Source organism: Panthera uncia (assembly GCF_023721935.1).
Source record: "Panthera uncia isolate 11264 chromosome A3 unlocalized genomic scaffold, Puncia_PCG_1.0 HiC_scaffold_11, whole genome shotgun sequence".
Taxonomy (NCBI): domain Eukaryota; kingdom Metazoa; phylum Chordata; class Mammalia; order Carnivora; family Felidae; genus Panthera; species Panthera uncia.
Genome location: NW_026057578.1, coordinates 19,482,431 through 19,554,519, shown reverse-complemented (window position 1 = coordinate 19,554,519; position 72,089 = coordinate 19,482,431). Strand labels below are relative to the sequence as shown.

General features: G+C 44.9%; 1 long non-coding RNA gene across 2 annotated transcripts; it reads right to left on the bottom strand.

The window, feature by feature from the left end:
* Positions 1-27,075: 27,075 nt before the first annotated feature.
* Positions 27,076-38,206, bottom strand: LOC125936602 (uncharacterized). 2 transcript variants are annotated; one of them, XR_007462069.1, is made up of 4 exons: positions 37,899-38,206; positions 29,026-29,235; positions 27,247-27,376; positions 27,076-27,177 (listed from the first exon to the last, which is right to left on the bottom strand). It is a non-coding gene; the product is annotated as an uncharacterized LOC125936602 (long non-coding RNA). The 2 variants fall into 2 exon arrangements; XR_007462068.1 differs by having other exon boundaries at positions 27,275-27,376; positions 37,899-38,202.
* Positions 38,207-72,089: the final 33,883 nt, after the last annotated feature.

Sequence of the window (72,089 nt, the reverse complement as noted above, 5' to 3'; positions counted from 1 at the left end):
TTCTTAATAGAACAGCTTAGCCTGGGTAATTAGCTGTTTTCCACGAGTTGCTGTTATGCAGCTAAAATATTGTCAACTATGACAATTTGCCTCGGGGTCAGAGAATAGAGCTGATGGCTTTTGCCAAGGGCAACAAGGATCACTGACAAGTGTAAGCGGCTATTAACGAAAAGAGTAGCCACCGTTAAGTCAACCATGAGGTGGAGAATGCAGGTGCCGAGTAAAGAGCCATTTGCTGGCGTGTCTGTCCCAGCTGTCTGAGGCCAAACCCAGCTCAGTGGGGTCTGCAGTGGAGGGCAGCTGGCACCGAAAAGATAGATCAGAGTGAATAACCACGCCAGAGAAATGGTTTAAACTAGTCTCCCAGTCTCCAGCATGGCGTTAAAAAAGATCTCAAGTACATCACGGTCAAATCCCATGAGCTCTTTGTTGGATTCCCCAAGCGAGATAGGGAAAGCTTGACCTCAGGGCTTCTTGGGGGGACTGGGTTTCGGTTGCTAGGTGTGCATGACCTTAGTTTCACTAGTCTACGTCAGTGTAGATGCTAAAATTTCAAGCGCCTGCCTCCCTTTTGTTTCCCTGATCTAGAAAATTTGTTAATCTACTTATAATGGGGTCAGCTTAAGCTCTAAAAAATGTATTCTAAGGTGTTTTTTTTTTTTTTTTTACATTGCACAATGGAGCACATAACACATATTTCCCAGGATTGGGTTAAATAAAGTTACATTTATAGAAGGTGCAATGAGTTAAGAACAAAGTGAGTCCTCCAAACAAATTTTGTGAATGCTAAAATTAAAAAAAAAAAAAGAAATGATGTGAGCCCACAATGGGTCCAGCGCAATACTTGTGAGAAAGAAAAATTACGTTTGTATTTCCGAAGCTATCCTTACACTGTTGTAATTTCACAAAGCACAAAGATTAAGCAACTCTGAGCGCAAAGATTAGCAACCTTTTCATGGGAGAGCTCTCCCCACCCTTGGGCAACCACACCTGGGAGTATTTAGAATTGGGGGCTTATATATATTGGGGGTCAATATTGCAAATTGACCATGGTGGAGTCAGGACAATGGGAGTCATCAAGAAATATGTCCATGGAGCCAAGAGATGCTTCCTAATAGGTACCAAAGCATGCACACTTTTTCAAGGCAGAGCCATCAGCATGAGGTAAGACCCATCAAAGAGTAAATTGGCTCATCCGCTCTTGATTCTCTCTGGGCGATTGAACTTGGAGCTCCTAGAGGGAAGAGATTATACGTCTCCAGTGTCCAGGATAATTAACAGTGCATAGTGAGTGTTTAATAAGTCAGGGCAGGGAGTTGGGTTCAAATCTTGCGTGTGGTACGTTAGCCTCTTCCATTAAATAGAGACCTATCATTCACACTTGTGGTGTGGCAATGGAAATTTAATGGCCGTGCATGTTGAGTGCTTATAGAAATGACTGGCACGTAGTAACGATCCGTGAATGATAGCTGATGATGACGAAGATGGTGATGATGATAAGGACGATGACGACACAATCCATTGGTTGCTTATCATTAACTATTCACTTCTCTTTCTCTCTAAAAGAATCATAGGTTCAACACCAAACATGGAAATCCTATTCCCCTTTGCCTGAGATTGGTCTGACATGTGGCCCAGGTCTGGACAATGAGACATAAGGGCTGCGGCTACAGTTACCTTGATCTGGTTCACGGCACTGAGAGCATTTAAAAGGTAGACTTTAATGTGTACAAGGACTGAATCTTATAGTTTCCTGGTTTACCCTTACTCCTGGAGTGTGGCCCCTCCACATGCCAAACCAGACCACGGTGAAGTGTTCTTAGAGCTCCCATCCTTGGCAGGCCCTGGACTCCGGACTGTGTCCCTACGGTACCATGAGGTTATAGGAAGGCCGGGTCTGCCTTTCAGTCTCCCAGCTACCTATTCAGATAGCTGGTACCCTTCTCTGAGTTTATTTCCTCTCTGGGACGTTAGCACTTAGTTCAAGTCTTTGACTTAAAAAAAAAAAAGCTTCTGTTTAGCTGTTCTAGTCGTTTTCCTGCACGCTGTAGTGCAGCAGAGGCAGAAGGCAACTTTCAGTATTCTTGGGAACTCTGAAAAGCCATGCTTATAATAGAGTTTTTAGATACAAAGATGTCTGATAAGTGGGATAATATTAAACAGGAAGGTGAGCAGTGGTTTCTGGACAGGAAGAGGCAGGAAAAGGTGGAAGCAAAGGAGAAAGAAAAGCAAAGAAAAGGAAGAAAGGAAAAAAGTCAAAGACCTCATGGTGTCAGGATTCTTATCGCTGTTTTATAGTGAGGACGGACATCAAAAGTAACTTGCTCAAAAACTGTATGCAGATGATGAATGTTGGAGTCAGTTTTGAACTCAGGACTTTGTGGTTCCAGCCTATATCTGGTTCTCTTCTCCATATGCCCATCTGGCTTAATACTTCTGACCCCTCACGGTCTTCTAGTCCTTGAACCCTGGAAGCCAATCTGAGCTCTTTGATTCAGCTGAAAACCTTGGCTATTGAACTTGACCTTTTAATCTCTCTCTACTCTGCTTTGACAATAAGAACTTCCTTGTTCCACTGATAGTGATCAGTCTGTGCTAACTAATCTCAGCTCTGACCCCTCATACCTTCCTTCTGATTGTTCTCTCTCACAATGGGAATGAATATGAAGAAACTCTCGGATGATAAAACTCAGCCCTAGAGATCATAAAGCGAGTAGAAAGGCTGTCTCTCTCTCTTTCTCTGTCTCTCTTTTTCACTCGTGTTTTTTTTTTTTTCTTGCCTTAACAAATATTGGCTTAACAAACGTGTGCTAAGGGCATTGCTAAAAACTGGGTATGCAGCAGTGGACAAAATGGTAGTTTTTATTCATTTGGAGCATACAGGTGAGTGGTCACAGGTGGAGGCCATGTTTCCAAGTTTATGCCTTATGACAAAGGGGCAGATCCGTAAAAGACTAATGAAGAAGAAAAGGGGCCTCAATCATGAATGAGACATTCTATTGGGGCTAAAGCCAGCCAGCCTACAATTCTCAGGTTTTCTAGAGAGGTATCCCCACCATATCGCAAAAGAAGAGTCTTGGCAATGACTCTGTGACTCCTCATTACCTTTGAATACCAATGTCACTTTGGGCTGCATTGACCTAGTTTCTGAGACCCCATTCCACCAGAACCTTCCAGCTCTCCACTTCCCTTGGCCACCACCCCAACCACATAGAGACGTGACAGCTGAGTGGAAGCCCTGCCAGTGAAAGGAATCTGCCCTTCAGCTTGCCTGGTGGTGTAGAGCCAGAACATTTGACCCAAGAAAGAGATCCATCCAAGTCTTTCCAAATGTATGCACTTTTTTTTTTTTTTTAATTCTGAAAACAGGTTAGAGCCAAACTGATCAGATGACTAAGCCAGGATTGAATGTCTTCAGATGTCTGGATGGAACCAATTGAAACACTATCTGCCCTGGCCTCGCATCCCCCTTAAGCCTCCTCATTGGCTACGTCCAGTCTGTAAGGGTACCTTTGAAGGCAAGTTATTTGCGGTTGTGTATAATTAGTCTGGTTGAGTCTTAGCACCAAGGTGCTTCCATCTGTTCTAAAGAAGAAACTCTGTGTTTTGATCATTTGTCTTTCATTAGTTCCCAGGCAGGCCAGGTGCAATGTTATTACCTCTCCAAGTAAGCATTCCAATGTGAAAGTGACTTCTTCACACTTGATAGTACCTTGGGTGTAAAACCATCCATATTTTAAACCGAAACACAGATTTATCCCTTTAATGCCAACAAAACCTCTATTGCTTGAAGGGGGACTTCAGGGGAAGCAGCATACGAATTTGTGGGAGAGTTCTTTCCTGGAATAAGCCCCGGATTCTGGGAATAAATCTGGGTGACAGGGAGGGGGATGCATACAGTGCATGTGAGGCTGGCTTCCTCAAGCTGGGAGCTGAAATTCACTCCGATACAATGTTGATGGACTGTAGTGTTTCCCTCTGGTATAATGCCAAACAACTTTCTCTCCCCGTAACAACCTTTCAATTAACTGAATAACAGAGCTCATGCCCTCTTACTCTCGTCTTGTGTTTTCTGTTCCCCAGGTTGAACACTTTCCATTCTTCCAACTATTTCTGATACAGCATTTTGGCAAGAGGAAACAGGGGTGGAAAAAACTGTGTGAATAAGTACTCGGTGTCCGCTTCAGTAAATGGCAAATCTCTCTCTCACCTCTAAGCCAACATTCTGACACCAACCAGATCAGAGTGCACACTTGGAGGGACATGTCAGCAGGCAGTATTCCCAGGCTCCTGCCACGGCCAGAGGAAGCGAGCAAAACCAGCCAAAATAGTTTTGCCCATATTAATTAAGAAATGTTTTCCCTTCATCGATTCTCATATGGAACTGCCATTTTTTTTTAGTCACTTGTTGGAATTATTAAAAGTTTTATATTTTAAGCTCTTAATGAACTTTCCTTAAGATGCATTTGGAATTATTTTAGTACCTAAAACATAGCTCTGCAAATGTGCTTTAAAGCCTCATGGTCTTTTTATTTATTTTTATTTCCTGAAATAAAAATAAACAACTACTCTTAACAAATGTCTCTATTTTCTGAAACTGTGGAAACCAGGGAAAAAAACAGACATCAAAACGCGCTCCAAATCAGGCACAAGTTAATATTTTTTATTGAATTTGCGGAATAAAACTCAGAGCATAAGTTCTGCCATTTTTCAGCCTCTAATGGCTGTAATTATAATGGCACACCTCCACCTGACTTCTCTGACTTGTTTAGCCTGAGACAAACCAGACTAGGATGAGAAATAGACCGATTACACTTGCCCACTATTAGGTGGGTTCTGGGATTTAACTGGCAATTAATCTTGTAATGTTAGAACTGACTCCTGTGTTCGTGAAAGGTAGGATTAAGACATCTGCTAATATTACTACTAATTATATCAACACCAGAAATAGCTACAATTCTCCTTATTGTATGGAAGGGATTTTGATATTTCTCTATTAATTATGATGCTTGTTCCTATTTTAAGATAGATTTCTTAAATAATGTTGAAAATGACCCTCTGAGTTTTCTAAGAAAGGTGAAGACATTTTAAAATGTCTTTTCAAATCTTATTCATGTCTTATAATATTATTATTTAAATATTATTTTTGTCAGGATTACTTATATATTAATTAATGCTTAGTTATTAACTTATATATTAATTACATATAAATTATATACTTATAATATAAAAATATGTTATATAAGCCATATATATTTATTATATATTAAATAAATTATGTACTTATAATATATGAATTATATATTATATAAGCTATATATTTATAATTTATACATGTAATATATAATCTCTATTTATAATTTATATATAAATTATATATTAAATATACATAAATAATGTATGATATGTAATACATATTATATATTACATATATATTTATAGATGTATAATTTATACATATAAATTATATATATCACACATAAAGCTATGTATATAAAGTATATACATATATAATTATATATATCACATATATATTATATCACATCACATATGTATATAATTATATATATATCACACATAAAGTTATAATGTATATAAAATAATCTATAAATTCTATATTAAAGTGATATAAATATAAATAAAATTTATAAATATTTTATATTTATTAATCTAGATATATAAGTAAATAAAAATAATTAATTAGTTATATATTAACTAACATTTAATCATTAATTGTTAACTAATGCCCTAGTGGAGTCTGGAAAATTGGTGGTGACAGAGGCATAATATATATATTGTTAATGTTTATTATTTATTTTAATGTTTATTATTATTTAATATTATTATTATCATTATTATTAAGAGAGAGTGCAAGCCAGGGAAGGGCAGAGAGAGAAAGAGGGAGACAGACAGAGGGTCTGACGCAGGCCCCATGCTGACAGCAGTGAGCCAACGTGGGGCTCAAACTCACAAACTGATATCATGACCTGGGCTGAAGTCAGACGCTTAACTGACTGAGCCACCCGTGTACCCTCATAATATTTTAAAACTACCTGAATTCCATGTAAAGACAGTGAAGCTACACAACAAAAACATAAGCCCCTGATACATAACCAAATCAAGTGGCCAGGTGTCCCCATGAAACACAAAATAAAAATAGACGGCACAACACAGGTAGCTACAACTGTTGAGCTGTGGGAAGTTTGGGAAGAAAAAGAGAAAAGAAATAGAGAACATTTGACAAAACCGAGACTAGGAGGATCCAAAAATGGCCACCGGGGATTCACCGTAAACTACAATGAGCTACGCTGGGTTTGCCGACTCCAATAGTGCGTGAGCATAAGAAGCAGAAAGGCAATGTCTGCAGGCAGGGTCTGAAGAATTCTGGACATTAGCAACTCTCAACACTAGCCAATCTCCCCTTGAAGACAAATGCCCACAGTGTGGAAGAATTTCTGGCATGCACTCCTCACTGAGCAGAACAGAAACAATTAAGGTAAAGAAAATGCAAGTTTCAGCTAAAAGTAGCAAAGATGAACAGAGCCAAGGGATATATAGTAGTGATCGAGCTGACGTACCTTGTAACAATGGAGAAATGGAGCTTTGAAATTAGAAAAACTATCATGAGCCACGTCTGCCTCTGGAAGTTCAAGAAAACTGGGTTCACCTAAAACTGGGCAAGGATTAAAAGAACATAAGAAACTAACTCCCTAAAGACAACAAATGCACACAGAAGACACAAAAAGGTCATGGCCACAGCAAAGACACAGTATTCCTCAATGAGTTCAAAGATACTTTAAAAAAATGTTTTCAGTTTATTTATTTATTTTGAGTGAGACAGAGTCAGCATGAGAAGGGAAGGGATAGAGAGAGAGGTAGAGAGAGAGAGAGAGAGAGAGACTCCCAAGAGGCTCTGCACTGTCAGCGCAGAGCCTGAGTAGGGGCTCGAACTCATGAAACCGTGAGACCATGACCTGAGTCAAAATCAAGAGTCAGACATTTAGCCAAGAGAGCCACCCAGGTGCCCCTGAGCTAAAATACATTGAGTATGATATGTAAAATGAAAGACCAACACTATATCACAATTAGAAAAAAAAAAGTCAGAAATGAAATGGGAAGGAACTCAGGAAAGAATTATAAATAAAAGACAAATCATTTCCAAATTGAAGCCTAAAACAGAAGGCATACAATTGCAAATAAATATAACAGATAAAGGTTGAGAGGGATAGGAAGTGAGAAAACATTTTTTTTCATGAAAAAAAATTAAGAAGACATAAAATGATCTAAGAAAAAGTAAAAAATACTGAATACAGACAAAGAAGACTCAACAACTGTATAATAGCAGTCCCTGAGAAGGAAAAAATGAAACAAAGGAACGGGAGAAAAATAAGGACAATAATTGAGAAAAACTTTCCTATAAATTAAAATATACCAGATATTTTACAATAAAATATACACTATAAATTAAAACTACATATTACCAAGGCACAGCACATACCTAAGAATATTGACTCAGAAAATTGAGCACAGAAACATTTTCTAGAAAAATTTCTGGACTTAAAAGAAAAATAAACAACCTAGACATCTAGGCAAAAATGCAAAAGTCTTATATCAAAAATAACGTTAGGCTTTTTCACGGTGCTTTATGCCAGAAAGAAAGGCATGGACTAACACGTGTACTCAAGGGGAAAACTTAAGCTAAGGATTTGGTATCCATACAGACTACATGTAAAAGCTAGAGACAAGCTACTATTGCATTTAAGAATTCAGGTAATGCTGTTCCCAAGCACCGTTTTCAAGAAATCTACTCAAAAGTAAACTTCAGACGTATGAAATTATCATAAAGATATTGACATAAGGATTGATGGCGAGCAATGACATTACATTTACGACTAAAATTTTAGAAGGGTTCGTCAAAGAAGGGATAATATACAATGGCTATAAACACTGGCCATGTAGACAAAGTACCACTATTTTCAAAAAAGGAGAAAAAATGGAGGAAGCATAACATTTTCAGTGTTCTGCAGTAATCACACAGGAGGTAAAGGTAAAGGAGAACCTTGAGAACTAGAATCATTGGTGTGAAATAAATGACATACGGAAGTAACCTAGAGGAGTCAAATGAACCGTGTAACCCTGCATATAAATTGTGTTTAACAATATGAATTCTTGAGGGGGCCTGCGGGGTTCAGTTGGTTAAGAGGCTGACTCTTGATTTCAGCTCCAGTCACGAGCTCACCGTTTGTGAGGAGCTACATTACTGATGTGAAATAAAAGTAGGAAAGCAGTCATCATTATCGTTATCTCAATCTTAGGTGGAGAACTTTTAATATGTTGCCGTTTTAAGTTTTTTGGTGAGGCAGTTATTTTTATTATTTTTTAAATGTTTATTTATTTTTGAGAGACAGAGAGACAGAACGTGAGCAGGGGAGGGGCAGAGAGAGAGGGAGACACAGACTCCGAAGCAGGCTCCGGGCTCCAAGCTGTCAGCACAGAGCCCAACGCGGGGCTCGAACCCACGAGCCGCGAGATCATGACCTGAGCTGAAGTTGGAGGCTTAACTGACTGAGCCACCCAGTCACTCCTGGGGTGGTTATTTTTAAATGATGTTCTCATTGAATGACATCAAATTCCTTTTGCTTTAAAAGATGAGTACATTCAAAAATGAGAAAATAACTTCTGCCATCTCATTTCCCCAACCTCCTATTTCTGTTTTATTTATCATTCTTTAAACCATGCCGGTGTTTATAACAGTAAATTATGTGCCATAAGCTACTTATTGAAATTGTTTTGCTTTAGTTCTAAGCTTGAATTTATTTTATACTCATCAACCTTTATTTCATTTCTGATTCTCTATTTTTTGTTTCCAATTCATATTTCAATTCGTTTTGTTTTCAATTTAACTCGTATTCCCATCATTGCCTTGATTTTATCATTGACTTTGTTTTCTAAAAGATATTGATGGGTGCCCTATTCCCTGAATTATTTCGTATTTGAGAATGTATGTATGTTGCTTTTATACATTAATTGCTGTGATATTTTTGGGTCTAGTAATTTCTCAGTAAATGTTTAACTGCAGAGGAGCAGAAAGACCTGATTTTAACATTTGCTGATTCTCCTGGGGTGAATAATTCCACATTGAGTTACCAACATGATGTCACTGAATGTGGATTTGGGGAAAGATGCTCAGAAGCATATGATCATATTACATTATATAATATCTGCACTTTATAGAAACAATAGACATAAATAGCCTCATGATCACAGATAATAGTAAAATCTACTAAAATACTTAGGCATTAGTGAGTCTTGAGTAATACTTCCATTTTTTTAAAAAATATTTAATTACAACATTGCATAATTTAATTTAAAATAATGTCTGTTTAACAACTGGCTGGTAATATTCCTAAAATTTTGAAAATCCACTCTTGGAAAGTCAGTGCAAGCTGGGTCCAAAGTATTGGTCACGCTTTAGTTATTCTAGAACTCTGGTGATAATGTTCTTTTGTTTTCCTGCATTAAATATGACTGTGGAAATATCTGAAGCTGACTTTTTGCAACATGACAACTAAACTGATGCCCTTTGTCCCATTTCATACTTTAAGTCCATAGAAATTCTGGATAAAATGATAAAAATTAACTCAAAATAAGACAAGAGGGATCTCTGTGTGCAAGAAAGGAAAAAGGAAATCAATGCCAAACAATAACCCAAAGGGTGATTCAGTGACAACAGTCAGGTATTAGAAGAGGCATACATCCTAGGATCTGGATGCTGAGGCTCTAATGCCCATCCAAAGACAATACAAAGTGGGACAGCTGGAATTCAAATCCCACCTTGTACTCATGGATTATGAAAGCTCTGTCCATCGGCCCAGAACAAAATTAGTCTTATGTCTCAGGCTTTCATTCAAGAGAAAGAAAAGTTGTTGGCAAATAAAGAAAAGCTCCAAGCTCATGACAGGAATAAATATGTGGTCCAATTTTAAAGTGGATGAAAGGTGCAGGAACAGCAAACCCAGAAATTAGCCTGAAAACTGGCTCCTAGTCATTAAAACCCCTGTGGTTTCTATTGGCCACCCTCATCATAAACAATCTTAAAATTATATGTTGGCAATGGTCTCATAAGGCAAGACATGCAGAAGTTCTGCAGAATAATTAATCCATTCTGAAGACGAACTCAATGCCTAAAAGGGCACAACAATAAGGAAAATATGAGATCCAAAAATCTCAGTTATCAGGAAAACAAACAAACAAAACTTAACAACCCAAGAACTAGAAATAATAGAATAATGTGGAAATATTTATTTTTTAGTGGAAATATTTAGATATTGAAAATGAATAAAAGTACTGCACATAGTTTTAAAATAACAGAACTCTATTAAAAAAGAGATGAATTCAAAAGGTAGCCAACTAGAATTGCTAGAAATAATCATAAGCAGCTCATTAGAGGTTTAACAAATGAATAAATGGATTAAGGAGAAGGTTAGATGCAGCTGAAGAGAGAACTGAGAAGGTGGAAGATGGAGAAGAGAAATCATTTTCAAAAACACAGAAGACATTTACCAACAAAAATCTTACAATAAACACCAACATCATCGATATCATAAATTCACTCTATCTGATAACAACATAAATAAAAGGCAAATAAGTGATCAGGTAACAGCTAAAACAATCCACGTGTGTCTGTACATTTTTCAAAGGATCTAACTAAAAGAGTCAAAGGAGAGATGAAAATGGAAATGATGAAATAGTTGGATTGAATAAAAATGAAGGAGCGTGAAAGAAATCTGTGAGAAGTAGCTAGAGCAGGTGTTAGAGGGAAATGAGGAGCCTTAAACACAAAGAGTAAAAGGAAAGGAAGGTGGGAAATTAATGAACTAAATGTTCAGTGCAATAAATTAGAAAGGAGGATATTAAAACTAAAGAAAATAGCAAGTGGGAATTAATAAAGATCAGAGGAGGAGATAATGAAATCGAAAACAGAATAAGATCAATGGAACAAAGGGCTAATTTTCTGAATGATCAGTAAAATAAGCACAGATCTGTCAAGACTAATGAAGCACAAAAAATATTGAGGCACAGAGGAACACGTTACAAACGAAAAGAGACATAAATGCATACAGGGCAGGCATTTCAAAAGAACATTATGAGCAATTTTATTCCAATAATCTTGAAAAGTTATACAAAATGGACCTCATTTTAAACACAGTTAAGGGGCGTCTGCTCCATTAAGTGTGTGATTCTTGATTTCAGCTTAGATCATAATTTCATGGTTCATGAGTTCCAGCCCAGCATTGGACTCTTTATTGACAGAACAGAGCCTGCTTGGGATTCTCTCTCCCCCCCGCCCTCTCTCTCTCTCTGCCCCTCTTAAGCTCGCTCTCTCTCTCTGAAAATAAATAAATATATATTGGGAAAAAAATAATAAATAAATAGAAATGTGAATGTCAGTTGGTTTTAGAGATGTCTATCCTTTAGAGAATAGAGTATCCAAACAAACAAACAAGCAAACAAAGACAAAAACCAAAACCCAGACTCTTAACTAGAGAGAATAAATGCATGGTTACCAGAGGGGTGGGGGGGGGTAGGAATGGGTAAAACAGAAGGGGATTAAGAGTACACACGCCATGATGAGCACTGAGTAACGTACGCAGCTGTTGAATCACTATATTGTACCTGAAACCAATATAACAGTGTACGTTAACTATACTGGAATTAAAATTTTTAAAAAAGAGATAAAAGTAAATTCTAAAAGAGAATAGCTAGTCCATATGTTATATAACTGCTGCAGTCACAGCAAAACAGGTTTTTTTCCCCCAAAACTGAGGGAACGCCTACTAAAATCCTTTTACAAGATGGATAACTGCAAAATCAAAAATGGACAAGAGTCCTAACAAAAATAGCATGTGTTAAATAATATTATATTATTAATATTATCTTATAATAAAATAATAAAACTATCAATGACAATCAGAACTTAAAGTTATTTCTCAGCCTTTTAAAAGTGACTTGCACGTATAAATTCCCCTCTTAACAAACCTGTGACATCAGGAATATGGTCACCTCCATGTCACAGGTGAGGAAACCTCAGCAGAGAAATGGTGACCAGCCTCCAAGGTCCTACAGACAGAATGTGCACAGTCCCCAGAGTGAACCCAGACAGCCTAGTTTCAGATTCTCTGCTCTTAACCACAGACTCCAGATTTTAAAATAAAATATTAGCAAAACAAATGCAGCAAGGATTTTTGGTACAAAATGATGATGTGGCCCTGGGAAAGATGTCCGGGGCACTATTTGTTAGCTGCTGATTCATATTCCTGTCATATGCAACCTCAAGTCTATTGTCCACATCTCCAAAAGATTTCAGCAACTGGCAAATATATCCTCCTTCTCCAGCAACTGTTCAATCTCAGATTTGATCTCTATCCATCGCTTTGTAGAGTGATGTCATCCCTTCCCATCCACCCACCCTACATAATGCAAAACCGTTCAATGATTTCCCGTTGTTTTTAGCATAATGAGCAAATTTCTCACGATGGCCTACAAGGTCTGTCCACAGCTACCTCTTCAGCAGCACTGAGGATCATACTCTCTCTTTCTCTAGCCACACTGGCCTTCCTTCCTATCTAGTTCTTGACCATGGGTGTTCACTCATGCTGTTCCCTTGCCTAGAAGTCCCCACCCAAGCTTTGCCTAGTTGTCTCCTGGTCTTCTCAATCATGATTTCATGATAGAAATCCTCCCCTGAGCTCCCCACCTCCCAAGACTAGGTCAGGTTCCCTTATCCAGCCTCTCCTAGCCCTCTGCACCTCTCCCCGGCAGCACTATGAGCATCTTCAAATTCACATTGTTTGTTTAATTAATCTTTCTCTGATCCCCACTAGAATGTAAACCGCAAGAGGGCAGGAACGTGCGTTTCCTTTTCTAGCATGGATTCCTTAGTGTCTAACTCAGTGTTTTCATTTTATTAAAATAATTAACTATTTTAATGATTATTTTTAATAATTATTTATTATAACAAATAATTTTAACAAATACTTTTAGAATACATACTAATCGTTAATTTAATGATTAATTGTAATTAAAAGAACAGAAGAGAGAAAAGGGAAGGGCTGGTAGGTCATTTGGCAAAAAAATTCGTGGCTGCAATTTTTCTCATCCCTGTATCCGTGCCCCTTGCAATATGATTTTCCCACTCCTCCCTTAAAGAGGCAAAGTCTTGTTGCAAAACCCTTGAATCCAGACTAGTTTTGCAATTTCCTTTGCTCGGTAGAATGAGACAGATGAAATGATATGCTGGTTCTGTGCCTATGCTTCTAAAGGTCCTGTGGACTTTCTCTTTTAGACCACTGCAGGTGCCGTGTTGACAAGTCAAGGCTAGCTTAACGGGGGACGAGACACAGACAAAGACCTAAGTCATCCTGTCCATCCCAGGTAAGGTCGTTGTAGAGCAGCCAGCCCCTTGCCGACCTGCCAGCCGACCTCAGGCACAAGAGCAAGGCCCAGTCGATATCACCCACAGAACCAGACCGTCCAGCTAATCCTTAGACTCAAGCAATAAGAAATGGTGTCGTATTAAGCCACCAAGGTCTGTGGTGGACGGAGGAAGAAGAAAAGTTAAGGGGAAGAAAAGGGAGAGAAAAAGATATGAAGATCTGTCACGTGTAAGTGGACAAAGATTCTTTAGCTCCAGAAAAAAAAAATTAACAAATAAATTATATGAAGAGAGGTCTAGGTTTTTCAAGGCTAGACTTGCTAAATATTGAGTTTTCCAAAAGAATGAATGAAGCCCCTGTCATGGGTCGAGTGATGTTCTGGGGGAAACAAAGACACAGGAGTTTGGAGTTCATTTCACACCCTCACTTACTTTACTAGTTCTGTGGCCATGGATCATTTTTTTCTCTCTAAGCTTGTACAACGGAGCCAACAGTTACTACATCTACTTTGGGAAGATCCGGTGATACGGATGAGGTTGCGTTCCACGAATGCAAGTGAGTCAGTTCGCTACCTGCTGGTGAATCTGAGATGCGGTCACTGCTTGGACATGGGCTGACATGTCTCCAGGGGGGCCCCAGATGCCCCTGTGCCTGTGAGTGCAGGTTACCCCGTACTGCAGGACTCTCCTGCCTCCGTGAATTGTCTCAGCATCCCCGACCAGCCGAGACTGGACCCTTGCTGGGAGCCCCTTGTCTCTGGCTGGGACTTTGCCTGCTAACCCGCTTCCCACAAGCAGTCTCCGAGAGGACCGAGGCTGGGTTTCGCTCCACACCCAGCTGCTTTATTCTCACTTTGATCAAGATAGTTTTTGCTGGCCTGGATACCAGTGCCATGCGGCTCTGAACCCAGACTCTGCTCATATATGCCACCCATGATTCAGTTGAGCCCTCGGAGCACCGAACCTACTCCCGATTGGTATTCATTACGCTGCAAAGGCCACAATGGTTTGGATTATCCCCTGTCATGCGTTGGAGCCCAGCCATACACGCAGGCTGTTCCCGTGACTCCATCTGTGACCCCGCCTCTGCCAGTTACCACAGACCATTGAGTCTCTTCCCACGGCCAAGGAGGTCCTAATCTATCTCATGAGGAGGCACCCAAGAGTAGAAGGGGGACATCGCTTAACAAAAGCAACCATGTACAAACTATAAAGTACTCTGCAAGGTCTCAGTGTTATCCTCACCTTATCTTGTGATTATCCAACCTCTCCTGCGAGCACTGCTGCTGTGTCACAGGCAATCTCGAGGACACTGGATGTCACAGAGCCTTCCAGGTCCAATAATTCATAATGTTTGGATATACCGAATTCCAGTAAAAAATAAACAGACATATAGGCAAATTAGATACATTTCTGTTGTCAACACTCTTTGATTTCAACAGTATTTGATTGAAACTGTTCTCGAGTGGCTGTTTTAACCTAGGGGGCCTCAGTAAAAAGGGGAAGGGGGCACCTGGGTGGCTCAGTCAGCTAAGCATCTGACTCCTGATCTCTCAAGTCATGATCTCACAGTTCATGAGTTCGAGCCCCGCATTGGTCTCTGCGCTGATGGATGGCGCACAGCCTGCTTGGGATTCTGCCTCTCATTCTCCCTGCCCCTCGCCTGTGTGTGCACCGCCCAAAACAAACACACACACACACACACACACACACACACACACACACGCTTCAAAATATTTTAAATAAAAGTTTTAAAAGTAAATAAAAAGATGAAGAAGCCAAAATTTTGTCAGCTGGGGTGGGGGGAGGGGAAATCTAGACTTTTTTTCCACTAAAGTCAAAAAGAGCAAGCAACTAATAACAGGAACATATGTTCCACATTTCACTCACCCTGTGCCGCGCAGTATTCTAAGCTCCCTACTCGACTCACCTATCCCCATGACAGACCTATAAAGTGAGTGCTGTGATTACCCCCATTTCACAGATGTGGAAGCCAAGGCACAGAGAGGTCGGGTAGCCCATCCAAAGTCACAGAGTCGGTAAATGGGAGGCAGAAAGCCAATCCCGGAAATCTAGTCCGGCATCCAGTCCCATGCTCTTAACGCACCTGCCCTCAAATCCCCAGGGCCCCTGCCTGCTATCGCAGAGATGAAAGCAACCGGGTTGCCGGGGAGACTCTCCCCGCAAGTTAGAAACCCCGTGTCTGGTGCACATGAACCTGGATTTTCCAATTGTGCTTGGCTCCAGCTCCCCGGAGAGAAGGCAGCAAACCGGGAAAGCCCGAGCCGTCTCCTGCCCACTCCTGCTAATTAAACTCCTCCGACCGATACTGTTTGGCTCGTTCCAAGAGGATATTATTTTTAGCTTGTGAGGGTTAAAGGGGAAGGGAAGCGTGCCAAATTCAGGTTGTTAGAGAGGGCGAAGGAGAAAGGAGCTCAGAAGGAGGCCTTGTGATTACGACTCCATTTAATAAGACGATGGGGAAACTGGGAGCTCCGGGTCCTGCCTCAAAGGCTGCAGGGGAGGCTCCTGAACTCCGTCAGCCTCCTTAACAACTGCCGCATCTGAATGGGTGGGATATTTCTCTACCTACACGGTCCCAATGTGACAGAAGCTGCAGATCCAGAAGTTTCTTTATTCTGTCTTGTCATTCTTGTTCCCTGGCATGAAGGAAGAGGGATGCTTTGCAGGCAAGGAGAGAAGCAGGTTCTCACCCCCTCCACCCAGTTCCCTTTCGTCGCGCTCCGACCACCCGCCCTGCCCGTCCTCAGAGGTCATTGGATGATGGACCGACACGACCCTGGTTAGGAAGCTGGGAGGTTAGCATGCAGAGCTCCCTCTGAGAAAGGCCAGGCCAGACCCCACAGCATGGCTCCTCAGACTGCTAGACCCTGAGCCTGGGGCCCGTGCGAGGTGCACAGTCTGCAGGCAGTTCTCCCTCCCGGACTCCATCCACCTAAGACCAGTTCACTCTTCCGCCCAGAGCCCCTGGCTCTCTGCTTCAGTTTCAGTGATTAAGGATGCAAAATCCCCAGCCACTAACCCACCCTGCCTCCAACGGTCCAAACCCCAGCAGCTCAGCCCTGTTAAGCTGAGGCTTAAGCCCCGGTAGCCCTGGCATACACGCCATGAAACCCGTCAGACTCAATTCGCAGGAAAGAGAACTGGTTTTTTGGTCCTGCTTTTCATGTGATTAATAGATGTCATTGTTTGGTCTGACAGCAAAGGCTCCGTTGTACGACCGGCTAACAGTTTCCCTCCTGGACGGAGCCAAGAGAAAATACTCCTGACACTCAAAAAGATCATTTTTCTCAGGGTTCGATGTATTGCCATTAGGTAAGAGCACACTGGTGGAATTTTCAGCACATGTGATAAACAGATACAGCAGAACGGAGTTAACAGACCAGCGTGGAAAGGCAGCTAATGCGTATTGCAAAGGTGGCTGTGAAATGCCCTCATTTAAGAGTGGGTAAGAGCCAGACGTGGATTTGAATCTCTGCTCACCCTCTCACTGCCTAAACGACCTTAGGAAAGTCATGTCACCTTCTGAGACGTGGATCCATCCTTGTAAAGTAGGGCTGATAGCAGTTACCTCATAGGGTCGTGTGCCCTGAGACAATGCTAGGAAGGCTCTCAGCACAGTGCCTGGCACAGAATTCGCCGTGCCTAACATCAGCTGCTGTTAATTAGGTCATCCATGAACACGAGGGACAGAGAGAGGCCTGAGGCAGGACCAGATCCACAGCATCATCTCTGGCACGAGGTAGGCTTTCTTTTCAAATCTCGATAAACCGGCTTCCAATTACCGTGGGTACATAACACAAAACAATGATCAGTCTAGAGCAGTTGTTCATTGTTGATGCTGTTACAAAGTAAAATTCATGTGAATAAATTGGGGGCGACTGGGTGGCTCTGTCGGTTAAGCATCCAACTTCGGCTCAAGTAATGATCTCACGGTTCACGGGTTCGAGCCCCGCGTCCGGTTCTGTGCTGACGGCTCGGAGCCTGGAGGCTGCTTCGCATTCTGTGTCTCCCTCTCTCTCTGCCCCTCCCCCGTTCACACTCTGTCTCTCTCTGTCTCTCAACAATGAATAAAAACGTTTAAAAATTGTTTAAAAATTCATATGGCTTCATTCAACAATTCATGAACCGGCCAGCAGCCCTTCTAGCAAATAGAAAGGAGCCCCATCAAGCTGCAGGAAAGGAAAGTTTTTTAAGGCGAGAGAGAATGGAAAAAAGAATGGAAAAAAGGCATTTATTACCAAAGAATGCATTGTTTTAGGGAAGGCTGCCCTCCCAAGTGGAATGGATAAAAGTCTATCAGTGGATTACCTCCTAGTGTTGACCAGAAAACTCCAGGTTAGCTGGTTAAAGGTCACATTTTGGGGTGGGGGGTTGATACTGTGGTTAGGTTAGGTATTAAGTCTTGGTTTGCTGATGTAGAGACTTAACATAACCGACTCCATTTTGGGCTGTGGTTTTCTTTTTAACAATGCTTAACTGTTCCTTCAATTAGCAACTGCTTCTTTAAAATCTCCTCTCCCAATAGTAAATAATGAATTTATTTAGGATACATATTTGTAAACACTACAAAAACTTAGATTTTAATAGCGGGCTGTGTGTTAACATGTTACAGGTTTTACAGTAAATAAAATAATGGTTTTGTTTTATGTGTCTCAAGGGAATGGAAAAATGTTGTGACTTGAACATTTTGAATGATATAAATCAAATGTTCAGTGGTTCTTGATCTGGGTGATTTTAACCCCCCACAGGACATTTGGCAATGTCTGGAGATATTTTTGGTTGTCACAAATAGGGTGAGGGGAGTTTCCTCTGGCATCTAGGGGTTAGAGTCCAGGGATGCTGTTAAATATCCTATGATGCCCAGGATGACTCCTCACAACAAAGAATTATCTGACCGCAAGTGTCGCTGATGCTGAAAGGTTGACAACCCCTGGGTGACCTAAGGCAGGGGGGAGGGGGCGGCAGGGGAGCAGGGTCATAAATGGATTTTACTGTGTGAGGAAATTCAGCTAGAATTTAAGTCATTGGCACTGAATGGAAACAATTTTTACCTAATAGATCATTGGAGAATTATTTGTAAGCATTGTATGTAGTTCTTGGTGAATTTCATTTTTCACATTAAAAATATTTTTTCCCAGGGACGCCTGGGTGGCTCAGTGGGTTTGAGCAACCAGCTCTTGATTTCAGCTCAGGTCATGATCTCACGGTTTGTAAGTTCGAGTCCCCCATCAGGCTCTGTGTTGACAATGCAGAGCCTGCTTGGGATTCTGTGTCTCCCTCTCTCTCTCTGCCCCTGCCCCACACACATGCAAGCTCTCTCTGTCTCTCTCTGTCAAAGATAAATAAACTTATATATATATATATATATATATTTTTTTTTTTTCCTTCTCCGAATACAAAATGCAGAGATCTTCAGGATTGTCATTGTTTCCAAGGTTACTTGAGCTGGTTTTTATTTTGTCTCCCAAGGAAGGAATGGAAATCAGAGGCTGAGTAACATTGCCTCCATCTTCCAAGATGGAGTTGGTCCCTACACACTCCTTTCCCAGTAAGAAAAGCAAAGAAACATATTGCGAAGATTTTACTTACCCTAACTTCAGTTTAAAGATTTCCCTCCTTCAAGTTCATGTGCATGGTCTCTCATCCAAGGATAGGATTTCCCCAATGGCTGCCAAGATGGAAATCATAACATTCAAAAGTACAAGGAACAAGGTAAAGGTCCCATTCGTTGTTCCGTTTTCCTTACCTTTCATGCCCACAGAATATGGCTCTGCCCATCTGAGAAAGTCATTAGTGAGGGAAGGGACTATATAAGCACTTCCTTGAAATTGGGGCAAGTTTGCTGTTTTTGGAAAATATCAGGCTGGAAGACTTCACATCCAATAGAGGGGAAAACTACTAAAGTAAAGTTACATGATTCTCTGATTTCAGAGGCTCTCAGTTAGATTTTGGCCCCGCCCCACGCCTGTGCTCCCCTCTACTTGCCACGGGTCAACCCAAGCTACCACATGGTGCTGAGAGACCCAGAGAGTTCCACAGAGCATGGGTAGATCGGCATCACGATCTTAATCCAGGATACAAAGGGGAAAACTGGTATTTATTAAGTGTGGATGATGGGCCAGGGACTGTGCAAGGTGCCCTAAAGATGAGAGATCCTCCAGAGGAATTTCAGAAACCACAGCGAGGTTAGCACTAAAAAAAGAAAACAATTTGGGTAGATTCTATTTTTTTTTAATTTTTTTAAATCTTTATTTTTGAGAAAGAAAGAGAGACAGAATGTGAGCAGGGGAGGGGTAGAGAGAGAGGGAGACACAGAATCTGAAACAGGCTCCAGGCTCTGAGCTGTCAGCACAGAGCCCAACGTGGGGCTCAAACTCACCAACCACGAGATCATGACCTGAGCCGAAGTCAGAAGCTTTACTGACTGAGCCACCCTGGCGCCCCGATTTGGGTAGATTCTTGTTTAAACTAACGTAAATCCAAATGTGGTTAACGAACATACCTTAAAGAGAAATGTCAGTGTGGTCAGGAAATTGCCATCTTATTTACGTGTTATCCCTGGCCTGTCCCCTCCTTCACAAGGCTGCAATTCCCTTTGAACCAAGACTTCTTAAAGACCAGTAATTTATCTGCACCTACCTCCCCCCCACCATACCGAGAAGACTGTCTGACTTATCGCAGGTCCCCATAGATTCATGCTGAATTATTGTACTTTAGTTCCAACATGGGTGCAGGTTTCACGTGATGCCTGGTGCATAGCATGAACTCCAATACATAATATATTTAAATTGAATTTATCTGCAATATAATAAGATTAACAACAGCTGTGCCACAGGATGGGGGCCAAAATGTAAATGGACTAACAGCAGAGACAGTGCCTGGCACGGTGCCGGTGAACAGCGGAGACTCACTAAATGTTTGTTAGTGCGACATTAGTACAAGGGAGGGTCTCTGAGGAGGCAGAAGCTATGCATTTGCACAGGGATCCAGCCAAGAGTTGCTGGCACTGTGTCTGCTCCAAGAAGCTCTCCAGGATGCAGCCTGATACCCGCTCAGGAGCTCCACACTTCGCCTGAGCTACACATGGCTTTTAAACATGACGGGTGTTTCTACGGCCGTGAGACTTTGAAGATGTGGACCGTTGAGGCTTCTTGAGTAGTGGGTGCAAAGTAAATATCAGGAATAACTGATATTACACGGAACGATATTACACCAATTCTGAAAAAAATAACGTGTTTAAAAATAGGAGGAAAGGGCCGCCTGGGTGGCTCAGTCGGCTGAGTGTCTGACTTCAGCTCAGGTGATGATCTCGCGGTTCACGAGTTCAGGCCCCGCGTCGGGCTCTGTGCTGAAAGCTCAGAGCCTGGAGCCAGCTTCAGATTCCGTGTGTCCCTCTCTCTCTGCCCCTTCCTGCTCGTGCTCCATTTCTCTGTCTCTCCCTCTCTCAAAAATAAATAAAAACATTTGAAAATATTTTAAAATTTTTTAGAAAAAAATAAAATAGGGGGAAAAGCTTATGCATGACTTCTCACCCCTCTCTGGGTAGACTCTGACATCTGGATGTTGCTTCAACTGAGTCCCCAAGTTGCACATTTTGGCCTTCGCTTCCGACCTTCTAGTCTTCTCTTCATCTTTACTGAGCATGTCTCCCATCACCGTGTTGCTTAGTGGGGTAATTCCACCACTCCTACCTGGAGGAACAGACTGCGGAAGACGTTACCAACCAGCACATGTGATGATGGCAATGAAAACGGCAGTGGCAGTACAGCCAGAATTAATGGGGTCCCTGCCGTGTGCCAGGCACTGTGACAGGAATTTAGAAGGATTTGGAATATCCCTGTGCAGCTGAGATCCTGGAATGAAGGTTCGATCCTGACTCGATTAGTGTTCTTTCCAAGGTCAGAAGTCACTTCTATGACCGTAAGCGATGTGGAAGACAGACCAACCACAAAAGCTGTGGTAAATATTTCACTAAGGGCTTTTCCCAACGCAACTTGCTTCAAACAAGCACCTTGAACCATAAAGACTGGTAACACAGCGAGAACAAGTCCATCCAAACCTCATAATTAGAACAACCAACATAGACATCGATCATGGAGGTCCACTCACTCGGTACATATTTATTGAGCACGTGCTATGTGCCAGACATTGTTTTAGGCCCCAGATCTACATAGAAAATGAGACGCAAGAAGGTCCTTTCTTCAGGGAGCTGATATTCCAGTGGTAAAAGATACGAAAGTTGGAGAGAGAGAGAGAGAATATGTGAACAAGATTATTTCTGTGAAAATAAATTCTAGAGGGGCACCTGGGTGGCCCAGTCGGTTAGGCCTCTGACTCTTGATTTTGGCTCAGGTCATGATCTCACAGTTGGTGAGTTTGAGGCCCGCCTTGGGCTCTGTGCAGACAGTGCAGAGCCTGCTTGGGATTCTCTCTCTCCCCCTCTTTCTGCCCCTCCCCAGCTCGCTTGCTCTCAAACAATAAACTAAACAAACAAACAAACAACAAGCCCAAGAAACAAAAAATGAAAAACAAAACAATAATAAATTCTGGAAAGACAAGAAAACAGGGCCATGTGATAGAAAGTGCTTGGGGGGCATGGGGGTGCAGAGCCAATCGAGAAGGTAACATTCCCACTGGAGGAGTCAGCTGTGCAGAGAGGGGATAGCAAAGCAAGTAGATGGAGAAGGTCAGAGGCAGGAATGAGGTTGGTGCTTGAGACATGGAAAGAAGACCAGCATGGCTAAAGCACAGTGAGTGAGGGGACAGCGGGAGGCATGGGGGACCGAGAGGTCAACAGGACCCAATCACACAGGGACTCGAGGAGTCCCATGCTGAGGAGCTTACAAAGACCATCGCGAGGTCCAAATAAGTGTCACATGACTCTTTACATTTCAGAGAGATTACCCAGGATGCTGTGCGACTGCGATCTCAGAAGGTCCAGTGAAAGTTCCTATTTGTAATTCTAAAGACCATCCTTTTGTCATTTACTTCAGGAACAGGGACTGTGCATTTTCCGTGGGCCGGACACCTGGCCAGACGGAGGCTGCGAGGGTGAATAAAGGAAAGAGTCCTTGTCCTCGGGTGGTTTCCCATCTCGTGGGGGTTGCAGTTCCACCAGTGGGGGATTCAAGCACACGGGCCGCCTCCCTTGGGGAGATCCAAGAGCTACCGAAGACATAGACAGAGCAAGGCTTCCTGGAAGGACTGACCTCCCAGTGTGAGACACTGGTTATCAGGAGTCACCCACCGTAGCAGAGGGATTCGGGGGCAGAAAGCGTTTGTGCCAAGGAAATGTCATTTCCAAAATCCAGAGGGGAGACGGAAGGTTTCTCACTGGGACAAGGGAGGGCAGTCTGGGAGGGCAGGAGCCGGGCTTAGGAGTGGCCAGGGAGAGGCCAGAATAGGAAGCCGGCCCACAGCTTAAGGGCATGGGGAGCCAGGAGGTGGGTTCATGCCGAATGCAGCACTCTGTAAAAAGGGGCTCGGGCCCATCCTGACTCAACAGGGCCAGGAGGGAGCTCGGAGAAGAAAATGCAAGTGCCCGAGATCCTAACATCAGAGGGTTCCTCTGGCTGTATGCTTACGTTAGCCTTCAAGGTGCTCTTTTTCCAAGCACAGCCTCCGCCTACCTGCCAGTCCTTTCCTCCGGGCTGTGTGGCTCCCTGGCCCGTGGGGAGAGGCATCCCTCCCTACCCAGTGTGGAGAAGCGGCTCTGTGCTCCCACAAACCTGTGGCCGTCACCCCCGCAGGGCTGAATTGTGGCGTCTCGAAGGCAAGCGCTCGCTGGAGAAGCAAGAGTTATGACTGATGCTGCTGTTCCCAAAGCTGCGGGAGAGCTGTTTGCACAACTCAATGGGCCATGCCCCAGCAGCCCTTCCAAGCAAGGAAGCAACAGCCGGCACTGCCAGGAAAGCATGATGGGGGCTGTGACTCAGCCGGACGGGAGGGACAGCGGCGGGGTCCATCCATCAGAGGAGGCAGGGGAGACAGAGATAGGGTCCTTGAGAATAAATATTTCAAAAGATGGCAAGGGCGTATGCTCTTTGCAAACCCAGGAGACTTTCTGCTGTTGGTGAGGCAGCACAGCCGGCACACAGACAGATAAGACCGGCTTTGGAGCCGTTCAGCCCGCGTTCGAGTCCTGACTCTGCCACCCCCTAAGCGTGATCTTGAGCAAGTTGCTTAACCTCTCTGCCCCTCAGTTGGCCTATCGGTAAGTCGAAGCCAAAATGGTACCCGGTATGAGGCTGTCATAAGGGCTCAGGAAGTCAGCAAACATTAGGCTCCGAGGCCAGTGCCTGGCATCCGCTAAGTGTTCATTTCGTGTGAGCGATCGTCGTTCCCTACTCTGCGCCAGGCTCTGCGGATTAAGAAACAGATACACTCAGTCTTTAAGAACTGCACAGTGTAGGGAGAGAGGAAGGGATGCCATTCATTGATCACCTACTACGAGTCACGTGTTTTACGTGTGTTAGCTGTAAGGTTGTAGAAAACACACTTGTTTATTTTTTTGTCTGATACCAGAGTGGGGAGTGTTTCTACTAAAAGTTACAGAGGGAGACAAATGCTCGACCAGAGAGAGAGAAGTATTGATTTCTGTATAAAGATGATTGGGGAGAGGGAGTGAGGTGTGAAAAGGCACCGAGATCACAGTGGCAAGATTGCTTCTGGGATGTCTGGTAGGCTCAATTGGCTGAGTGTCCAACTTCAGCTCAGGTCATGATCTCCTGGCCCGGGCCGTGGGTTCAAGCCCCACATCGGGCTCTGTGCTGACAGCTCAGAGCCTAGAGCCTGCTTCAGAGTCTGTGTTTCCTTCTCTCTCTGTCCCTCCCCCACTCTCCTCTCTCTCTCTCTCTCTCCTTCTCAAAAATAAATAAACATTAAAAGAAAAAAGAAATTTGCTTCCTATTCCATACTGTTCTCCTTTAGTTATGCTTTAATAATTGCTCTTAGCTTGTCTCTCTTCCCGTTCCTGACACTGTTCCAGGCTAGTTTCTACATTTAGATTTCGTCCAGGGGGTTACATTATTGAAGCCAATGGAAAGCCCACAGGACCGAGCCCTGAGGCAGAGAGAGCACAGGCGTGGATTCCAGCCCGCCTCTTCCTGTGGATTTAAGCACCTCACTCGACCCCTCCAGCTCGTTCTTTGCTCGTGCGGCACAGCCTGGCTATGTCTGCCCCCCGTGACTGTTAGGACAATGAAAGAGCATGATGGGAGGAGACCATACAGCCTGCCACAGTGTGCCTTCCTCACTGACGTGTGCCTTAGTCATGACCACGATGGTGCCAGACCCTCAGCCTGTGCTAAGCATGCCAGCCCTCCCACGTACCCTCTCCAGGGAGCTATGTCACGTGACTCCGCCCCATCCTGTCCCCCACAGACCCAGCAGAGTGCACCTGCCCCAAGGGCACCCAGCTCTGGCTCTGACGGGGAGAGATACGCCCATAGGCCCGGAGGATTCTTCCTATTATGAAATTGAATCAGAAAACGGATAAACAGCAGGGAGTTAGGAGCCCAGGAGCCAAAGCAAAGGTGAAAGAATGTGTAATTCAAAGCCATGAGTTCTGGAAGTGACGAAAAGGGACCAAGGAGGCCAACAGGGAGGGGGGAGAGAATAAATAAGGCAGACTCTGCAGTGAGCGGATTTCAGAGAAAGTCCTGGAGGCCTAGTCCCACCAGGGATCCTGCCCTTCCCAAGGCCATGGCCATTCACTGCCCTGGAGCCCATGAGGCCCAGCCATGGGCTCAGATGCCTGGTTTAGTCATCCCTATTTATAGCCTGAAGAGCAGTGTCTTTCACCAGGGAGTGCTCCCAGGAGCCTTGTGGCGGTACCCAGAGACAGTTTGGGTTAGTGCGACCGGAGTGGGGAGAGTGCTCCCCGCTTCTAGTGAGTAGAGGCCACGGATGCCGCCAGTGCCCCACGACACCCGGGTTGTGCCCCCCACTAGCAAAGAACTATGCAGCCCAAATGTCAAAAGAGCTAGTGCTGGGAAACCTGGCCTTGGAAGCAGCTCCCCTTTACGGAACAATTCTGCCTCTTAAAATCTAAAGAATCCATGAAATGCAATGCTTTTTCAGTCCTGCCATATTAGGAGTACTTGAGGGCACTTTGGGGAGTGATAGATTTGTGTCGTCCACAGTTCACTGCTTGGGGCCTGGTGCAGAACAGCTGTTTAATACAGTGGATTTGCCTTGTAATTGAAGTTGGGTTTTAACCCATGGTTTAAATCTCATAGACAAAGACACCCTTGGAAATCACTCAAATCACGCACAACACTTTGTACATGCAATGCACACGGCTTGGCATATAGACAAAGGGCTTGGCGTGTGTTGATTTTCATAGTTAAAGCTTTGGAGTTTAAAATGCTGGATGCATAGCTGAGCATAAGGAGCAGGTTTCACAGGACAAGCTGTACTAGGGAACTTGGGACTTTCTGGTGTACTAGCTGCTGAATAGAAGGGCCAGGGAAATTTCTGTACCAAATAACTATTGTTCCTCCTGTATCCTGTATGTAAGGTGGGGCAGTGACAATACCTATGGGACCAGGAGTTGTCAGGATTAAGCTGCCCAGGCTGCAAGTGGACGCTTTGTATCTGCAAGCTGGTATTTCTATTTCTGTCACCCGATGGTAATAACAATACCTCCAAAATCCAAACAGGGGTCCCTCGGACCCAACGTGATCTGAAGCAGAGAAGTTTCCCCCAGAGCACAGAGTTAGGGCATCCTAACTTATTCCAGGGCATCCTCGCGGCTCTTCAGAAAGACTCCGGGAAAATTAGCCGAGACGCAATCTCTCACAGCCAGAAGGAAAGGACTCTGGGATTAAGAGAAGCAGATCCATCCGTTGTGAGATTTGCGTGTCTGGGGCATACTCTGAAAAGAAATGAGGCAGATGAGACTCACGGACTCAGAGACGGAAACACAGGGGAGAGCACTCCACGGGAGTCCTCTTGGGGTGGAACTGTGGGTGACGAATCTGAAGGAGTTTTCCTACCTTGACGTACGAGGATCAGGAAACAGACGGGAACAAACCTTTTAACAAAATAATAGCATTGAAAACTACGATAAAATTGTCTTTAGCTGTAATTTCTTTAGGACCCTTAGGTTTGAGGAACCAGATTCAGTGCTTCCCATTTATTATCTCATTTAATGTTAATCACGCCAAAGGGCTCTATTTTCAGATCCGAGGGGTCCCCTAATCAGCTCGTTGTAGCACGAGGGCACAGAGCCAAACATTTCCACTCCAAAATCCAAGACAGGCTCTTCACCCTAAACCCAAGCCTTCCCCTTGTCCACAGCCCAGAAAACTCCACGTGAAACCCATTATCTCAGTGTGGCTGTGAGGCTGTCTCTGAAAAGGAGGAAAACCAGATTCCTTCCTGTGTGATACTGATAGCTAAAGGATAGGAAGAAGTGATGAACATTTTCGAACATTCCGAGCGCCCTTGGATACGGAATGCTTGCGGCCATATATCCGTTCGGCTGTGTTCTTCACTCACAGTCAAGCTTTTGTCATTGTGATGTCAGTCTTGGGACTGACATGTGGACCAGATCAAAGTACAGATAGCTGGAGGTGGAAACAAAAGGAAATACAAAGCCAAAAGAAGGCACCTATTTCTTACTGTAGTATTTAACCAAAACGAGCCCCCAAAGACTCTCTTTTTTAAAAAAGCTTCTTGGATCTTGCGAGAAATCTTCATGAATTCCTCTCTGCCTGTAGGAAGAAGGCACATCATTAGAAAGGTAATTTGCCCTTCAATTGTAATAAAGTCTTAAATTTTACCTGTGCCTTTCCAGATATGACCTCTGACCTCGGGTTGTCAAGCTGACTGCTCCCAGCTTCCTTCAAGTTGATGGTCATGCCGTGTGCTTCCGCATTCAGAAAATCAAGCCTTGGGTCAAATTCCATACCTCTGTGCAAATGTATAGAAAATTACCTTTCTAAATAACCAGGGATTAATGTTTTAACTCTTAAATAGCTGATACTTCCTATCAGATGTGGAACAGAAGTGAGTGCTTTCAATTATTGCCTGCATCTTCTATAGTTAGGTGTAATCTTTCTTACTATATTGTGTTACTAAAATAGATTATGTAATGCGTAATCTGCAATATGTTAAAGCATAGAAGTTATAATATGATGTTTTATTAAAATTATGTTATAAACCGATTTTTAAAAGGTTGCTACGGTTTAGGAAAGGGATCGGTAAACTATGTTCTCCAGGCCAAAGCCAGCCCACCGCTTGTTTTTATAAATAAAGTTTTATTGGGACACAGCCACACTCATTATATATTGGCAATGCCCGCTTTTGTAGTACAACAGAGCTAAGCGGTTGCAACAGAGACAATATGGTCCACAGAGCCTGAAATATTTATGATCTAGCTTTTTTAGAAAAGTTTGCCACCGATTGCCTTAAAATAACACAGGAGAGGGGTGCCTGGGTGGCTCAGTCAGTTGAGCAATTGACTTTGGCTTGGGTCATGATCTCGTGGTTCGTGAGTTTGAGCCCCACGTCTGGCTCTGGGCTGACAGCTCAGAGCCCGGAGCCTGCTTCAGATTCTGTGTCTCCCTCTCTCTCTCTGCCCCTTCTCCACTCACACTCTGTCTCTCTCTGTGTCTCTCTCTCTTTCACAAATAAATAAACATTAAAAAAAATTAAATAACACAGGAGCTCTAATATTGAAACTGTTTCCTCCTCATTAAATGAGTAGCTTTGGCAGGGTGATAGCTGAAATTAAGATCACTTCTGGCATTCGGGTTGTTTGATCAAGTACAAATTTAGAATCAATCTTGCATCTGTAGTCCAGTAAAACGTTCGGGCTGTGTCCTCAAATAACAATATCTCTAGTGATGCTTTATGGATCCTTTGTAGACGGAACTATACCTTTTGGGTTATGACGATTCTGTGCTGCTTGGCATATACATCCCTTACACCACTGAACTCCAGGCTTCACACCTTTATCCCCCTCCAAATGCCCTCACCCATCTCGGGCCTACCTCTCCTCACCCCTTGTGGCACCAGAGCCAGAAATCCTAACACCCTGAGATGGATCAGATGTTTCTTGGGTCGCCTGGGTGGCTCAGTCAGTTTGGGCTCAGGTCTAATCTCATGATTCATAGGATCAAGCCCTCCGTTGGGCTCCAGGGAGCCCTGCCAGTGAGAAGCATGCTAGGAATCCTCCTTCTCTCCCTCCCTCTGTCCCTCCCTGGCTCCTGCGCTCTGTCTCTCTCTCCCTCAAAATAAACTTTAGAAAGTATGTTTCTATCGGCCAACACGTTAGTATCATCACCAATCCAGGCTTGGTGTGATGTTGCACAGGATAGGAACAAACCCAGTGTGCGCGGCATGAACGGGTGGGTCCACTCCGTGCCTCCACCTGCCCCTTCCAAGGGTCCAGGGCCCCTTCCCCCTAAGGGCCAAGCTGCCAGCTTTTCCTCTCTTCTCTGTCTGGATGGCCTGTGCCTCTGGTCTTTCCTAGCCCTTACTCCAACGTGCAGCTGTATCCTTCCCATTTGGTATTTGGACTGACCCCATGCCCTCTGGTTTGACCTTGATGATCTTACCTCTGGGATTGCCCCTTTGGAAGACCTCCAGCGTGGCTTCATCTGTCTCCATCATGGGTTCTGGCTCCAGCGGGCATAAGGTGAGCCGTGCAGAGCCACTGAGAGGCCAAAGGGAGATGAGGGCAGCTCAGCAAGGCAGGGCTCCATGTGGATTGGGAAGTAGCTGTTCCATCAGGACAGGGACTCGACTGGGAAATATGGAGCTTGCAACTGTCGGGTGAATGAAGCATAATCTGTTGAACTAACGGCCTCAAATGCCAGACCAAAGCATTCCCGCAATTTCTGGCTGGCTTACATGATATTTATTTCATCTTTACACTTACAGGTAATAAGGAAAAGAAAAGAAAGGAAAAAAGCCCACCCCTTATTTTTAATACTTGAATGCAGAGCCTGGCGGTTACGAAGATAAACTTTGAGCCAGACTGCCTGGTTCCAAGTCCAGGCTTCACCTCACATCATGTATAACCTTGGATGGGCTGGCTTGACTTCCTTGCCTCAGTTTTCTCTTTTGTAAAGCAGAGATAATTCAAGTTCCCCATCAGATGATCGTGCAGAGCGCTGTTATCTGGTCTTGTCCGTATGCTAGACATTGAGCTGGGCAGCCCTCCTCGCCCACTTTTCACAAACAGAAGGAACAACATAGGCGCCATGAGCACCCCGGGTTTTGCAGATGTGGAAACTGAGGCTCAGAAAGTTTGAGTCACTCGTCAAGGATAAGAGGGAGGGCATGGCAGGATCTAAAAGATAACTCCAGTCTACCCAATTCCCCAGTCAAGTTTTAAATCAATTGAAATGGGTACATTCTGCCACACCACTCTTTACATCCTGTGGAGCCTTGTTCCCGGAAATCGCCATCCCCGGCCTGAGATATAAAAGCAGGTAGAGTCAAGGCCGAGGCTGGTCTGTATTTAGTTTACATCCTCCTCTTGAAAGAAGTCAACCGCCGGCAGCAGACAAACCAATCTGGGACGCTGCATAGATTTACTTCTGATTTTTAGATTTTTAATGAGGTACTTGTCATTGTGCGTATTTTGCTAATCTGGAAGATTTACCCTGTTCATTTGCTGCGTCTCCTCTCTTCTCTTCTCACTCCTTCCCCTTAGCAATTTCTGGCCATGCCCCTTTGCAGAATACCAGCTATTGTTTGATGGGTGTTTCATAGAGAAGAAAATGTATGCAATTCTTGTTAACAGAATCTCTAACAGAAAACCGAAAGAAACGCACACGAGGTAATATATGTAATATACGATATGTCACATATCACATACACACACACACACACAGGAGGAATCTCGTGGTTTGGTTCAGTCCACAAGTTGGTATAGAAATGTACAATTCTCTTCTTCTTATTTACAATGGGCCCCTTTCACAAAGATTTTGCTACTAGATGATATTGAGGGGGAACAACGGGGTTGTTAATTCACACATACATAAATCTCATTTTGATTCTGACAGAGGAGAATAAAAGCATGAGTTATGACCTCTAGGGATTCATTTGAACCAATTCAAAGGGCTGAGGCAGGAGGCAAAATGAGAACACTGCTGCCTGAGTTTCCCCGGAAGAGCATCATTTATTGAGCGTTAAGCTGTGTATTCTGTGTAAATTCTTTCTATAAATTAACATGGCACATCAACCCTTTGAGCGAGGGGTTGTTATCCCCATTTTCCGGATGAGAAAACTGAGGCTAGGAAAGGCTCCATCAGTTGCCCAAAGCCATGCTGCTCACCTTCGGTGGGGCTGAAACGATGACTCTCAGCTGACCTGAGGAACCTGGAAGGTGGTCTGAAGGTCTTAAGCTCCTAGAACAGAGATTCTCTGAGGTGTGAATGCACACGAAGTGCAGTCTCAGCCTAGCCAGGATTAGTGTCTGTGTGCGTGTGCGTGTGTCTGTTTATCTCCTACAAAGACCGTGTAGGAGTGTGTGCACTTCAGGGAGCGAGCAACGGCAATGGTATAAATGTAGTGCTACATCACATCTGGATCCAAACGGGAAGGAAGGAAGGAAGGAGGGAAGGAAGGAAGGAAGGACTGGAGGGCGGAGGCCAAATGGTATCCAATGTCAGTAACCGATGTGGTGAGTTTTAAGGACACTTTCAGTTGCGAGAGAAGACCTCGTGGGACGAATAAATAAGCCAGAGGTAGACCTACCCTACATTTGGTAGACTCAAAGGTTGAATCGCTTCACCGAAGACTCAAGTGCTTTCCATTTTTCTGCTATCCCATCTTCACCGTATGGACTCTGCCCTCAAGATGGCCTCTCAAGGGCAGGCAGTTCGAGAATATACATCTACACATGAAACCATTCAGAGGATAAGGAAGACCCTCTACTCCGATGCATTCTTCCTAAGGGTTGGGAAGTCCTTCTAGAATCTCGCATCAGTTCTCTCTTTGTGTTGGCAAAAACCCATCACAGACCTACTTGGACATCAGTCCCTGTGAAGAGGAAGGGACCTCTATGGTTTAAACAGACTCTAGGAGATAGAATCCATCCCGGAGAGTAAACCACACGACCACGCTGCAACCATGGACACATTTGTGTCCCATTGTAACACATCTGTGTCCTTGTGTCCCACTGTAGCACATCTGTGTCCTTATATCCCACTGTAACACATCTGTGTCCCATGCCAGAGAAGGCACTTCTGCTAAGTACATGAGCCCACAAGACCACACTGGATGTTGAGAACAGGGACCCAGTATCCAACCACCTAAAAGCAAGGGCCCCCTGGGAAAGGACGTAGGGCTTGGGAGAGCCCTACTTTGTGCGCTGTGGGCCGTGTTCCCTCAATACCCAGGCCCTCTGCACATTTATTCATACACTGGCGTCAGAGAGATGGTCAACATGGGCAAAGTCCCTCCCTTCAAGGACTTTACATTCTTGTGGAGGTGGGCCAAGAAAGACAAAAAGTAGCGAACAGACACAAAATGTATAAGGTGGCAAACAGTGCCATAAAGAAAAAAGGAAGGAGATAAGGAGATAGACTATAAAAAAGGATGTGCATCCCTCCTTCTAACTGGAAAGACCTCTTCCTCCCTCCCCCACCCTGTCGCCCCGCTAAGTTAACTCCTGTTCTTCTTTCCAGTCTTAGCTTATGTAGCTAAGACACTCCTTTAGCGTCTCCCTAGCTTCTGAATCTCTCCCTTCTCTTATACAAACTTCTTCTCATGCGAGTTGCAATTTCATTTTTACTTCTACGATTGCTTAGTAGTCCTTCTCTAGATCATAAGAACCATAGGAATAGATAATGTGCCTATTTGCTCAGGATTCCATGTGCAACACTGAGCACACTGCTTAGCATACAGCAGGCACTCAATAAATTCTTTTTTGAGTGATGGAATGAGAAACTGAAATTGTGGTGTTGGCCTTTGGTGGGGCCACGGAAAAGAAACCATTTTCCTGGGGACCACCTGCCACTACCTAGAACAGCACATCAAACCCCAGACTATCTCCGGCCCAGTTTGCCTGCTCTGGACCAGTTTTCCTAGGTTTATATGCTTTCCCTGACAATAAGTGTTTGAAAAATATGCAGACTAGATACTATTCTAATATCCTGTTCATTGCTGTGTATCAGAAGTATTTTTTTTCCGTGCAGATTGTACCCCATTGGGAGGGCACAGGGAGCAAAAACCATCTCTTTCCCTGGGGAATGTGCTTAAAAGAGGCTTTAGAGGGCCACCTGGGTGGCTCAGTCAGTCAAGCATCTGACTCTGGATTTTGGCACAGGTCATGGTCTCACGGCTCATGAGTTCGAGCCCCACGTTGGGCTCTGTGCTGAAAGCAGAGAGCCTGCCTGGGGATTCTCTCTCTCCCTCTCTTTCCGCCCCTCCCCCACTCACTCTCTCTCTCAAAATAAGTAAATAAACTTAAAAATTTTTCAAAAGGCTTTAGAAAAGAGAATTGATGGCCAAGACTTGGAAACATCCCTGATGACGAAATCTGTATCTGCGTATTGCTTCTTTGTACATAGCAGGCCAGCAAAATAGAGTATGGCATACAGGAAAGAAAACCATATTGATGATATTTATTGCTCCCACATCTATTTTTTTCCTCAAGCATAAAAGGCAGAAGAGAAGCTGTTTGCCACCTCATTCTAGACATTTTCAATAAAAATAAGGATGATAGAAAATAAAATTATGTAAGTGCGTGCCTTATTAGATCTCCCTTAGTATTTATAATGCTTTGAGGCAGAGCTATTATCATACCCATTTTACAGATGAGAAAACAGAGGCTCAGGGATGGGAAGGCATTTGTGTGAGATCAGCTGGGGGGTTGGTAATAGGAAGAGAATTTACGCCAAGTGGGTCTTTCTCCAAAGCCTTAGTTAAGTCTTTAAACTTACTGCCTTAGATTGGGGACCTTGTGAGTTAGGTGTTACGTTTTCTACTCTCCAGTGAGGAAAGACTGAGGCCATGAATTGTCAATGACTTGCCAAAGGGCACAAAAGTGGACAATGCCCTTCGGACCACCATTGATAGGCAGATCTTTATATCTGAACTTCTTTCCACTATATCACACTCAGTTCAACTAAGGTTGAAGAAGGCTTCATGCTCACGGATGCAAGAAAACAGATCTGAGAAAGCCCAGCCTTCTCCATCAGGACAACAGAGAAGGGCATAAGACAGGGACATTGTGAGACTATCATAAGACAGCGCTCATTTAGGGAAGAAAGTGCCAGCTAGGCTTCCTCTGAGCTATATCAGGGTAAGCAGGAAGATATCATTATCGTTAGAAAAGGCAGGCTCACCGTCTTATGGATGCTTTATCTTTACAATATAAATATCCATGCTACATCAGTCCTCAAAGATTCGCTGTGAGTATTGAAGAAGACACTAGTTTTATCATTTGCTTTTTAATCACTGAATGGCTCCAAAATTATATTTATATATAGAGACAACAAGAGTCTTTGGGTGGGAGGCATCCTATGCACGATGTTTTTGTGTCTTTGTCAATTTCTCCCCAGCAAATGTGCAGAAAGGAGTGAGCATGACCCCATAGGTTTCCGGGTTTTGTCTTCACTCTCTAAACAAGAAAGAAAGAACAAAACAAAACAAAACAAAACAAGACTTGAGGCAACTCCCTATATTTCAATCATCCAGGAAGTGATTCTGGGTGATAATAAGAGAGGATAGCAAAGATGGGGGACGGGGGGGAAATTACTGGCTTGGTCAAAGCTTGCAAAACGACACCAGTGATTAAAACATCTTATGCTGTCCTCGGGCTGCAGAAGCTATCACTGACAAAAGATCTCATACACACACACACAAAAGGAAAGAAATTAGCCATTAAGAAATATTTCAGCATAATGCAATTATTACAGCTGTATAATTGAATGGGGAAACCATTGATCTGTAGTAGAAAGGAAATTGCTCTTCTCATTGTGTTCCTATGAATATGTGAACATTAATCTCCATCTATAATCAACGTTCATTTCAAATCTGATTGCGTGCTACTAAACACCCGTAGCTATGCTAACATTATGTTAATATGGTTCAACATCATAGCTCCCAGCTTCACAGCACAAATATTTTTCTTTGGCAATCAATAGTAATTTCAGCTGAGTGGATGGAAGTCACGTTTTAATGGTAATCTTTCCTCCAAGCCTCCAAGTGCAAACTCAGTTGGTGTGTTAACATGGCTGCAGTGTGTTGCATATAATCAGATAAATTAACCTGAAAAGAAACGGAGAGAGGGGAAGCAAGGGAGGGAATGGGGGTTAGAAATAAGAAGCGAGCTGGGCAAGACTCTACATCTACCTAATAATGAAAACGCTCGTTGGGGAGGAAAAAGCAAGGACGGATGGGTGGATGGGACTGGACAGACATGTGTGGGCTGGGGGAGAGGTGTGCGGGAAGGGGGCCGGGATCGTTAAGAAATGAACTATTCCTTCTGGCTGTGAACCAGTGGGACGGGAAGCCACGGATTGCTTTGGAGCTCTCTGGACCCTCCCTGCTCCCCTGGCTATTATGATTCTCTTCTTCCTTGAGGAAGAAAGAGAGAGAGGCAGAGAGACAGAGGGAGGGAGGAAGTTTGGACAGAGAGAGAGAACGAGAGAAGAGATTTGGTTATATTCGCTTGGCAAACATTATTTTCAGCCCCCAAAGACCTACCTGATAAAACTCTTAGGTGATCTCACTTGCTCTGCCCCTACATCCTGTTCCCCAACCCCCCCCCACCCCGCTCCTCTTTATGCTTGCACCTCATTCTCCCACAGCTGCTTAAATCACAGGCTTCTTCTCTAAGAAGGATCAAGGTTACGACCTCCAAGGATGTGTGTTATTAGGACAATGCAAAGGAAAATGAAAATAATACGAGACAGGACCCAGCCTCTTCCCTTGCCCTGCTCCGAGGGAGAATTCTCACGCTGTCTTCTCCCTTCACTGCTCCCCACCCCCCTGCCCTATGCTTCCTGGGTCCTTCTTTGAAGATCAGAGGACAAGAACATTCTCTGAAGGACGGCAGGGTATATACACTGAAGCGACAAGGGAGATCCAGGGAAGAGATGACAGGTAGACCAAGGAAAAAGGATCAGGAGGACGCTTGTGGGTAAAGGGCCATCGACATTACAAGTTTGCTTTTTTGAGGGGTTCAGAAAGAAAAGTGCCGTGGATGCAGGAACCACTGAAAAGGTTAGATAAAGGCGAACAGAGTTTTAAAACCTTTCCCAGGATGTTTTGCTCCTTGCCCCACTCGGTCAGTGCTCTGCAGTGACCTCATTACGAAATTAATATCTTTTGCCTCTTTGTTTTCTTCTTCATAATCCTCGAGCGAGTGAAGATTTGAATTCCGTTTACCTGTCTCTTATAATCTCAGAATGCCTTTTTCCGGATGATAGAAATTATTATTGTAATCACATATATTCTACATAAAAATATCTAGAACTGTCAGAGATTTTATCCTGGAAACTCTCACTCAATTTTAATTCTATCAGCTCTGCTTAGATTATCGTAATTGCACCCCCTCCCCCACCCCGGCCTCCGTAACCCTTGGGTTCTTTCCCTTTTAATCTGTCACCTACAAGATAGCCAATAAAGCTGGCACCATTAGGCACAATTTTCAAGGCATTTGGAAACTAAGCATCCAGAACACGGAAACAAGACCATATATTCTCAGCCATGTTTAAAATCATTCAACACCCAAAGAAGTACTTGACAAAATTTCACTTAACTTCTTGTGAAATGTTTAGAAGCCTATTTTGAGTTTTACTGCTTATTAGCAAAGCCCCCACCTCCCAAAAAGGCATTGGGGAAAATATCCCATCTTCCCCCAACACAAGAAAAACAGCTGAAATAATATGCAGAAAACAATATGGCGACAAATAAAAATGTATTCCTTTGTCAGCAGATTCTGCTAGAAGATACAGAGAAAACCTCGCTGAAGATTTGAAAAGTCAAGTGCTAAAAGAAATTTCTTGGTGTGTGAGGTTTGCTATCCAGTTGGGTAAAAGTACAGATGCTTCTAACATTTTTTCCTTATGGAATTTGCCACATGAAACACAGAATGAACTTTTTAGAAAAACACTCAAGAATACATGTAATGGAGAAAAAATATTTCAGCAATAGATGACTTCGCCGTGAAACCAATGTTTTCTGGAATAACTATAAGTTACTAGTAGAGTGACTGATTGATTGGAATTTATTTTTTAAAAATCCCAAGTAAACTTACAGAGATAGGTACAGACATGAAATTCATAGAGTGGATTGTTATGACACTAGGAAAGCCAATAGACAAAACTTGAAGTCACGGGTGCGCAAAACTGTTTATAGTTTGTCATCGGCACGCCTAATTTAAAAGATCTTTAATTTTTTTAATGTTGTTATTCATTTTTGAGAAAGACAGAGAGGGAGAGGGGGAAGGGCAGAGGGGGGTGGGGCGGGACAGAGGATATGAAGCAGGCTCTGACAGCAGAAAACCTATCATGAACTCACAAACTGTGAGATTATAACCTGAGCTGAAGTCAGACGCTTAACCTGCTGAGCTACCCAGGTGCCTCTAAAAAGATCTTTAAAATGCAAAATAATACTTACCTTTGTAATGAGAGAGAGCGTGCCAATTAAAAGTGATTTTTAGAATATAGCAAAGGATTTACAGGAGCTGCTAGATTCAAGGTTATTATTTATCTTTCTTAAATGACAGGTGCTCCAAGTTTACCAAACTTTTTTTCCCCCCTTACCAGGGCAAAACCTCTCAGTGTAAGTTCACCTACCAGATTATTAAATAATAATAACAACCATGCTTACAGTACTGATACTTATAATCTCTCACTTCAAGGTTAAGGCTACGTTTTTTAAATGGGGGACAAAGTGTCCGTTAGGTGAATGGAAGAGACTAGGGGGAGACTGTTTTGAAAACGGACGTTTGAAAGCATCTCCTTCGGCAGAAGATTTAGTGGCTAAAATAATACAAATGCATGAATTATAAGAACTCTCACAGCTACAGCCTCTGACATACATAACAGATATTTAACCTGTATGTAATTTTTCTAAACAAAATTCTTCTGTAGTGGAATTTGAAATTGTTTGCATTGACATACGGGAACAACACGTTCGATTATTTTGTAAAGCTACTAGTTGGCATTAGGGGAGACAGATACTCTGTAGTTTGGATCAAAACCTGCTGCGTAGTGGATGAATGAACTGAGATTGAAACACTGAGCAGGAGGATAGGAAAGGGGAGCCCTGGAGTGGCCTTCTTTTCATGCGGATCTATGCTTCCTTTCTGATGATCTGTAACAAACCACCCCTGAACTTCATTATTATATGCCCGGGTCTGGCCTTTAAACTTTGTACCATGTTGTTGCTATCTGGCACGTCCTGGCCTGAACTTTGTTGTTACCTTGCACGGTTTGGTGTTTGAACTCAGCTGAGCAGTTCTTACCTAGGAATGCTGGAGCAGGAGCCATCAAAGGCGGCTGGGGCTGGAGAGATGCGAACGCTTTTCTGTTCGAATGTGTGATTCTCGGTCTGGGACCAGTGGGGCGGCTGAGCGGAGGGGGGACTGGTCAAGAATCTCTCTCTCTCCACAGCCTCCCCTACATGACTAGTTTGGCTTCCCTACAGCATGGGGGCCCAGAATACTTGGGAATACGTCTCGTGTGACGGCTGGCTTCCCCCGGCGTGAGCGTTCCGAAGGACCCATGAGTGGAAGCTCTAAGGTTTCTCGTGACACGGTCACTGAGTCCAGGAAATTGCTTCCACTGCATTCTATTGGTCACAAAGGTCGCTAGGGCCACTCTAGCCAGATACAAGAAAGTGAGAAACAGACTCAACCTCTCCATGCAAGGAACCTTGCAAGTGGGGAGAGAAGGACCTTCTGTACCAATTAACTGACCCAAGGCACCTGGCGACACCTGTACTAATGCTAGCCTATCAGTCAGTGCTCAAATAATGTAAAGACCATGCAAATGCTTCTCTTTTTTTAGCGAAATAAATTGTTTCTCAGCTTTCATCTGACAGTTCTGCATCTTTAAATGCACACTGTTCATCATTCTGTCTTCAGAATTTTCTTTTTTCTTTCTGGGAATTTTATGTCTTTTTTCTTTTTTTAATATTTATTTATTTTTGAGAGAGAGAGAAAGAAAGAGCACACACACACACACATATGAGAGAGAGAGAGAAGAGAGTTGGGGGGAGGGGCAGAGAGAGGGAGAGAGAATCCCAAGCCGGCTCCACGCTGTCAGCACAGAGCCCGACGCAGGGCTCAAACTCTTGAACCATGAGATCATGACCTGAGGCAAGATCGAGAGTCGGACGCTTACCCGACTGAGCCACCCAGTGACCCCTATGTATATATTTTTTCTAATCACAGTATAGTTGACGTACGAGGCAAGAATATACAAAGGTCAAAACACTGTCTCTTCAATAAATGGTGCTGGGGAAACTGGACAGCCCCACCAAGCACTTCTTAAAGCTCGAGCACAGTCTCCGATTATGATGAATGAGTCCTTCTATTTTCTTTAACACACATGGCCTGACAAAGGCATTTTTTTTTTCTGTTTGGGGATTATAATACTAACCGCTAATGTTTATGGAACATTTCTGATATGCTGAGCTTTTTTTCACAAGTGATCTAATTTGACCCTCTCCACAAACCTCCTCGGTAGGTACTCTGTGTGTTTGGATTCCTCCCAGATAGGAATAAAGCTGAGAGAACGTTGTGACTTACCCTGGGTGACACAGGATGTACGTAGCAAATGCATGGGAGCAATCCAATCTAGCTGACAGCAGTAACTACGCTCCTAACTGCCATGTAGTTGGAAAATCTGTAAAGATAAACATGTGAAATTACATTTTATTGTACATTGTATACATTGGCTTCATTCTAGCTTATTAAAATAGATCACAAAAAATTATGGATGTCTTTTCTATGGAATACTATGGAACTATCATAAAAAATGATGTAAGTGCTTATGTGTGTTTTTGAAAGCCAAGTTATAGGAATATAGAGAGAGACATTATATATATAGTATATATACTATATATAAAATATTATACACACACATGCACGCACGCACAGGTTCACACACATAGAAGGAGAGAGAGCATTTCCACAAAAAAAGATACATTAGAAAACTTTACATGTAGGGGCGCCTGGGTGGCTGTCGGTTAAGCATCCGGCTTCGGCTCAGGTCATGATCCCATGGTCTGTGGGTTTGAGCCCCGCGGCGTCGGGCTCTGTGCTGACAGCTCAGAGCCTGGAGCCTGTTTTGGATTCTGTGTCTCCCTCTTTCTCTGCTCTTCCCCCTCTCATGCTCTCTCTCTCTCTCTCTCTCTCTCTCTCTCTCTCTGTCTCTCAAAAATAAATAAACATTAAAAAAAATTAAAAGAAAAAAAGAAACCTTTACATGTGGTTCATACTGGGAAATGGGAACTGGATTTCTTTGAAAAGAAAAAAGAGAGAAGAAAAGATGCTTTCTCCTTTCCTTACTTTATTATTTATTGTCACAGCATGTGCTTCTGCAGCCCCGCCCATACCCCTGAGCCCATCCCTTGTTCCCTGAGCTCTGTCGACAGTTCCCATACATGTGAGTATGGCGTCCGACTGAAACCCCCCTCCCCCCCGCCCCACCTTTGCCATGTCCATCCCTCTGTCCTCTCTCTCTCTCTCTCTCTCCCAGGATCATTGTCGTGCTGCTGGCTTGGGGCAGGTCAGAAGAACCCGGAGCCAACTTCAGCCAAGGAGGGGCCGCAGTTATGGAAGAATCTTCTGACCTCCCTGAGGCCTTTGCAGTGTCTCGGGGGGGCCCCGTGGGACTGTGACCCAGTTGCCCACAGCAGTGCCCTCCCCCCTTCACGACTCTTTGCCGGTGCCCCACCCCTCCCCCCCAGCTCCCTGTCTCACTTCCCACTTCCCCCCTGTGCTGCCTCGGATAACCTCCCAAATAAACCGCCTGGGTCTGAATCCCTGTCTCAGATCTGCTTTGGGGAGAACCCAAATGACAGCAAATATTTTTGATGCTGTTTTTTTTTTTTTTTTTGAAAGGGAGAGAGTGAATGGGATAGGGGCAGAGAGAGAGAGAGAGAGAGAGAATCCCAAGCAGGCTCAACGCTGTCAGCGCAGAGCCTGACACGAGGCTCGAACTCACGAACCCGGACATCATGACCTGAGCCCGTCAAGAGCCGGACGCTTAACTGACTGAGCCACCCAGGCGCCCCAGGACAAATACTATTTATATTTGTGCTCGGTGCTCACGTAACTTTCACTTAAGAAAAGAAGAACCCCTGGGGCGCCTGGGTGGCTTGGTCTGTTGGGCGTCCGACTTCGGCTCAGGTCATGATCTCACAGTCCCTGAGTTCGAGGCCCGCGTCGGGCTCTGTGCTGACAGCTCAGAGCCTGGAGCCTGTTTCAGATTCTGTGTCTCCCTCTCTCTCTGCCCCTCCCCTGTTCATGCTCTGTCTCTCTCTGTCTCAAAAATAAATAAACGTTAAAAAAAATTTTAACAAAAAAAAAGAAGAACCCCGCTACGTTCAAGTTAATCAAGCCATGGAAGAGTACGTTATTTTCAGGCACCAGGACGGGGGCATTATCCCTAATGCACACACTGGGCCTGCGTGAAGGAGGCTCTAAGCCGTCCCGCGGCTTCTCCCAATGGACACAGATGTCTTCTGAGGGCCACGGTTGAGTCTAAGGAAAGTCGGGCTTGGCGGGGGCCTCCAGCAAGGCCTGGGGCAGAACGCCGTCTTGCCAAAGTGTGACGTGACTTGCTTCTCTGGTCCCCGTGCCCACCCCCTCTCGCATCCGTCGTTGATTGCACCCCCGCTGTGAGCTCCGCACCATGCCCTTTGCCGAAGGAGGCGCGCGTCCCCCAGCCCGTGGCCCCGGGATTCATTGTCTGCCTCCGACACAGCGCCCCGGGCCCCGGCCCTGGGGAGCTGAACAAAGTCGTCTCAAGATGACAAGCCATTTCAGCCCGATCAGGGGTTACGGCCCCTACTTTTTAACATGCTGCTTTTATTTGCAGGCTATGAAGTGTAATAGTTCACCATTTTGGTTTAAGTATCACCATAAAAGTCAGTGAGATGGAACAGGCAATAACTGCTTCTTTTACATAGTGTGGCTGAGGCCGGGAGCTTACGTCTTCATTAACCCGCAGAAACAGCTCGGAAATAAACAGCCAGGGCGGGCACTCCTTGGTGCCAGGGATCAACCAGAACCAGGCTGCGGCGTCCCCAAGTGCCTCTGACCCCAAGTGCCTCCCTCTGTCCCTTCCTGGCACTGATGCTGAGCAAGTTGGGAAAACAGGAAGGAAGGGAGCGGATGAACTTCTTAAGGGTGATTCTCAGCGTGTGGTGAACACACACGGCTTTGGGATGGAATGTGGAAATCTCCCCGTGGAGTAGAGGTGTTTGCCCAACGGGATACGTCAGATCACCATCCTCCGGGCATCGAGTCCTCTGCCCTGGAATAGCAGATGAGCCTTTCCACTCAAAAAAAAAAAAAAAAAAAAAAAAAAAAGCAAGGCATTTTTTTATGGAAAAAGTAAGCTTTCACATCTTCCATCCACAATCTGTCCCAGAAGTATAAAACTGGTAGGCAGACGCTATGGTCCAAATGTTTGCGTCTCCCCCGAATTCATGTGTCAAAATCCTAACGTCCGAGCAGAGTGTATTAGCAGAGCGTATCAGGCGCCTTTTGGGAGGCGCTTAGGACCTGAGGGTGGATCCCTCAGGAAGGGGATCAGCGTCCTGATGGAAGATCCCGCAGAGCTCCCCGACCCCTTCCCCTGGGTGAGGACCCATCGAGAAGTCTGCAACCCCGAGGGGGTCTCACCAGGACCCAACCAGCCCGTCACCCTGATCTCTGACCGGCGGCCCCCAGAGCTGTGGGAAATCTGCGTGTCATTATACCAAGACCAGTCACCCTATTTGCAGTCTTACCCAACATATTTAGTTTTCTTCAAATGAAGAGATCCATCCTTTTATAAAAAGAGACCATTCACCTCATGGGAGAGATCGTGACCAGACCGTGGCAGGTCCTCAGTACGTGTAAATATCTTTTTTCTCTCCTTTTTCCTTCCCTTTCCTCTTCCTTCCTTCCTTCTTTCCTTCATCCCTTCCTTCCTTCTTCCTTCCCTTTCCTTCCTTCTTCTTTTCTTTCTCTTTCTTTCTTTTCTTTCTTTTCTCTTTCCTTCTTTCCCTTTCTTTCCCTTTCTCTTTCTTATCTTTCTTTCTTTCTCTTTCTTTTCTTTCTTTCTTTCTTTCTTTTCTCTCTTTCTCTTTCTTTTTCTTTCTTTCTCTTTCTTTTCTTTCTTTCTTTCTTTCTTTTTCTTTCTTTCTCTGTCTTTCTTTTCTTTCTTTCTTTTCTCTCTTTCTTTCTTTCTCTCTTCTTTCTTTCTTTTTCTTTCTTTCCTTTCTTTCTTTCTTTCTTGCTTTCTTCTCTTGCTTTTTCTTTCTTTCTCTTTCTTTTCTTTCTTTTCTTTCTTTCTCTTTCTTTTCTTTCTTTCTTTTCTCTCTCTTTCTCTTTCTTTTTCTTTCTTTCTCTCCTTTCTTTCTCTTTCTTTCTTTCTTTCTTTCTCTCTCTTTCTTTCTTTCTTTCTTTCTTTCTTTCTTTCTTTCTTTCTCTTTTTCTGAAATCATTCCTTAAGGCCTGAATCTCCAGATCCAATGGACCCAAGCCATGTAGCAAAACATTAACAACCTTCTCGTTTCCTTATTCTCACATCTGTGCCAGACAGTACTGGTCTATCTCTTTACATCTGCCAAATAGCAATGATGGACCTGTTAGATTTTCCCTGAGAGATCGAACCTTTTACCCTCTCTGCCTTGCTTTCTTAGAAGGCCTGTGCTCTTGTGATGTCTTTCCCATTATCCTTCTGTATCTCAGAAAGCTGAAGTCACAGGAGTGTGGTTATGTCTTATCGACCATGCGTTGTTTAGGCCAGAGAAGCTTCTCTTCTGCCCTTTGTGAAGTCTGCCCTTTGGAGGAACGCCTGCTTTGCATAGCGGCCTTCAAGTTATTGAACGTGCCCCCTTCTGGTCCATAGTTACCATTCGTCTGTCTCATTTGTACATCACGAAACAGTGGGATAAGGAGGAGTATCTTTCACCAGTTCCAGAGTTTGAGCCAAGAGATAATGGAGAAATCTCTGGTCTAAAAGTCTGTGGCTACGAGAAGACCATTTCTTCATAGTCCAACAATGCAACAGAACACTACAGAAGAATCTGTCTTTGGACGCCCCAGGAATAATGCATGTTCCTTCACCCGTAAGGAAAAACATGGCAGCCAGAATGGGTCAAGTCCAATCTCCCATATCACTAATTGCAAAACTAGACTTAGTTTATCGGTGAAGGCAGCGTCTTCTCCATAACCCCAAACCTGTGTTCGATAAGGGTGTAACTTAAATTTGCCCGACAGAAGCCCGCTGGCCACCTGCAGTTAGGGAAGAGAGGTAGGATGGTGCCCTCTATCACCCACACATGGAGAATTCAGAACCTTAGCCTGTCTGGGGTAACTCAACATTCACACCAGAACCGAAGATTCTGCTGCATGAAGGTGCACCCAACATCCCGGGCTTCTGCAGCCGTCACTCACACACTAAGGGTCCCATCCCTCTGTGGCTCCCTCCACGTCTCTAAACGACAGGGTGAAAATTGCAAGCAGGCCCAGACCCTGCACTTGCCGCAAAAGCTGACCTTATCATTCGTTCCGCAGGATTTACTTCTTTTTAAGTTTATTTATTTGCTTTTGAGAGAAAGAGAGAGCAAGCAGGGGACGGGCAAAGAGAGAGGGGGAGAGAGAATCCCAAGCAGGCTCCGCCCTGTCCGTGTACCTGACGTGGGGCTCGGACTCACAAACCGTGAGATCGATCGTGACTGAAACCAAAACCAAGAGTCGGACGCTTAACCAACTAAGCCACCTAGGCGTCCCGGCCAGGATGTGTTTTGGATCAACTCTCCTCTAGGTATTTGCTCCCTTCGAATTCATCTCCCTCCAACGTTTCAGCCGTGAGTTTGCATTTTCTCCTAATTTTGCCTTTACCCTGTTCAAGTTCGCCCATTATTGTCTCCGGTATACCCTTGACTCGACCCCCACAGTTGCTTTGAGTATTCCCTTTAGTTCTGGTGCTTCCTTCAGGCATAGGCCAGTGCCCCCCTGGGCTTCCTCTGTGTGCGGGGACCAGGGAGCTGCTTCATTGCCCACCATCTACACACACGTCCAAGGATGCTGCTGCAATATTATTCTCACTGCCACCTTTTTGTCGAGAATAACATTTCTAACAAATTAATAGCAGATTCTCTCCAGGAAAAATTATGGAGCTCTCATCAATGAACCATGTCATCATCCTTTTGCCCAAAAGGTTTGTTTTTGCGGGTAATTCCATAACTAACGATTTTCCCTTGTGCTTGAGAAAACTTGACTTTCCCATCCTTGATTTCTTCCTCTGGAACAGTCAGACATGCACGGGGCCTCGGATGTGCAGCATTAGGTTGGTGTGTTTTCCCACAGGATTAAGGATTCAACTTGCCACTATCCATCCCGAGATGACTCACACAGGCTGGTTTGTGTCCCTTTCGCGTAAGACGTCCCACAGCACGTTGGAGTCCTCCGAGATGTGAGTAAGATTTAGCTTTATTCTCAACCCTTCTACATCACACAGCAACAAAGGCCTCCTTGAACCGGTGGCTTCATGCCTGCGAACCATTGCTTCGGGCCTCAGGCAACAAAACAGAACAGTGTTAAGACCAACAGGGCAGAGGGGTGCCTGGGTGGCTCCGTCGGGGAAGCATCCGACTTCGGCTCAGGTCATGATCTCACGGTTCGTGGGTTCAAGCCCCATGTCTGTGCTGACAGCTCAGAGCCTGGAGCCTGCCTTGGATTCTATGCCTCGCTCTCTCTCTGCCCCTCCCCCACTATTCTCTCTCTCTCTCTCTCAAAAATAAATAAACATTAAAACAAAACAAAAAGACCAACAGGGTAGAGGAAAGGGCAGTGGGTGTCCAGAACCTGAAGCAGCCACCCCAGTCTTCCCCAGGTAAGCTTTTGGGAACTCCCCAGGGAGATGAGTTTAGTTCCTGGGACCCAGGTGTCCCCCTACAGTCCTCTCTAATGGGCCCCCATCCTCTTCAGTGTCTTCTCTGTGCAGACACCCTGCCTCGTCCCTGATGTGTTTCCATCTGTATCCGTCGATCTGCCTGTTTCCTAAATTATTTACCTGTGTGCTCCTCCAGATGCTTGGGATGGCTGGAAGTCTGAACTCTGATTTACAGAGGGGGTATTATTTAATTCAACATGATTTAAAGTGTCACACAATCTGTCTATATTTGGGAATATCTACTCTCCCGGCATCACACAGAACCAGCCTAAGGCCTTATGTTTCCTGTTTAACTTAACAACCTGCACACATGTCTCTTCTACGTATTATCAATGTGTCCTTAGTAGACTTGCAAATTCGTGAAACCATCTCAGTCTGATCTGAATAAGCAAAACCCTGCCGGCTGTGCTCGGGGAGGACCCCGAGCTAGTAGGACTCCTACTAGCCCAGCGGGGTATCTGCTATGGCTTTTGAGGAATGCCCGTCCTTAACTGTTGTATTTCACATGCATTTAAGGATCGTGGTCTCATAAGGGACCTTCTCACTTTGCTTTTATTTTTATTTTGACACAGGATGGGGTAAGGAGTGTGATTTATTGAGATAATTCAGTGAAATATCATAACGATAGTGCATTTTCTGTTTTGGGGCTACGTCCTATTATTCGCCACTCTCTGTCAGTAAACTATTGGCTACAAAAATTTTGACAACCCGCCTTGAAGACTTCCAGCAAGGACACAGATGTCTCGATCCACATTAGCTGTGGAAAGAATAACTGTTTTCAGAGAAGGCATTTTCCGGGGGTCCTGGGTGGCTCAGTCAGTTAGAGGTCTGACTCTTCATTTTCGCTCAGGTCATGTTCTCATGGTCGTGAGATTGAGCCTCAAATTGGGCTCTGTGCTAGGCAAGGAGCCTGCTTTAGATTGTCTCTCTCCCTGTCCCTCTGCCCGTCCCCTGTTCATTCTCTCTCTCTCTCAATAATAATAATAATAATAATAAATTTGAAAAGAAAGAAACAATAAAGAAAGTCCAGTTAGAGGCGGTACCAGAACCACTCTTTCAGGGTAAAAGTGGTAAACTGAGTCCCATCGGGACAGCCTTCGTAAGCCCTTTAAACTAGAGATGCAGACACCCATCTGTATTATATCTGCCAAGGGGATGGGGTAGCAAGGAGAAGGATTGTGAATAGAACTTAAGAAAAAACGGAACAAAAAAGGAACACGGTCAGAATTGTCCCCCAGACTCGGTGGAATTACTCCTTAAGATCACCTAGCCCCCAAGTTCACTGAACAACTTTTTGTTGCCTGACTCCACTTTCAATGAATGCCAACACCAGGAAAGACCTAGAGGAAGAGATTCTTGATAATAAACGGAAATTGTCTGTTCACCTGGAAGGTAGAGATGACTGTGTAAACTGAGTCAATGCTATCTGGTTTATACATCTATGGTTTATGAGTTTGACTACTGTGAGTTGATCCCAAGAGTTTGATCATCGGGAAAACAACAACCAGTCAAATCATATTTCAGGACACACAAAGTCGGGGGGGGGGGGGGTGCTGTCGCTTCTTTACCCTAACCCATTGGACTCCCTCTGTGAGGGAATTTGAATCTGGAACCACGCACAAAAAGTTATAAATCACTGTTACTGAGTATTTCCAGAAGCACTTTTTTGAGACTTTCCCTGAGTGCCTGCTGCTGAGATTCCTCAAGCTCTCCTGCTTTCTACCCTTCTCAGAGCCTCGCAGTTCAGCTATTTCTTTACCTCTCTGAACTATCCACTCCACACTTCAAAAAAAAAAATGTGTTTGCTTCCATTAGCCTGATGTGGATTCTATTTCTTGCGACCTCGGGACCATAAGTCATCGCGGAGCCATGAGGCCTTTTCCGTTCGCGTACAAATCGAGGTGCACGGAAGCCGCAATTTCTTTAACTGGATCTCAGGACCCAAGGGCAGGATAATTAACCTTTTATTAGGGAAGCTGTGAACCCTGCCTCCTCCTCCCCGGGCAGAGACAAACAGCTCTCCACCCGGGCCTGACTGAGCGATGCGATTGTGCGACCCCACGTGCTCTCACACAGGAAGAAGCTGCTGGAACTTGCCCAGGAGGCCCTGGCCGGCACCAAGTGCTACAGGGCCCGGGAGGAGGGCGCCTGCCTCACCCTGGGCGGTCGGGTGGAAAGAAGCTGTGTCTGCCGCCCGGTTCTGGCAGCAAAAAGGCAGCACCAGCACCAGAGAAGGTTTGGACTCCAGACCCCCCAAAACCAGGAAATTCCACGCTGGAGCTAAAATTGTAGCTGGCCTCCCTGGTCGCGCTCCCAGCTCACGCGCTCGGCAGGCTCAGCCCAGCATACATCACACACCGTGTTACCCACGGGGGTTGAGGCACAGAGCTGCCCTGATGCTCCCACTCTCCGAACCTGAGGGCAAGGGGGATCCTTCACCCGCCGGGTACTTGAATGCTGGGACCAGGCTGGCTGTTCATTTGAACCGTGGAGTCAGAAACAGAAAGCTGATGTTAGTTACCGCAGGCCAGGAGCCGGACTAGAGACTGAACAAAAATTACCTATCTACTCTTTGCAACATTTCGGGTGAGGTAGTGTCCTCCCCATTTTGCGGAGGTTTCCCCGTCGATGCCTTTGTGACGGGTTTGGGATCTGATCCCAGGTCTCTTCGTGTCTGAAGCTTAGGTAACTATTTGACATGTTCTCTCTGATGGGCCTGATGAGTTTAAACTGGCACCATGCTCAAGGGCCTTCTTAAAATAATAAAACCAGACCCCACCACTAGACATTTCTATCGAAAGAGCCAGGAAATGGTATCCTCTAGGCCGGGAGATTTTCCTCCTCCTGTCCCAGCCAGGTCACTGTCGTTAGGAGCAATGATCAGTTCACAGAGGATAGGGCTGGGAATGGAGAGCCCTGGGTTAAGAATTGGGAAAGCCAACCCCAAGCTCTGCCTTCACGGCCTGGGTTCCAACGCTTGCCTTCTTCGTGTCTTCAACCCACTGAGGTGTAAGACAGGGCCTGACGGTGTCTACCTACAATAGCAGTGTGCTGTTTCTAAAATAAGGCAATGACCTACCGAAAGGTAGAGGGAGGGGGCGATTGCCTGAGTGGGGACACATTTTGGTCACCAGCATTGTTTAGACTTGAAAAAGAGGGTGGGTTCTTAAGTCAATTTTCTGATTGTTTCTTAAAATTATTTTTTATTGTTTTCATTATTTTAGAGAGAGAGAGGGCATGAGTGGGGGAGGGGGCAGAGGGGCAGAGACAGAGAGAGAGAGAATCTCAAGCAGACTCCATGCTCAGCCTGGAGCCTGATGTGGGGCTTGTTCCCACAACCCTGGGACCATGACCTGAGGTGAAATCGAGAGTCGGATGCTCAGCCAACTGAGGCACCCAGGTGCCCCTTTCTGATTGTTTTTAACTGTCTACAGATAATTCAACCCTTATAACCTGCAGGAAGGAGTTGGGAGTCTTTCCCAACTCCTAATTCTTCATGCCCCTAGATCAAGGAATTTCCCAGAAAAAACAAACAAACAAACAAACAAACACATAAGGTAGCTGATGGAAAAGAACTTAGAGACCATGAATATCAATCCGTCACTTACGAGTCTAGAAATTGAAACCGCTAAAAGAAAAGTCACTTGCCCAAGATCATACAGTAAATTAGTGGCAGAGAGAAGGCTAAAGCCAATTTTTCTCAATATAAAAAGGAATCTCAGTGCAAATGTAAAGTGATATGAGACTGGTATCCTATGGCCAGAAAAGGGCCCCCAATATTTCCAAAGAATCCAGTTGCGTTGGATTCTGGCCCTCGGATGGAAGGATCACTAGACTTGGGTCCCAAAGCCTTGTGCTCAAGACTTTGGGTGATAATAACCTCATTGGGGAGGGGAGGCAAGGCACATTATGGGGTAGAAACGACTGTCCACAAGCAGCGTCACAAAGCAGCACACGACGAAGTGTCAAATTAGGGGGACAAGACCATAATGCTCTGAGAGAGCAGAGGAGAGCAATCACTTCAGCACCTCCATGAACCTTCCCAGCTCACCCCACATCCCGTCTGGGTCTCTAAGCCCTTCATCGGTAACTTAAACAGGAGATTTGCTTGGTAATTACATGTTTATGAAACACAATGATTTAGGGGAAACAATAAGAGATGAGTCAATAGACCTGTGTTTATAGCTTGTCTCTGCCATGTGCTAATTGAATGAGCTCAGACAACTCTCTTCACCTTTGGGACTTGCTGTCTTCTGCAGGGAGAGAATAATAATCCATCCTTCTCATAACCGGTTGAGACTTGAATGAGAAACGAGTTAGAAGCATCTACCATTCTGTTTGGCTCACGGTGACTGCAGAGTAACTTCCTTGTCTTCAGGTTTCCTGCTATCGCCTTGAAGGTTAAGTTTAGACCTTCTATGACCCAGCATCTCACATGGCTCCTTCACTGTGATATCACAGACATTATGGATTTAAACTGACTTAAGAGGGGTCAGGAGACAGAAGAGAAATGTCCACCTTGCATTAACAACAGAAAAAAGTTGGCTGTACGCTACCTTTCACTGAAGTCACTCAGAAACTGAGTTGAATTTTTTGACAACTCTTCACGGCCCTGGGTCCATGGCGTGGCTCCATCACCAGCTCGACACAGAATCCTGCCCATAACCAGAGAAGAAGTACTTCCTCAAACATCTAAGATCCCAGAGGATTTTGCTGGTGACGTCTTTAAACCTTCCGTATGGTCATCGCAACTGCGCATTTGTTTTCCCAGGAAAAATGGCAAATTCAATAAAATGAAGTATATCTTGATGGCAAAACCTGGCAAATTGGTCCCCCCACAAGGAAACTATCACTTACCAGGGCACCTGGGTGGCTCAGTCAGTTAAGCACCAGACTTTGGCTCAGGTCATGATTTCAGGGTTCGTGAGTTCGAGCCCCGCGCCTGGCTCTGTGCTGACAGCTCACAGCCCGGAACCTGCTTCAGTTTCTGTGTCTCCCTCTCTCTCTGCCCCTCCCCTGCTCGCGCTCTGTCTCTCTCTCTCTCTCTTATAAATAAATAAACATTAAAAAAAATTAAAAAGAAAAACTACCACTTACCATTATGGCCACAGGAGTATAACACCAAAATTAGTTAAAAGTACTGAATGGTTTATGAAAAAGGATTACTTTCACTATTTTTAATATTTTTATTGTTACCATAAAAAGAATGCTTAATCTCACACTATAAAACAGAGTTCTATATTAGAGGACACACACATACACATACACACTTATGTATAACATGTCTGTGTGTATACTTAACACAAATGTTACGTTTGTACTATTTTGTGTTATTTGTATTTGTATTTTTTGTACACTTGTATTATTATGTTTGTATTATTTGTTTTTTTAATTTTTTTTAAGTTTATTTATTTTTGAGAGACTGAGAGAGACAGAGCATGAGCAGGGGAGGGGCAGAGAGAGAGGGAAACACAGAATCCGGAACAGGTTCCAGGCTCTGAGCTGTCAGCACAGAGCCCGACACAGGGCTCAAACTCATGGAGTGCGAGATCATGACCTGAGCCAAAGTCAGACGCATAACCAACAGAGCCACCCAGGCACCCCAATGTTTGTATTATTTGTATATTATTTATATGATCTATGTATACATATAAATCAGATTGGTCACCTTACTAAAAGGCAAATAAACATTAATTTATCTCCTGGTTATTATAGGAATTGTAGACAATGTGGAAAATACAATATACCAGTCAGTCAGTGTTGAAACGGGAGACATAAACCATGTAGTAATTTGAACAAGAAGAGTTTAATACAAAGAATTATCAACTATAATGCGGAATTACCTACTAGGGGGTAAAGAGAATTCCAAGAATACGGGAATGGCAGGATAGGAAGCAGCCCCTAACTGCAAGGCTGAGGCAGAGACCTCAAGGAAGGAACAAATATGGAAGATGCTTCGACTTCCCAAGGCAGAGATCCAGATTTGGTCTGCGAGGATGCTGCTTTGGCCCAACCATGTTGGGGGAGTTCCCTGAGGTGTGTCCTTTTGGAGTAGTGGAATAAAATGTAGATCCCCGGTGGGAGTGTGGCTGAAACTCCCCGGGGGTGAAGGTCACTGGGCGACCCTCTACCCACCTCCAGCTGCACCAGAAAGACTCAACACCAGAACCAGCATGAACAGCTCCTTTCTAGCCCAGGGTCTCTCCAGCGCCCTCTATTGACGCATTTTAGCGTCACGTCGGTGAGCAAAGGAACGGTATTCCAGTGTGGTAAGCCGGACAATGATGTGTGTATGTGTACTTGAGAGATGGAAATCGATAACCAACACATACAACAAAATATAAGAAAATAAATTAAGATCATTAATAGGCCAAACAACTGAAAAAAATCTTCTGTTGATATGTCAATAAACATTTCTTCCAAAATTTTTATTTATTATTGGTGTGGGTAGCGTTGTTTTTCCATAGTTTTGTTTTTTTTTTTACATAACCAAGTTTATGTGTGTGTGTTTATATATATATAGATAGATAGATAGATATAGATATAGATATTTTTTTTTAAAGTTCACACCTAGTGCAGAACCCAATGCATGGTTTGAACTTAACCGTGAGATTCATGACCTGAGCTGAGATTAAGAGTCAGACGCTTAACTGACTGAACCAGCCAGGCACCCCAGGCTTATATTTTATGTACAATGTATCTCTATTGTTTTTTAACTTACCATAACACAAGTAATGTTTTATATCATTAAAAGTCCATTGAACATCATTTTCCTGGGTGCATAATATTTCACGATGGAACGCGTGCTTAAGTAGCCTTTGAACTCAGCAAAAATAGCGCAGCACCCTAATCGATAAACGGGCAAAGGACACGAACAAACAGACTGTTTACTGAATATGAATCACAGCCATGAAACAAAGACAAGGAATGTTAAATCTCATTAACAACCAAAGAATGCTATCCCTGCGATGAAAAAGACAGCAAGCCGGTCATCCGTTTGCGGCCAGGCTCGATTTTCTTGCTGGAACATCTGAATTACTACTCAAATCAATTTCAGACAATGACAAATCCTTCAACTCCAAAACTTGTTTTTCTTCGAGGGAGAATGGCTGCAAATCATAATTTTTTCACATGCATGTATGTTGTGTGAGGGTGACATTGCTAAGTTTTAAGGAGGCGCCCAGACTGATGGGAACCAGAACATGACCTTCATCTCTCCCAGGGTTGCCTCCAGAATAATGATTGGGGTTCGTTTCGAAATGTCTTCCTTGGGGAAGGAGTCCCCAGAGGCATCTTATAGACTAAACCTTTGGCTCCTCTTGGCTCAATGCCTGCAGCAGTCGGGCCTTGGGAAATGCTCAGGATCCCTGCGGGGGCGATAAGGCTGGAGGGAGGGGCCTGGCTCCAGACCCACTGTTCCTGATTTGTTTCTGTTCCAGCCTCAGCCCTGAGCGCAAGACCAGTGTCACCACCTCCACTGTGGACCCTGAAGGAGCAGTGACATTCCTTTTGGGAACTACCACTCCGCTGCCTTCCACATCCGCCCACACTTTAGAATAGTGGAAAGAATGCTGGGTTTGGAGAACACCAGCTCCTTCACCAAATCACCATATGATCATGGATAAGTTACATCAGCCCGTGAGTATTGACCTTCTCACCCAGAGAATCGGGCCAGTGCTCTCTCTGGCTACGTTCCTGGGCCATTGGAAGACACATGACTAATTTAGAGGCAATGGGCAATATGGCCTAGGCTCAGAGACAAACCAGACATTTTGGATTCAGATACTGTTTCCACAGCTGGGTAGCCTAGAGAAAGTTCACTTAACTTCTCTGTGCTTAGTTTCAAGAAGTGGAAACTGGAGCTTTCTTACAGAATTATTATGGGAGCTAAGTTACGCAATACAGGTCAGCGTTATAACGAGTCCTGGCACCAGTCTTGTCATTAACAAGTAATCCCCGTTTCGGAAGTCCTGCCATTCAAACGTTCTTTCCTACGTTCTCCTCTTAATTCGGCCATGTCTTCCACACTCTTTCTTGGTTCAACCAAGCAGTATTTTGAAATCTGTATTTTTAGTGTTTTTGCTGCTGTCTAACACGGCGAGTGGCATTTTCCTAGCCCGGATCGCATCTATTTAGAGTGTAGGATGACATTCCCAACCCTCTCACTTATGCACTTATTCATTCAACAAATGTTTACTGAGCACCTACTAGAACCCAGGCCTTGTGCTAGGCCCTTGAGGCATATTTATGACTTAAACTCAATCCTGGTTATTTAAATTCTCCAGTTGCTCCAGTTCCAACTTGGAAGTCAGGTGAGCAAACAAAAGATTTCAGAATCAAGTGATAAGTAGGTAATGGAGTCAAGCACAAGGCTCTGTGGGGAATTGAGCGAGGTGAGACCGGGTCTTCTTCCCGGGATTGGGAATGCCCCACTGGGTCATCTGAGCAGGGCTCTGAATGCCCTCAGCAGGCAAAGAGGAGAAAGGGTACTCCAGACCAAAAGAACAGAACATTCAAGGGCATGGAGGTGTGAGCACACACGATGTGTCCAAGAAAGACTGGAAAGTTGACTCTGGCAGAAATAAAGGGTCTGTAAGGAAGAAGGGCTGAAACAAGTCACACGGGGCAAAAGGCAGGAACCAGAAAGACTGAAACACGAGTGAAGGAGTTTGGACATTTTCCTACAAATTAGGCCTGGTTTTATATACATGGCCACCAGGGAGGCCTGATCTAATGAGGTCAGTGTCTTTAAAGTTTGCACTGAGTATGGGGCACGTGCTACGTATTTAGCCACAGAGCCCACTGTGCCATATTGCCTTACACGGACCGCCTTCCCATACACCCCCGGTGGGTTTGAGTTTGCAACCCTGCTTTGGCTTAATTATTTGCTAAAGAGCTTACACTGGGTATTGACTTCATCAAATCCCTCTGGAGGCTGGGAGATGGAGGTGTTGCATGTGAGAGGGTGGGAGATTGTACGTGGAAAGAACAGCTAAAGAGCTATGGCAATAAAATGAAAAAGATAGAAAGTGTTTGCAAGGATGTGAAGTAACCAAAAATCTCATAAGCTACACTTACTGGAAGTCTCAATTGGTACAACCACTTTGCAAAACTTCTTGGCAATATGCGAGTCTAATACTGAACATCTGCAGGCCCTATGACCCAGTAATTCCATTTCCAGATACATGTCCCGCAGCTCTGTGCATACGTGTGGACCCAGGGTCAAGTGCAAGACTGTTTACAGCAGTGGTATCCACAATAGCCCCAAAATGGAGACTACCCAAATGGATAGTACATTGTGCATAAACAAATTGCCACATGCTCACGCCAGAGGTTACCATACGATCGAATGTTCTCTGTCTATGCACAGCCGTATAGCTGAATCTCATAACAATATTGAATGAAAGAAGGCACATTCAAAATGGTATACGTTGAATAAGTCTGTATATAAAAGGTACAACACCAGGAAAAACTAAAATGCACTATTAGGTAATGATTACCCCTGGTGGGGAGACCACGGAAGGCAAAAGCGGGCTTCCGCGGGGGCTGGCGGTGTTCTATTTCTCCATCTGGGAAGTGATTTCATAGGCGTGTTCAGTTTGTAAAAATTCATTGTGCCGGAAAAAGTACACTTAACGATATTGTGCTTCTCCAAACATACTTCAGTAAAAAGCCTTTTACAAATTTAAAAATAAGTTAGAGGTCACCACAAGTAACGCCATTGTGGTAGACCAGATGAAATTTCATAGGACCTTAACGAGGGAAATAATGGCATTAATTACCCATTCATTCATCCTTTCATTGTTTCCATTTCTGTTAAGGGCCTACTGTACGTCAAATGCTCTAGCAAACGCCAAGGACACCAAGCTACAGAATACGGAGAGATTAAAAACTCAAGCATTCAGGTGGATACTTCCAGTTGGGAAAAGGCAGGGTGATGAGATCCAGCATACGTGGGTGCCCGTGAAGGATTTGGGGGGCTACGGCAGACAGCACGGTTACTGTCTCCTTTCTTCTTAGGCTGCTCGGATTAAGTACCTCTGTACCATGATATTAATCAGTCGTGTGAAGACTCATAAGATGCCCGATGGATCCAAAGCCAGCAGATCTTGCTTCATCTCGGGAGGGAGGCAGGATTTTGACAACACTCTCCTAGAGAGGCCATCATATGCAACAATATGGCGTAATCACCAAGTCCCATCGGGCAACACCGTGTGAGCCCAGGCTGATGATTCAGGATTCGGAGTGTCATCACTGGGCACTGAGAAGTGGCATCGTTTGCCGTACCCTTGCACGGTTCTCAGTAGACAATTCTCCACCAGTGTTTGGCCTGTTTTGCAGGACCCTCCACTGCTTGCCTCCAAAGCAGACTATATCCCAAGGATACCCTGACAGCAAATTTAACATGCTTTTCATCTCAACGTTTTTCTCTGAAACGTTTTTTCTCTCCAACTCCCTGGCAGCTCGGAACATCACCGGTCATTCTTCATGTTTGGGGCTTTTTCTACACACTTAACTTTTGAGAGCTTTCTGGAAGCTTACTTCTTGCATTTTTTTTAATATCCGAATAATTTTAGGTTCCATCGCTAGTCCCAGCATCTCACTAACTCTTACAGGAGTCAGAGAGCTCTTTGGAAGAAAATGTATACGTGTTGGGTTTTTTTGTTTTTTTTTTAAGACAGACCAACATTAACATGGAAGGTTTTGGTTTTTAATAATATCACTGGAGACTCTAAAAATAAATGTGCTATATACATGTAAAATTCTGATCACAATTTTCATGGCAGAACACGCAGCAGAGACAACTTGAAGATATCTCAGCTTTTCAGAAGGAGTTATTGCCAGATTCGATTCTGTTTCAACAACATTGGCTCTCCAGCCCGTCCCTACATCTCCGAGGCCTGTATATCTTGAGAGTCCGCTTAGGTATTAAAATTCTTACAAAGTCTTTGCTGACAACCTCAGCCAGGAATGCCTTCCGCAGTGCGACTGTTACACCCGTCCTCTACACCTTCCTGACACAGGACTATACGAGGGCGTGTGCGTCTCCCCAGCTGGCCCGCAGTGTCTTGAGAAAAGGGACTGTGTCTGAGTTAGCTTTGTACCTTCTACCACACAACATCTTCATGTCCTCACCGTTGTGGGTCATACCCGTTGAGCCCTCACCCCTGGCTGCCTGAACAGGCTTATCTCATTTAATTCCCCCAACAACCCCAGCAGAAGGTGTGGTTGCCACTCACTCTTTATACGCAGGAGAGCACGGGAGTGTGCAGGAATCAAGTCACTTCCTTCACATCCCTTGGTGCTAGAACTGAAACCCCCGGGGAGTCTGGCTCATATCTTCGGTGCCACTCTGTCTCTTCCCTGGCACAGGACTAAGCACGATGGAAGGTCATAACGACGTGTTGAGTGCATCGGCCCCTGAGCTCGGCAGTGGCCTGAAATTGGTCTGCACAGAACAAAAGTAGGAGGAGAATTCCAGTCCCACAAGAGTTTTGTGGCGGATTGAAGAGAAAGACGGTCTTTGTTCCAAGACTGCCAGTGACCTCCTTGCCGAACTGAGAGATCCTCTGAGCACCCCGGCATCACAAACAGCCACAGCACCGTTGTCTCCTACGATGTCCATCTAGCTGCCTGGGGGATTCCCCAGGAGGCCCACCGCGAGGACAGGTGGGGCTCTCGGAATGGAATGGATACATACTTGAGCAGTTGGCAGCGATGTGCCTTTTCCATTCCTTTTATTAACTCCCATTGACTTCCATTATAAAAATGAAGATGTGTTCCCAGGGGAAGAAACATTTGGCCTCACTACCAGACAAGAGTGACCTGTACAAAGGAAACAAATCCTTTTCAATCAGCTGTTTAAAGGAAAAATGATAATGGATGAGACGACCTGAAGGAGTAATGATAATCATCTTTGGAAAGCAATGTTGGGACAGCATAAAACATTCAGCAGGAAGAAAGACGCCTTTTAGCTAAATAAATAAAGAAAGAAGCAAACAAACAAATAAATAAATCCAGTAGGGCAAGTGGGTCCACCAAAGGAGTCGAAGCAAATGTGGAGACCCCTCCCCTTATTTATTTTTTCACCCATCTATTCATTTGGCCAACGGATACCGCTGGCTAGTGCTGTTTGCACACTGCTTGATACACGGGAGAGAAAGACCAACTAGAAGGTACTCTAGAAGGAGCACTGGGGGCTTGTCCTTGGTGGGCGTGCAGGTCTTATCCCCACAGCTACACTTCGGCCTTCGGCACTGGAGACGCAGCCAAAGCTCAGACTCCGGAACTGGACTCTGGGGGCTCGACTCCTGTTCTACGGTTTACCAGCTGCTACCCTGAGCAGGGCGTTGAACCCCACCGACCTCAGTTTCCCTCGTCTATAAAGCAGGGACGGTAGTCCCTGACACAAAAGGGTTGTTAAAAGGACTAAATGAATTAACATTTGTGAATCCCTTAGAAAGGGAATACACATGGAGTTCTACGAATTGTTATCCGTAACAGTTTATCTGTAAAACGGGTAAATTACACAGGAAAGGATTATACATGTGAAAGTCATTCAAATATACATATATATGTATCTACATCACAACATACACACACTGCATATATGCCTACATACACAAGTATGTTTTATTTATATTTTATAGAGAGAGAGAGCATATATATAAAACGCAAACGTATAAAGTGCTTAATGCTGCCTAACACTCAGAAAACACTCAAGTAGTTATGTGTTAAGCACTATGCCAACCTCCATCTATCTATACCTACCTATCTCATATAATTTTGTTATATTATTATTATTTTTTAAATGTTTTAGTTTATTTATTTTGAGAGAAACAAAGACAGCGTGAGAGGGGGACGGGCAGAGAGAGAGGGAGAGAGGGAATCCCGAGCAGGCTCCATGCTGTCAGCACAGAGCCCCGCGTGGGGCTCAAACCCATGAAACTGAGAGATCAGCACCTGAGCCGAAGCCAAGAGTCAGATGCTTAACCGACTGAGCCACCCAGGTGCTCCTATTATTATTTAATAGGAATGAGGCAGAAAGATACTGAATCTTTTATATATTAAAAACACACACACACACACACACACAAACGATTTGCTGAGCCCCCGTCATGTACAAGGCACTAAGATTCTGTAGTAAAGGGAGAGAGATGTGGGTGCTGTGCTCGAGGTCGCTTATAGTTTAGCCAGTTATCCTGGCTTGAGCAGATGGGTAGACGGTGTCTACTCTGGTGTCCACTCAGATACAGAAAATTAGGGGGAAGAACAATCTGGGAGGGAAGTCCATGAGGTCAGTTCGGGACAGACGAAGGTAACAGAAAGAGTGGACAGGAAGACGCACAGGTTTGGGCCGGGGGGCCGGGGGCGCAGAATGGGATGTCATGGGTTTGGGGTTCTTGGGAGCTGACTTGGGAGAGTAAGGTCGCTAGACTCAACTAACGAAGCGAGAACAGATAGTAGGTTAAGAAGAAAACTTTTGGTAACTCTCAATTTTTTAAGATTGCAAGTAGAGAGATGGTTGCAGTGATGGAGACCGAGAAAAAGTCAGAAGAGTAAGAGATCCAGGACTCGGCAACGAATACAGAGAGTGTAGGGAAGGACGGCATAAACAGGGTTGTGTCCTTGCAGCCTAGAAAAGAGAAGACATTTACACAGCGGTCAGAAAGCTACACGGGCTTTGCTTCCTACGTGTTATCACAGCAGTTTGCAGAGCTGAACTTTGAGATACTGCGTGTCACGAGGCTCTTGCCATTCAGCAGCTTCTCATTTCCTCAAATTTGGTCACATTCTGCTCTGAACCAGCCCTTACTCTACAGTTTCCTAAGAGCGCTCTCCCCTCTCGTAGGGGCCTCACCGCCACCAGTCAGGCAAGGCCGCCATCGCTATCTCCATTCACAGAGGAGGAAGGAGTGAGTTCAGAGGGGCTAAACAATGTCGGGGGGCTTGCAGATTTGTGGACATCGTGCAACACGCTTGCTATTCTCTACCTGACCCTGGCCTTGGAGGACTGTGCCTTCTGGGATGTATTTTCAGAAATGATGCTGTACAGGGTCTTCAAGAGGCACGCCGGATCCACATGACCCGTGACCTACGGACGGTTAACTTCTTTAAATCCTTTCAAGACTGAATAAAGAAATACATAGGAGATGAAACCCGGTATCGGAGCATTTTCACACACACACACACACACACACACACACACAAAGGCAAAGAAACCCATCGTTGTGCGTCACTAAATCCCACCCTCCCCCGCTACCGCCCGCCTGGCTGAGTCCCCGGGGATGGCTGGCCTCTGCACGCTCCCCTCCCAGACGGGGCTGCATTTCCTACAGCCAGGGGCTGGGGACACGGGCCAGCTCCTGCTCTGCTTCCCTTCCTCCTGTAGGTCAGTCAGCGCTTCTTGTTTCCGAAGTCGACAGCTTCCCTAAGCACAGAGACACGGGATGTCATATAACTCGGCCACCAAACAGCGGGATCCGCCAGGGAGGGGAGGAAGGAATGACATGGTGCCGTGGGGCGGAGCTGAAAGTTGCATGTGTGTAAGCGGGAGCCTTGGGAGAGGACCACACCGAGACTGTCGGACCCAAGAGCCACTGCACTGGGGATCCAGTCGGCTCCTTAGGTTCAAATTCCATGGCGTGTGCCAAAGAGGTGGGATTTGGAATCAGGCCACCAGAACCAAAGCATAGACGGAGCTGGATCCAGCCCCTTACAGGACAGAGACGATCAGAGGGTGGGCGGGAGTGGGCTCCCACAAGACTCTTGAGCACTGCTCAGTAAACCAGGGCTGAAGTATCTGCGGTTGAAGGCAGCCCACTGGAAGGATAGGAGGAGGTGGGATTTGCAGGTCGCACGCCCACGTCCCGGGACAAGCAATACCAAGCATGCGGCACCAGACTCCTTTCACGCTGCACGACCTGGTGGGCCTGCAAGGTTGCCCAGGTCAGGATTAGTGAATCTGACCTTGGAGCTAATAGCAGCCAAGACTCAGCCCAGAGGGACCAGCACCCGCGAGGTAGCGCCCCAGAGAGGGGCAGGGGCTGGAGTCACTCAAGGTACCCAAAACGATACCCGGCCGCCAGGCACACTAGAAGGGAGTTAGTGGATCTGGCTGCAACTCTCAATTCAATGTATTAACATGTGCTGAGAATTCCCATTTCACAGAATCTTTAAATTAACATGGCAGACGTTTGGCTCACTGACTTTGAGCATTTAAATATTGTCAGAAAATTAGCCTATTTTTCCTCATAAAAGTTCGAGATTTAGATAGCTTGCTTCATTTAAAAAAAAAAAACCTTTAATACACATGGAGAAATATATATACACGGGGCATATGTGTATATATAGAAGTATAATAAACATATAGAAAAGTATCATATACATACGTAAGTGAATACAGCTCACTGGGATATCACAACTGAACACGCTCGTACAACCAGCATCCGAATCCAGAAATGCAGCACGCCAGCACCCCAAAAGTCCCTACGATGTTTAACTCTTAACTTAAAAAAATTCTATCTTAGCAACGGTGCCAGTCCAAGAATATCTTTCTAATTTTGGTTAAGAACGAATAAGGAAATTCTATATGACATGCGGGCTCGCGCTCTCCCGCATGCTTTCTGTACAGATCCATCCTACAAGAGGAATTACACCTTGTCTCCAGCTTGCCCGGCAAAGCCGGTGGAGATTCGCTTTGGCTACACAGAAGGGACACGTAGCCCTTCGTGGTGGCTGTTCACTCAGAAGTTTGGCCCCGTGCCCGGATGAACGTCTCGAATCCTCTTGATTGAAGGATGTTCTGTACGTCATACTTCTAAACTCCGAGGCGGCAGCCAACGCGGAACAGGTGATTTCCACAACCGGCACTCATTTCTTTTCATGCGGGTTTCAATAGAACACTTGGCACCCTTTCCTTTGCAGGGAATGCACACCTTGGAATTGCTAACGAGTCTGCTCCCAGGATATTTTGAGCCTAGAGTCGATGCTTAGGACCGGGATGGGGGAGGAGTACAAATATTCCTCCTAAACTACAGGCGAGGTGTTCAGTATTTTTCCGGGAAGATGCTCAAAGTTACATAATATTTCCACACTCTGCCCTTTCCCCTACAAGGTTAAGAACCTCTCTCTTTGCGAGTGAATTGAGGGCAGACACACTGATCTTTAGCATGCATCCATCAGGAGATGTGTGCCTACATTCCCAGCCACCAGCCTATGGGATAGAAAAACCTGGAAAACTGTAGTCAAACACACTGCTCTCCCACTGTGTGACTCTGGGTAACTTTTTCAAGCTCTCTGAGCCTTAGTTTTCTCAGCAGTAGAAGAGGTATAATAATGCTCACTGCACTATTTACATAGGTATGCATATGTCTGCCAGGGCATTTGACGCATTGGAGGATTTCGAGAAGTCCAGCTAGCTCCACTCTCTCCCTGATACATTCCAGGAGAAGCTGGGATGAGGAGGAAGGTTGGGCTCAGGGTGATTTGAATATTTCAGATTGACAGCTGGTATGAAGTCGAGACTGGCCGTGAGACGATAATGCCACCCCGGATGGCCACGGAACGGCAGGGAGAGCGAAGCACCCTTGCATGTTTTGGGTAATTAATGAATCTCACCACCTCCAGCCAGGAACCTTTCTCTCCTGTGCATGGCCCATAGCTCTTTAAAGTGCCCCTCCTGACTGGCCCTGATCACTCTGGCTGTGGTCTGCAGTCTGTCAAGTTCATGATTTACTGCCTGAAAGCAATGCAAATGAGCTTTCTTTGCACCCACCGCTAGAACTGTTGCGATGCGAAGCACTTAATAAATTGCAAATGAATTTAAAATTTGAAGTCTATGACTGTGTTTAGTGTGAAATTATAGGTAAAACCGTGCACGTAAAAACCTACATAGTTCCTTCTGACCCCTCCCCCAGCAGATGAGAAGACAGATAGATTTCATCAGATTATCAAATTGTGAGAATGTTAATGGTGACCTTTGAAAGAAGATCTACCCCTTAGTCATCTCTAGACATCCTTAGCCATACCAAATACTCAACAGATTTGGGTTTCAGGAGAATCATCAGACCATCCGGGTCGCTTTTCTGGCCGATTGACTCACAGGCACCAAATGGGCTGTTCACTGGCTTCCTGTGGGACACTGGCTTCCTGTCCCACTTAACATCCACCTAAACTATCCACGGCCCGACCTCTGAGAGAGGTGATATTTTCCTGAGCCTCTCTCCTACAGAAGGGGAAGAAAGTATATCTAAGGGGAAGAAAATAACAGCTAGAATTTGCTTTGGATTTTCAAGTATATAATCATCAAGATTGCAGCTCCAACTGGAAGAGAGGGCAAAAATAATAGCCCATTATGAAAGTGATAATAATCATAATAGTAATATCAGTAAATCTACCATTTATGAATACATTTAAGGAGCCAAGTATTGGACAGATTGCTAATTGTGAATAATCTCATAATATTGTCTGAAGAAAGAAGTAAAACAAACATTACTCTTACTTTCACTTTCACATGGGGAAACTTGGTTGAGAGAGGTCAAGGCCTTGACCGAGGATGCAGCCACAGAGCCAAAATCAAGCCTAGGTCTGCCTGATCCCACAGCCTGTGCTGGAAACTGAAGAGTACACCTACCTCGGTCAGCTGTCTCATCCATAACTCAGTGTCAGTAGACTCCATTATTCTTGACTCCTAAACTCTCTTTCTGCATATTGAAATGATCGCTAGATCTCCTTCCAGAGCCGTATAGGTAATCCGATTCCAATTTTTAAATCATATCACACGATGACTAGGCAGCCTTCCCCAAACCCTGGCAACGTTTCCACTCATTGCCCACAAGATGGCGTTGAGAAGTGAACCCCAATCCCCCAGGTTTGGATGTCCTACGTGCACAGGTCTCCCATAGCGTAAACGCGTCGTCATTCTCCAGCAGGACCTGCTGACAGTTTTGGAACAAAGGAGGAGAAGGGACCTAGTTAGATATACTGATTGTCTTTCATGTGCCAAGGTCCACGTTAAGCGTTTTGCATGACAGCCAAGTCTCAGAAACCCCTGGGTAGTTCCTGGGCAGGTGCTACAGGTACTTGGTAATTGTGTGCTAAACTAAACTGAATGGTTTAACCAAAACCTACTTAGGAGCCCCCGTCGTATCTGCCTTACTTGAGGTTTCATTCTAGGAAAATAGTGAAGTTGCCATAGAGGCTTGAGATTCTGGGGAGGAAGGAGCAGGGTCTACAAGAAAGACATGTGGACCATGAAAATCCTGATCCGTAATTCTCGGTCCCAAGCTAAGAACCCCTAAACAAACATGGTGAGTTTCAATGCCTCCATTCTTTTTTTTAAACATTTTTTAGTTTTTAATTTTTAGTTTTTTTAATGTTTATGTTTGAGAGACAGAGAGAGAACAGGGGAGGGGCAGAGAGAGAGAGGGAGACACAGAATCTGAAGCAGGCTCCAGGCTCTGAGCTCTCAGCACAGACCCCAACGTGGGGCTGGAACTCGCAAACCATGAGATCATGACCTGAGCCAAAGTCGGATGTTTGACTGAGCCACCCAGACGCCCCTCAGTGTCCCCATTCTGAAAATAATGGTGTTTGCCCAGAACGGTTATGTTATCGAAATAATAAAAAACGCTAAGGAATGCAAAGTATTATGCAGAAAAAAAGTCACCATGCAGAATATAAAATGCTATACATGTGAAAGTCGCATTTATTACCTTTAAGTAGTGAACACGGTGGCCGAATACGGTCATACGTGGAGATTCCAGAGTCACATCTGGGTCCGAATCTCAGCTCCAGCATTTATAAACAATGTGACATTAGATAAACCATGGAACTCCGGAAACCAGAGTCTCTACATCTGCAAAACGGGGGTAAAAATACCTACCTCTCGAAATTGTGAGAACAAAGGGAAATGCAAAAACATTTAGCATGATGCCTAGCACGTGGTTAGTACTCAAAATGGCACTAGTAATATTAATGTTATGTCTACAACTTTTATCTCATGTCTGTTGTGAGCTATGGTTTGCCAGACATGGTTCCTGTGGACGCTTATAAGCCAGTTGTGGGAAGTCCTTTCCAACCTGGCGTTTGGTAATCATTCCATTGGTAGCTGGAAATTGGCCACAGTGGGAGTGATTTACACCACGAAAACTGGCAAATGGTACAAATCAGAGTTGTCTGTTTGTTTTTCCAGAGAGCTCACCAGTATCCCACTGGTTATGAATAATGAATGTCTTTTAGTTTAGGTACACTGGAAACACTTCCTGAGACAGAGATTCACATGCATGGAGTGATTAAGGGAGTGTTCTCAAGTAAAATCTGTGGGGGGCGAGGGAAGCAAGCATGTGGCCAGACAGGAAGCCAGGCAAACAGGTGAGTTCCCTTGAAGGCTTGTCTCAGCTTGGACAGCATCACAAAGTGTTCCTACCTTGAGGCGAGGGACCCAGGCTTTTCTACCCTCATCTTAATTGGCTACTGGCTATTGACCACCTTCTGGGGGGAATTTAGCTTCCTAGGCTTTTCTGGGGAACATAACCCCTGATCTCCAAGTAATTCCCTGGAAAAGTAAGTGTTGAGCGATGCTGAGAGACAGGTGCACCAGCTCAGCAGGACACCGGCAACATATCCTGCAATGTGGAAACAGATCATCGTCTTAGACATTTGAAGTAGAAGAGGTTTGGGAAGCCACTTCTCCTCCGTGTGTGGTGCCATACAGAAGGGCTGTCTATTCCATCAACAAATATTTTTTTAAATTTTTTAAAAGTTTCTTTAATGTTTATTTATTTTTGAGAGAGAGAGAGAGCGCGCATGAGCGGGGGAGGGGTAGACACACACACACACACACACACACACACACACACACAAAATCCGAAGCAGGCTCCAGGCTCTGAGCTGTCAGCACAGAGCCCGACGCGGGGCTCGAACTCATGAGCTGTGAGATCATGACTTGAGCCGTAGTCGAATGCTTAACCGACTGAGCCACCCAGGCACCCCCACAAATATTCTTTAAAGTGAACTATGTGGTAATGAGACCAGTGCTGTGGATTTAAAGGTGAATGCAGTCAATATGGCATCCCCCCCTCCCCCCACCGCGCCCAAGGGGATCACATTCCGGCTCTGGATGCGGGCATTAACCAAATGCTCCCACAAGGAAACCTGCATTTATAGCCATGATGCTTGCTGTGAAGGGGAGAAGGAACATTGTTACTCTTGGATATAAAGAGAGGGGTTTGATTGACTGGAGGCCCCAGAGGGCTTTGCTTAAGAAGAGACAATTGAGCAAAAATCTGAAGCTTTGAGTTGTGGCTCTCTGGACGTGGGAGTGGGGTAGATCTGGAAGCGGGAGGGACTGACATCAGGGAAGGAAGTAAATCTTCCTTTGGGTCCAGCTCCAGGGTGCCCTTGTGTATGGAGATGAGTCCCTGAAGCCCAAGGAGAGGGATGGCCTTTGGAGGCCACAGGGGGTAGGGAAATGAGGAAGCAAGGAGAGTTATCTTTGCTCTTTTGAGAACAGTGCTTAGAAGGCAGGCCAGTTTTTCTCTATTTCTACTGAGATTCTAGAAATCTCTATTTTGAAAACAAGACTATTTTTATGTGTTCTAAGATTGGTTACTTTCTGTTTTTCTTTGATGTTTACAAAAGCGCCTTTTGAAAATCCCTGCCTGATTTAGCTGTGCCAAGGAGAGGGGTGGGGGGTGGGGGGTGTTTCCTTACTAAGTCCTGGCTCTAAAAGGAGGGGGAAGGACAGCTTTCTATATAAATACACACGGGTGTGTACAATGAGCATAAATGTGTGATGCTGTGAGCATATGTGTGTGTGTGTGTGTGTGTGTGTGTGTGTGTGTGTCTGTGTCCGTCTGCCTGTCTGTCTGTCCGCCTCGGTGACCAGCGCTGGAAGGTGGAGAGTGGAGGTGGGGGAGAAGAGTGGACGGGGCAAGCCTTGGAGGGAGGAGGAGGGGAAGGGCTCATGGCTGCTGCTCAGCCCATTATTAAAGAGAAACAACATTCCCGGCAGGAGGCAGAAGGGTAATAAAACCAGTGGCTCCACAATTTATGACGCTAACTGAGATTCCATAGTTTGAAGCTAGACTATCCCCCAGCATCAAGGTCAACAAGCCGGCAATGTTCAGGCTCCCAAAGAGCTCCCCCGTGCCCACCTATTAATCAGCCCATTGCTGAAAATGCACCAATGAGCTGTGCTCTGGAAACATCATTAATAAGCAAGGACAGGCCAAATTGCTAAGAATTCCAGGATAAGGGCAGGAAGGCAAGGAAAAAAAATATTTATATACACATATGTGCGTGTTTGTGTACGGGGTGTAGGCCTATTATGGATACTGGGCCATCTATTACAGAGGTCACATGTAAGTGTGTCTATTCATTTTCCATATACTTTATATTATATGAGAAATTTTCAGGCTTTAGGACCTTGCCAGATGGAATTAGAGCAATTGTTCTTCTGCTGAGACTTTGGGAAATTAATGAGGTCCGCACACAGAGCCTGAGAAAATAGAAAATTTTTTTTTTAAGTGCCCAGTTTCCAAAAATATAGCGACCACAATCCCAGAGAGAGTGATCAGTTTAGTGGCTAATCTCGAGGCCCATCAGTGGCCCCCGCATATCTTTTGGGTTATTGCAATTCTGAATGGAGCTTTAATCAGCTTAGCCCAGCCTGGGTGCCAAGGGCCTGCAGGCAAAGGGCATTTTCCAACAAATCCTCTGGAAACCATCTCCTGTGCACTAAATAAATGGATCATTCTCTCTCTCGCTCCATCCTGGAGTGCAGAGCTTAACTTTCTTTTGTGTTCGGGGAAAAAAAGCAGTAATAGGGAGGAAATCTAGGCAATCTGGACCCCAAAGTGCATTTTCTTTACACCAAGCCTTCACTATTGCCTGGGACTTTAGGCCCCGAGTTGGAAATCTCAGCCCCGAAAATGTGTTTCTGTTTTAATGTTCTAGCGTCAAACTTTTTCCTGGATTCCCTGTTCCTGTCAGAGACCACCCTGAAAAGGAACTCTGTGCCACTTTTGTCACTCTCCAGGCCCCACGGGAGGAGTCTTTGGCCAATATGGCGACCTCCCATTCTGAAGACTTCTCTCCTAGAATGCAAGGGGGTGGGGAAAGGAAGGCCCAGCGCTGGGTCCCCGCCTCAGTAGGCTGAGCCAGCTGGTCCCAAACAAAACCACTGCTGGCTTGCTTCCTCCCTCTGCTCCAGTCTTTGCCTCCAGTTTGGAACAGGAAGGCCTTTTTGTCAGCAATCACCCCCAAAGGGTGTTTTCCTATTGCTTAACAGACCTCAGGATTAGAAATGTTGTCTGTTTCCCCACTTCCCCGGCTCCCTATAGCCCTGTCTGCTGTTTAGGGCTGCCTTGGAGGAAATCCAGGGAATTTAGAATATGCCGTGTTTGGCCTGAATAACCAGAAAATGGTTCTGAGGTAGACTTTTAAGAGGTTCCTCTCGCTAGCAACGTAGGGCAGGGCATATATATTCTTTCGCATCTGTGCGTGTTGAGATGATATATGGAGGGTTTTTTAAACTGCCATTTATTGAGCATGTATTACACATCAGCACTATATATTAAGCATTTACATCCATCACACAATATTCTTTGATAAAATGGGAGCCCCGAGGGTAATTTCCTGAAATTCCAGGACTAGTGACTACAGGAGCTGGAGTTTTAACCCAGGTGTGTCCATTCCAGAGCAAGTTCTGGGTTCCCACGAGCCCCATTCCACAGTCACTAACTTGCAGAACTTCCAATAGGCAGAGTTCAGCTCACTAAACTTTGACATTTTGCAGATAGACCGTTGAGCCAGTCAACTGGTAACCAGCAGAAGAGAGATGAGAGCACAAGTAAGTCAGGGCTCTTTGTTCTGTGTCTCTGTGTGATGAAAAAGATGGGAGAGGGGCTTCCTCCCTCTGCCCCTTGTCTTTGCAGAAGGCCCTCTACCTTCCTTACTGAGCCGACCCAGAGGGCACCTACCGACCTATCGGGAATGGAGTTCATTTGTCCATTACCCCAGATGCATCCCGGGCAGGAGTGAGGCAAGATGGCAAATGGAGGACCACAGGCATCGTCCATCCACGAACCAAGCTCTGTACACAGCCTAACGCCGCGTGCTTTTCCCTGAGGGTCAGGTCCTCTTACAACACAGGCAAGCTGAGTGCAGCTTCTGGGGCTGGCATTCCTGGAAATAGATCCTGACTCACGGACTTCCCAGAGAGAAAGAGACACATGCCATGGAGCCAAGGGAGATGGGGAGGACAGTGGCTACTGTTGTTGTTTCTTTCTTGACCTTATTAAGGCTAGTGGGAGGACCCACTGTGCTCCCAATGGCCGTCGAGTTATGACGTATGTTCACAGAATGGAAGCATGTTGGTTTTAATTAAGAGCACAGACTCTCTAACCTTAACCTGATGAGCTAGGGAATGAGGAACCCGGGGGCCAACGTTCCAAGCGGCTTTTCGGAAACCGAATATGAGCCTTTCACCTAGCCGTTTCACGACTTTGGGCAAGCTACGCTCTTAGGCTGTACTTTGGTTTCACCATTAATGTGGCCAGCACTTAATACTTCTTGTTTATCTAAATTGTGACAAATATGGGATTTTTCCAACCCAGCCCCAAGCAAAAGCTTTGGCTGCTACAGTATCCTCATTATTCATGTTTTTCCACAGGAGGAAGGACAAGGGAAGGAATATTTGCTGAGAATTTATTCCGTACCAGCTACCCTATCAGATACTTTACAGGCACTAATCCATTTCCATCCTCATACTACATATTTTTCACCCCGTATATAGATGAGTTTCAGACAGGTTTTGGCTCTTATCTTATCTCAGACAGCCCTGAAATAGAGAGCTACGGTTCAGACCCAGGTCTAGCCAACGCTTGTCGGTGCCCCAGCTCTCCCTGACCCTTGGCATCACACTTACACATTTTTACACTCACCCCGAAAACAAAGGATGAGTCTTCTTGTGCTCCATGGTACTTTTTCTCCCTCTACATTACTTCTATTTCCAAATGGATCCTGCTCACTCAACTGGGCCTGTTATTTGCAAATTAATGTCTTCACATCCCATTGTTCACCCATCTCCACTCATCTAAGTCTAAAGGAAAGCGTTGGACGCTTCAGCTTACTCAACACTTGAAGCTAAATGCTCCCAATCCAACTTGTCCTTGGGCCTCTAGCTGAGTCCGTGGAGTAGGATAGGTTCAAATGATATTGGCCGGATGCAGAGAATGAGCATGCCTCACCCCACGCTCCTAATCCACTTCCCCTCCTGACTTCCCATTTTGGGGTTGATAGGATGATATTCTAACGTCAGCCAAAGTTGCCGGGCCAGTGCTCCATAAATGCTCCTTTAGCCAAGGCCTGGACCTCGGGAGCTGCCCGGATGATCCTGGCGTCCCCAGTGGGGATAGCTGAGTAGGTAGGACAATTCAGAGGTACAGCAATTGCAGGAAGGGAAAATTAACTCAGTGATTATATATCAAAAGTCAGGCGATCAATTAAAAAAAAAAGGCAGTTACTCAAGATAAACAGACCTCAGGTACCTATGGGAGAGACGATAAGAAAAAATAACCTCTAACACAAATCCGGCACTTCATCGTTCAGCTTCAGGCCCCCCGCTGTAGATTTCCCACCAGCTTCCCCACTATCGGTATTGTCTCAACTCAAACTTATTTTCATGTGATCGAGCGTCCCGACTTCAAGGTTTGGGACCCTGGGTCCATTCCCTTACCATCCAACCAAGAGACAACGTGGATCAAGGAACTCTTGAATTTTTAGAACTTGATTTCTCTCTTTCTTCCCGCACCTCAGGCTCCGGCTCTGTTTGGCTCTATCCGGTTCTGTCCGGCCATGCTCTGTCCTCTGAAATAACTTCCCCCCTTCAGTTCTCCTTCTCCTTTCCAAACCAGTCCCTTCCTGCTTCTCCCCTGGCGTTTCTACCGGAGCCTCATGATGTCTGTTCCAGCTGCTTATAATCACCCCGCTCAAGCTTCTTGGGGGGGAGTGACTCAGCACCCTGCCTTGTTTTCTGTTTTCTGGGTTGTTAGTTTTGGGTTTCGTTTGGTTTTAAAGAAACCGAGTATCTGTTTTCCGTAGTACCTGGAGCAGCACGGCCACTAGATGCTCCTTCAAGCTTCCATCGGCAGCACCCGCACCTCCTCAAGCCGCTTTGGGTGAACAGGTTAGATTTGGGAATTAGAAGTAGCTGGACTTGTGTTCCGCCTCTAACTATATGTGCTGCTCACCTCACCTCCCTGAGCCTCAGTTTTCCCATCTGTAAAGAGGGGTCACAACATGTATTTCACGGGGTTGTTAGGAGAGTAAAATGAGAAAACGCAGTGCTTGCCCACGGGATTATTTGTACTCCAAACATCTTCTTTCTTTCTTCTCGTGTGTCTCAGATATCCAATCAGCAATTAAATCACACAAATTCTTCCTTCCAAATGTCTCGGATATGCTCCCGAATCTCCTCCATGTCTACTGCTTCGCTTTCATCAAGGCCATGGCGCTTCGTTCTGAATTTCTACGACAAGTGACTCTCCAGCTTCTCGCACTTGCCTTTTTTTACATCAGCTTAACTCTCCTAAACTGGACATCCTAGCTCCACTTGAGTATCAGCACCCAACACTTCAAAGTCACTCTTAGCGGCAGGTCTCAGGTTCACCCCCGTGGATTCAGCTCCAATCACCCAGTCCTCTGAGCCAGCTTCTACCAAAACAGGGGACACGGTATCGCCTTGCAGATAACCACATCTCAGTCACACTGGCAATCACACTCCCTACCCGCAAAGCCCTCACTCCAGTCCCTACTGTCCGTAATCTTGCCCCCTGACTTCCACTGTCACCACCTCCTGTTTCTCTGGTCTGGCCTTTGAGGTCTTAAAACCCTGAAATGTCGCCAGAATAAGCGTTTGACCCACAGAGACTAGGGTTTGAAGCTCCTTTCTAAGGAGTAACTTCTGCAAAGTCACTTAACCTCACCATCGTCAGTTCTTCTGGACATAAAAGGATGCTGCTGATACCCTTCCCTGACCATACTGTGGGGACTGAATAAGAAATCAGGGCCAAAGTACCCAGTGACCAACAGAAAATACTCAACAAATAACACATCTCTCTTTCTTTCCACCACCATGTTCTATTTCGTCCAACATAGACAGGATAGCGTCCTCATTGTCCCTATATTTTGTCATCACTCTGCTTCACGACCCCCCTGTTTGTGGTGTTCTTTTTTTGTCCCCGTTAACTATATCTATTGAACCAACCCATTCTGGGACCAAACAGAATTCAGAGCAAATACTCATATGTTTGGACACCGAGTAGCATAGCACCAAAATGTACAACGAGGCAACCATAGAAATAATAAAGAGGCATCATGAAAGTGCCTCCATAAAAACTTAATCTCACTTTCCTCTGTCCAAATGTCTTCATAGGAAGTATACATAGGCATAAAAGATAATGGTTTTATAAAATGTTCATATAACATCTACAAAAATATCATCCGTATATTAGCTAACACAGAAAATCTTA